The following is a 61,648-nucleotide window of genomic DNA, read 5'->3' on the forward strand; positions in this document are numbered from 1 at the left end:
GGCATTAGGGAACTTCAAAGACTGAAAGAAAGAGCTGAACAAAATATTCGACTGTGCCAAATTTTCACTGTTCTTGATGAAAGAGCAAAAGTGAGGAAAAAAAAGAAAATCTGGCTCCTTGTTTTAATTTTCTGCTAGCCTAGGGCAAGGCTTTTAGAAGGAATAAATTACAAGCAAACAGGGAGAGAGACTGAATGGAGCAACTGCTGAACAAAGGGCATTCTTGGAAGGGTCTGGTTTTACAGAACCTAGAAATTGTCAGCTCAGTTATCAGGAGGTTGTCTCCCTCCTCGCTTGTGAGCCGGTTGCTTTTGGGCAGCGCCGCCGCTCCCCATGAACTCCTGCCTCGAATGCTGTCACTGCACGGCCACGGGGAGCGCTTGGAAAGCGTCCTCTGCAGGCATGTTTTGTAGGACAGCCAAATGCAGAATGCTTTGAAAATTTGGCAGCAGATGCCAAAGCGACATAAATGATTGCAACCTTTAAAGTTGTTTTCCAGGACAAGCCATTTGGGCTGGACTTGGAAATTATGTAGAATATACATGATGTTATTCGAAAGGAAAAAGCATGCAAGCTCTGAAAACTAGGGTGATTTATTCCTGTTGTTTTGGGTATCATGTACTACATAAGGATCTAAAAAAAAGCCATGCACAGAACTATCAAATTTTTTTCTTCCTCAGATGCTATGTGGGAGTAAAGGCTGTGACTTAACAAAAGTCAGTCAGAAAATAGGGGAGAAATATAAGAAACTAAGCCACATTGCTTGTGGCACTTTTATGAAATGATACTTCATCTGTTTAAGATCTTTTCCATCCTCAATCCCTTCCAAACTGCCCTGTAGGCTCCACCCCAGGGGAAAGTTTGGCTGGCACAGTCTTGCTGGTGGGAGCTGTGAGGCTTTATCTGTCTTCTCCACTAGAAAGTATCTCTGTTGTAGGTGCAATTTATGGTGCTCAGCTCTGGGTTCCCCTTGCTCCATCTCGGAGAAAGCTGCTGGAGAGTCTATCTACATGGCCAAGGAGGGATCTTTATGCAAGCAAATGGTGATAGGACATGGGAAAATGGTTTTAAACGGAAAAAGAGTAGATTAGATATAAGGAGGAAATTCTTCCCTGTGAGGGTGGTGAGGCACTGGCACAGGTTGCCCAGAGAAGCTGTGGCTGCCCCATCCCTGGAAGTGCTCAAGGCCAGGTTGGACAGGGCTTGGAGCAGCCTAGGCTAGCGGAAGGTGTCCCTGCCCATGGCAGGGGGATGGAATGAGATGAGCTTTAAGGTCCCTCCCAACCCAAATGGTTCTATGATTCTGAGATTTGAGCTACATATTATTGTCTCTGCTTTTACTGCTTTCTTTTACTTCCTTCTCCATCTCCTAAAATATTACCTTTTAAGTAATATTAATCCACTCTTACTCACACATTTCTTCATTTAATTTATATAGGTGCTCGTTGTGGATGCACACAACGAGTTAATGGTTTGCAGAAATTGTTCTGTAGATGGACACATAGTTGTGAATTAGATGCAAGACCTCAAGGCACATTCACCAAATACAATTGTTGCTGAAAATAATTACATATGCCTGAGTTTGGGCCAGGCTGCCTAAAGATTCTCCACACTGTAATGAGCAGTTGCTGACTCAGCCTATGGTCTAGGTCTGAATATGGAGGGTTTTCTAATTTTTGCTTTTTTTTTTTTTGTACTGATCATGTAGCATAGGAAAACCAAAAGAAAAAATAGGGCAGCTGAAGTGGATGAGCTGAGTGGGAGAAAAACCTGGTACTTACTGCTTAGCTCATTTCCCACTCCATTTTCTGCAGTAGCCCAAATACCAGGCTGTATTTGTTTGCCGCTGCCTGCTGAAGTCTTCGACCTCAGCCTGCCCTTCTCTCCCTCAGTGCTGACAGTAAGTGAAGAAATGCAAAATTCATTCATCTGCCTGAGAAGCCTTTGAAGTCCACCACTAAAAGCTCTATTGTTTTATTAGCTGTTAATGCGGCACGGGGGAATTCGGCTGTGCATAGCAGAGCCGGGGTGCAGGGCGGGGGGGGGCCCTTCCTGGTAATTTGTCACTCTTTAGAAGTATGACACGCTCTGCTCTGCAAACACGCTGGCAAGTCGGAGCGCTGAGGGCTGAGGCTGGAGCTGCTCAGTGCAGGGAGCTCCCACTGCCTTTGGCAGGAGTCCTGGGGCTGGAGCGGCTGAGGGATCAGGACAGGCTGAGGTCACACACCTTGGAACCCTCTGCTGGATATTATGCAGGTCAAGGTCAATGATAAATTTAAAGATCATGCACCCAACCCTGCTGGTTACAGATGGATACCTACTGCCCAGAGCCTGCTTGTCAGAGTGGGCAAACTGGGGGCTTAGAAGGGTGGCAACAGGAGATGGCTGTGGTTGCTGGGATCAGAGGTATGTTGCCTCTTCCCTTCATTAATATGGCTTGGTGATGAATGCTTGAACTCTGCGATTCTAAATGCTTTCCCTGCCCTTTCTCAGATACAAGCACGTGGAGCTGCAAGGCGGTGCCTGCCTAATGGAAGCTCTTCCAGCACCAGTGGTGCTCAGGGTTGGCATCATGGGCCAGAGAAACTGGCTGGTGGCTTTTAGGGGTGATCCAGTGTCTGCACATCAACATGGCTTCTTAACTAAATGCAAACCCATGCTGGGAATGCTGCTCAACTGCAAGATCAGGCTTGTCTTTCTCCACGTATGCCCTGCACAGGCAAACAGTCAGTGATGCACAGATCATTGATAAAACACGCATTTCATCCTCTTTTGGCTTTATGTCACCTCTTCCAAGAAGGAAGGAGCTGAAGGAAGTTTCTGGTGTGTAATTGACTGGACACACACACACAGTGCAACCACAAGCTGGCTCCTGTGCAGGGTCTGAACACTGGGCACAATGCACTTACATGTGACGGAAATGAAACGGTGCAGCCTCGGGCTGTTTATTGCTTAGCCTGTTGGCAGGTACAAAGGGGCTCAGCAGAAGCCATCCATCACTGGAACGGCTGCTGCCCGCAGCACAATGCAGCTCATGGCAGGAGCTGTGTCCTGTAAACACAAACAGGAAGGCCAGCACAGCCTCCCAGCCCCTCTGCCCACAGGCAGCTGCTGTATTTGCTTTGCTCTGCTCTGGTTGCTTCTCACTAACTCAGCTGATCAGTCTATCACCACAGCCTTTCTTTTCGTCCTTCTTCCCAGAGCCTTCTGCAGCTCTAAAACTAAGTCAACAGAAATGCAAAACTTCTGCCTTATTTCCTCAGTCTGATGAGTCTTGAGGACTTTGCCAGAAGGTTGGGGGTTTGCACAACTGCTTAACTGCACTGCAAAGTGAGCTTATGTGCTGAAACACTCCTGAATAGGATGTTGTCTGGTGATGTAAAACTGCTGCTGATTGTTCTTGGGCAAAATGAGTCTCCCAGCATTTTCCCATGGCAGAAAGGTAAAGGGTCACAAGGAGCTTGTCTGCTAACACCCATAATACAGGAGTGTGCAATTGATTTGATCTGCTTTGCCCTCACCTCTGGGCTGGGACAGAGGCAGGCAGGGTGGCACTGGAGCACAGGGGACAAGAGCACTGAGATCAGTGTTCCTCTTTGGCAGGGCAATTAAAATTCAGTGCCTTATAAAAGCACTAAGCAGTGGCAGAAAATAGCTCCCACTTTAAGGTCGTGATTCAGCAAATCACCTGCAAGACTTAAGCTTGTGTTCTGCACAAAACATATCCCTTGGGTCTGAAACGTGTATTGATGCTGAAGCCTTTTTAATGTTTATGGTTTCTGATCACAGTTTTGCTGAAGGATAACCTTACAAGGCAGTTGTTACACACCTAAACTCAATACACAGTGCACATTATACTGCTTTTAAGTAGTTTAAAAACCAGTGGCCTCTTCAGGCTCTCTCCTAACATTGCTCGTGGGTTTGACATATTCTTATCAACTTCTTATCCTTTGCAACTGCTTTGGTCCAATGTCAATATTTGTAAACAGCAAAAAATATTATAATAATTAAATAATAATAATAAAACTGTTTATGATGATGTTCAAAAGCATTCATCTTTTGTTCAAATGGTGGCCCTAATTAATCAACACAATATGTGTGTAATTGGATTACTACCCTTTGCATGTGGTCACAGCTACTGCAGATGCAGGCAGGGGAAGCACCTCTGGGACACACTGCTTGACACCAGGAGAGAAGTGTCCCCCTTCTACTAATCAAATTCACTGCGTTCCCAAATCCCCATTCTTGGCTCGATGGCTAGACAGGAATTAGGTTAGGAATTAGCATGCTCACATATTCCCCAGCTGCTTCATTATAAAACCTTTAGGATGACACTTTCCCCTCTGAAGCAAAAAGCATCAGTCAGCCTTGGAAAGATGTCATTCCAGGACAAATCCCTGCAGGCGCTGTGTCACTCCTTTTGGTGGCTGTGCTGGGTTTCAGGGATTTTATCACCGCACACATGGGTGCTCTGTTTCCCACTCAGTGTGGGATTTGCTATTCCCAATTTGGCCACTGCAGACCCTTCAAGCCCTGAACTGGAGCATCTTTGCAGCAGTGCAATAGATTGATTCCTTACTACTTGCTTTCCAGAAGTTTGAGAGAGATTTGAACTCCATCCCAAATTTTTCTTTTATAATGCTTGAAAAATGCATTTAAAGGAGGCATATACTCAAAATGCTGCTCTATTAAATGTCTCTTTCATCACATTTCCATTAACCTTAGAATGCTTTTAAGCACTTTTTCTTCTGTGGGAACGAAACTGGGGAATATATCCAGCTACTCAGAAATTTTTTGTTTCAACTCATGGGAATTGGTCAAACTCAAGATATCAAACAGAAACCAAACCTGACTGGCCTTTTGTCTTCCAAAAACCCCCTCTGCATTCAGAACCCTATTTCCTAATATAAAGTTGGGGTTTTCTGAAGGTCACCAGCACTTCCAGTGCCAGTGTGGTGCACAGTCTCACTGCTGCATTGGAAAGGCAGGTTCGTGCTTACCACGTTGCTTCAAAACATGACATAAGAGACATTTTTGGAAAGCAGTTTGGTACTTTGTGCATCTGACTTCCAGTGGAAAACCAATGTCATGTGCCAGGTGATTTGCGCTTCCAGAGCTGGGTGTAAATGCCACTGTGGGGTCCTGTCTTTCTTTTGGAAAACAACCAGTGTGTGTGCTGAGGTTTTCTGTTACTTTTTTTCTCTGTTTTTAATCATATAGCTACTGTGTAGGGTAACTGGAGGTGAGGCAAAGGGGAAGGCTGGATGTTCCCTGGTGTAGCTCAACCTGTAACAGCATGAGAAGGGTCCCTGTGTGGCATCTCCACAGACTTTGGTGTTCTCCTGCATGTTAAAGCAGAGAATGAAGATTGGAAATGGTTCGAGCTTCCCTAATTTCTTTCAGAGAATCTGCAGTAAATGGAAGCATAATGTTCAAGTGGCCTGTGGTTGTAGTGGATGTAAGAGGCAGATTTTAAGGGGTGGTAAACGCATGCTGCCTAAGGCAGGTGTTTACATGGATTTCTGAGTCAGTTTTAGAAGAAATGAAGGTGAGGAGCGAGGGAGTTCACATTTTGGAACTGCTGGCATCCAGCTGATCTACCTGACACAGGATTCATCCTCCCTCTGTTGTCACTTAGGAGACAGCAGCTCCTTCCACGGGAGCTTTGCTGAGAGCTGGATCACCTCATGGGGGACTGGCAGCCGTGAGGAACCTGTGACACATCCCATGGAGTTGCTGGGGGTTTACACCCACGAAATTCTTCTCTGTTTCAGTGGAAAGTTTGACGAGTTCAAGCCAAGAAAAGACATTTCCATCCTTAAGCTGTGAAGCTTTTGCAGTTGCAGCCAGCCATATTTCCAGATGGCTGAAATTCCAGAGAAATGATGATGGATTTGACGCATCTCAAATGATGACAGCGGAGGTGCTGACTCCCCCTTTAATTCCTTCCCTTAACAGACAGGGTCTCTGAACCTGGCCCACTTCACCGACATGTGAAGTGCTTGTTTGTCTCTTGTTGCATGTCTGGTTGGCTTTGCCTTTCTCCCCTAACTCGTAACTCCCAGCTCCTTTCCTGCGGGAAAGATTAGGAAGGATAGGAAGTCGTCTGTGCAAAAATCCTCCCTAGCCAAAATAAATACAGGTCACAAGATTAGGCTTCATCAGAACTTTAAGCCTGGCCCAAGCTAAACAAATGAGCTGTCATGCCTTGGTAAAAGCTCCAGTATGACTGAACTGGCATGACTGCAAAAACGGTAAAGCAGTTAATAGGTTTTGCAATATGGAAGCTTAAAGTTTTGTTTTTAATACTGCATTCCTGACAGTCAAGACTTGCACTGAACTTCAAATGTCATTAATTTTGTGTGTTGGCCTCTCTCGCTACTATGCAAACCCCCTTCCCAAAGCACAGCACCAGCAGCAAAACAGCACCATGGTGCTGGTCCTCCCCAGAGAGCCCTTACAGTGCAGAGGAACCACAGGGGAGGGTAAGAAACACCCTATTGCAGCTTGGCAGCTCTTGTCTGTCAACATTCTGAGACTGATTCTTTGAATGAATCACATATCTGTTTTGAAAAAACCTCTAGCTGTTCGAATATCTAACTTTTTGATGTCCAAACACCTACAAAAAAAGTACAAACAGAGCCATGGTGATGGACACCAGGCACAGTCCACAGGCATTAGGAAGTTGTTAATGAAAAATATTAATCGAACAAGTAAGTGGGTGCAATCTCCCCAGTTTCCCTATAAAGAGGGTAATTTGCACTAAGAGAGGACTGTGAATGTTTTCTCTTGCACTGAGCAGAGTCCACAGACATGGGACTCAGGTGTTGTCCTCTGGCTCTGGCCCTGTTATGCATCTCTGGAGATGTTAATCTTCCTGAGCACTTTTTTTCCCACACCAGCACAGTGGGGATGGCAGTGACAGGACAGCCACTGTGCTGGGAGAACTGTTGATTCTGCAAACCACAGAGACAGCAACAATCTGATATCTTCAATAATTACTGGTCATAAACATTATGAAGAAAAAAACCCAAACCAAACCAACAAGCATTAAAAGTCTTTATGGAACAAAAGCCAGGCTTTTAATAATGTTTTAATGTACTTGACAAAGCTTTAGTTCAGAGCAAAGGCCGGCCTCTTGTAAGTGTGCAAAGGTTGAGACAATTGAAAAACCAAAATACTTCTCCCGGTAGAGACCTTGCAGCTTATCAGGTAACTGCAGACTGCATTTTGACCATTTTTAACTGGGCATTAAAATCTTTTTGACACTTGCTTTATTCTCCTACAATAGACTCTAACAGCCCCTCTGAGGCCTTCTACAGCCCAATGTGTAAAATGTAATGGGGATTGGTTTAAAGAGTGGAATTTGACCTGAGAGAGATGTGAGTATTCAGGGACTACTTAGTCCTCAGTAGCACTTGGGGGCTCTTTAGTTTGTGGGGCACTTTATTACTCGTTAGTGCTCAGGGACGCTGTGCTGCACTCGTTAGCGTTCTGTCTGGTGGCTTTCTCTGTTTGAGCATTGCTGTGTTGTTGCAGGATATATAGACCCTTCCTCCTCCTCTTCCTCCTCCTCTTCCTCCTCCTGTTCGTGGAAGGAGCAGCCAGGCTTGAGGCTGCTCAGGGATATCAGGGGGTCCCTGAGGGTGTCTGTCAGCAGAAAAGGACTGGAGAGTCCTGTTGACCACAGTCATGACACCCGTGGATGCAGTGGAGTGTCTGCTGTTCACACAATTGTAAATGTATAGACAAGAGACCAAACCATAATCACAGGGAAGCTGTTTGTGCTGTTGGGGCTCTGCCTAATTCCAGTTCAAAGCTGCTTATCAATGCATTCAAGAGAGGTACTTGTTTCAGCCTACTCCTTCTGCTTCTCCTCATCTTGTTGGGAAAACCAGGAGCAAAAACCAAGTTGGCTGCCCAAGCCAAGCCCCTCTACTCCCTGCTCTGGCTGCATCCCTGAGCCCTACAGCAGCCACTGTTGAAAGCAGAGGGGATGCCATGATGCTGTCAGACTATTATTTCTGTTTCTGCAGAAAAAGCTTGAGTGAAAGTGCCAAAACTCTTGCCCTGCCTTGAGCAGCCACTCTCTTGCTTTCCAGTATTGGCCAGCTGTGGAGATGTGGTTGTTCCTCCTGCATGGTCATGGCTGTTCTCCCAGACAGGGCTGCATGGTAGAGGGAATGAGGTGGGCTCAGAGATAGTAACTGTCTTTCTCACTTTTACTTTTCCCCTTAGCTTAAATTATTCCCAGACATGTGAACTTAGCAAACAAGGATCAAGTTTTCTCCACCAGGCAAGGTTTACTCCAGGCTTGGAATAGTGCCTGGGCTTCCCAGTGGTCAGGAAAAAGCTTGCAGGGAGCAGATGAGTGATTCCTTTTGTATTTTCCATCCATCAGGAAAAGCTGCATCTGAAAAAATAGCTGAACTGGAAAGTAAAACTAGACAAGTCTGAACAAATATGGAAACCATCCCTGGCCTGGTATTGGAAAAGTCTCAAATGCTGGAAAGGAGAGAAGCAGAGAAAGGGAATGGATAAGTTTTGGCCCCTGTTAGGAATATGGAAGGAATTATTTCATTCTTTTCCCCCATCTATTTGTTCTCTATATGGCACTTTGTGTGGTTAACCCTCTGTCTTTGTCATAAATATATGTGGCAGAGAGAAGTTTTTTCAGAGGTCCCAACCAAACCATCTGTTTTGCATCTGTGGTTTTGCATATGTAAATATTATTATTAATAGTAGCAAAAGCCATGGTAATGGCAGCAGGAATAGAAACACTATTAATAGTTGTAGTACTGACATTTTTATTTGTGTTGCTGCAGGAGGTCACATCGTGCACCAGCACTCAGCTGTGAGTTTGAGTGAGAACAAAAGGATGGTTGTTACCCCCAAGAGCTGCCAGTAAGCATGGGCACTGTCACAGCATTGGTGCCAGGATTGTCATGGTGAGACTGTGGCACCTGAACACAATAATTTGCCCAGACGCTTGCAGAGGACCTTTAGAAGGAGAAATGACCCTTTGCAGTTCCCATCATTGAGGCAAGAAGAAAATGATTACCAGTGGTCAGTGGCTGAAAAGTACCTGGAGACAACTGGAAAAACTCCCTGATGTAGGTAACAATGTAATTCCTGCTTATGCAGAAACTGGATTTGACCTGGTAGGTCCAAGGGAAGGGTGGTGGTCTCTGTGTTGCTCAGTGCTGAGGTCCAAGCCTAGCCCAAGGTATCTTGTCTCCGTACAGACAACAGGCTCTTCTGGGTGGGTGATCTGTCAGAGCAAATCATTCTGCAAACCATCAGCACCCAGGTGGTCGAGGGCAACCTTCTTTCTGTCCCTGCTTTGCTCCTACAATTAAAAGTGACAGCAACTCTCTTTCCCTCTGCTTATTGAATTATTAGACCTCAGGGCTGGGGGAGCTGGGGTCAGAGGTATGAGAAGTAGGAAGAAGGCCAGATAGAGGAGGAGGAGGAGGAACAAAGGATACCAAACATGGGGAGCTTGGAGGAGCCCATGCTGGAAGCAGCACTTTGGAGAGCAGAGATGCAGTGAAAGGAGGAAGCACCCATCACGTTTTAGGCTTGGGTCTGATCAACACAGTGCCTGGAGACACACACACAAGCTAAGAAAACACAGCTCAACACACCCATCTCCTTCCAAGTTCTCCCTGGGTTGAGCTGGTATCTTTGTTCATATGGGGAATGTTTTTTGTTCAACTCTGGTTGTTTTGCTGAATCTGTAGTGCATTAAACAGCCCATCTTCTGGTTTGTATTTTTTCCAGTTATCGTATTTCATGTATTCTGGTTCCTTTCATCTAGCTCTGTATCCCCTTGAGCAGAGACTAAGCAGGCTCCAGTCCTTGAGCTTGCTGCCTTCACATGTACAAGAGGGATATGGATTTGCATCCCACATTTCTCTGCTGAGTTGTGGGAATATTTGCAGCAGGGACTGACACCTTCTTCTCTTTTCAGTCTATCACCTAGATCATGTTACCACAGCTGGACATCGAAGGCTCAAGGATGGTACATGCTGCCACTCAAGCTTTACATCACCTGGGTATGAGCTGGTTCCTGAAGTCAGTTTGGACCAGCAATAACAAGCCAAGGTTTGTACTTATTTTCACATCATTCAGATTTTGATTATGGCACACTACAGCAGCCCATGTAAGAGGGGGGGGATGTATGTAGGTGCTTTTTTAAAGTCTGCCCTGACAGCCACATCCCCTGGGACACCAGGCTTTGCAGTGTCCTTGTGTCCAGCCTGAATCCTCCTGAAGACTCTCCTCTTCCGTTTTTCAAGAGATGCTCTGATATTTTTTCCTGCCCACTTTGAAGAGCAAGTGGTGTCTGTGGGTGGGCTGGGCCTGGTGGGGCTCTCCCAAGCAGCAGTGATTATCCAGCAGCAACTCAGGGAGGAGGGAGGTAGGGAAGCCACTGCCTAATCCGTCCCTGGGCTGGATGTGTGCCTCGATCATTTCAGCAGGGCCCGGTGTGTCCGGACGATGCGCACGCTCGGAGCACAACCCGCCTCCTCGGAAAGCTCATGGCACAGGCATCTGTCACCGAAACCTGTCTGCATGAAAGGCTGTCTGCACAACTGGGGGAAAAAGAAAGGCATGACAGCACAATTAGTGAGAGCAAATGAAAGGCTGTTTGAAGAGGAGGAGGGAGGAAAGGGGAGAGCTGTATAAATCCCTGGTGGGGTTTTGGGCTTGACATCAAAACCCCTTAACAGTGTATTACTTCAGCCCCCAATGTGGACAGATGTTGAGCTGTGGCTCAAAGGAAGTCAGAAATCTTTCCTTAGAAAAAAAATTGGCTAGGAAACTAAAGAAAATATTGTGAAAGAAAAGGAAATAAAGGTCCACTAAAGAAGATTTATCACTGCCTCAAGCATTTCTGTTATCCTCTGGTCTTATGAGGTCTCAGCCTCAGGGGAGGGCAAAAGAGAAACAGCCTGTTGCTATGTTAATGGGTCACAAATTTGGAGTGGGGACACATTTGTCCAGTGAGATGATGATGATGATGATGATGATGAAGGGAGCACTCCCAATCACATCCATCTCAGCTGCCCTTTTTGCCCACACCCTTCCCTTTGCCAGGGTTTTATGGAGACTTTTGGCAGTGGGAAAAAGTTTTACTTCCTAAAAGAGCTCAGCATCATTCACAATGTGGAGATTTTGCTGTGCGTTCCCTTGCCAACACCACAGCTAAAGGTGATGAACAAAACCAGATCCAGCAGAGATTCTTGGGCAACCCAGTTGCTGAATCTCACTCCTCCTCAAAAACTGTTAAACCCTGCACTTTGCTACCTACAAGACAGGACTATCTTTAAAGATATTCCAATCAATAAAAGAACCATTGCTTCAATCCCATGGCAATGTAAATGTTTTTAAAAAAATTTTGCCAAAATCTTTTCAAACACATCCATCTGTTCTGTCTGTTGAGTTCTCCTTATCCATGTGAACACTTGATATATTCCCTGAGTCCCAGCACGCTGGCAAGGTAAGCTTTCTCTTTTCAGCATCCATGTCTGCTGGCTCTTTCCCAGCTTTCTCTCTGCCCATGTGGTTGCTGCTGGTGCAGACCCCATCACACAGCAGGGACAGAGGTGACACTCACTCCTGCAGCTCCCAGCGTCCCCTTCCAGAGCTTGATTTGTATGTGGGAGCTATGCTAACAACCTGACAGTCTTCTGGTACAGTAGTCATTTGTAAATTCACACTGATCCAGCTCCTCTAACTCCTCTAACTTGCTGGGTGTGAGGTTCTTCCAAATACCTGCAGCAGTGAAGATCAACACAGTCATGCCCAAGCTGCCTCGTCATGCCTTATCCTTCTTGGCACTCTGTTGCACCTTTGCATTGAGCAATGGCTCCCTAGCCAGTTTCTTTCTTCTGATATATTTAAAGAAACTATTTTAAAAGCATTTGTAAGATCTTTGCAGTATCTTCACACTCTTTTTTTACTCTCTTTTCTGTCTACAATTTACTTGCTATGGTTTATGGGGTTTCCCTTTCTCCTCTTGTGGGAAAACTTTTCACTTTTAAACACTGACCTTCTCCCTGTGATGCCTCCTTAACCTTAGCAGTGAGTCAGACAGGGTGTTTCTTAGGACCTCTTAGTTCTTTTTGAGTTGTGGCACATGTTTTACTTGGGCTTTAATGGAGCATTTTTAATCACTGCCAGACTGCTTGCAGGCTCCTTGCTTTCTGCCTGTTCCTTTTTGGTTTGTTGTTATTGACTAATCACCTTATTTTTTCATAGTTCCCTTTCTTGAAACTGTAGAGCCCCAGGCTGGATTTATTTGGTGTGCTCTCTCCCACTACAGCATTAAAGGTTGTTTTGTGGTCACTAGCAGAGAACAGCTCTCCCACAAACACCTTGTGAAGCAGGTCCTGTGCGCCACTCCCCACCAAACCCAGAGCAGCAGCCCTTCTCATGCTTCCAGCACTCCTTGGTCCAGGAGACCCTTTATTGTATTCAAAACCAGTTTTTATTCCTTCCTGATGGATCACTGAGCTGACTAACTTCTCTAATCTCATTTTATATTTGTTATTCATTACCTTTATCCTGATTAGGGCTCAGTAACACAGCCCTGGCTCTACACCTTTTTTTTTTTTAAATTGGAATCTGTGATTTCCCAACTCGAGAAATCCGTACTGGTACTGGGGTTTAGTCAGGGTGATGGGAAAGCCTGGCATTATCTTATTTTTTAAGCTTCTGGTATAGGCACAGAAGCACATTTAGGTTTTGCACTTGCTTGGCTGCTTAATTATGTTCCTGTGAGTCTGCTGGTACTACACATGGCCAAATTCACCTTATTTACTGCAGCTGCATCATTTGATTTCTCTGCTGCTCTCTCCATGAATATTGGCCACATACTCTCACAAGGGGGCAAGTCGGAATTACAACACCCACTGAATTTCCTTCAGCTTTTCATTTGAACACTCCTTCATGGCTTTTCCTCATTTCAGTGCCACCAGCCCAGCTCTGCTGTTTTGGAGGTGCCAGGCCCCTTCCAAGGAACAGATGGGAAGGTGGGACCGCTCTGCAGCCCCCTGAGGCTCTCCCACTCCCCCTCTCCTGTAAGCACACGCCCAAACCTGGTGCGTTGTGTGACAAGCGGGGCAGCCCCTTGCAGATTCCTTCTCCTCGGAGGCTGAAGCTGCTGGGTTTGTGAAGTTGCATCATGTTTCTTTGTTGAAAGTGGGACAGTCCTCTATCCCGGGCTCATTGATCCCTCTTACCACGAGCTGACTCACACTTTTCTGTACAGTCAACCCCAATGGCCGGCACTGTCACTGGCCCTGTTTGCTGATCCCAGACCTCTCCTGTGTCCTCCCAGCATAACCAGCCCCGTTCGCTGCCCCAGCAGCCAGTCTCTGACTCGGGGCCGCTCCACCCCTCCTGAAACCCCAGAGTCCCCATCCTCTCTCCTTCCCCTTGTCCCTCTCACAGCTCCAGCCGCCTGCCCCGCAGGGGTACTGCGGATTCTCATTCCCATATCCCTTTTTTCCGGCTCCCTCAAGCCCGGAGGCGCGGTGCGGTGGGGAGTGGGTCCGAAGGGTGCGGGGGGCCCGAGGGGTGCGGTGGGCTCAGATTTTGAGCATTGGGGCGGGGGTCTGTCCGCAGGTCCAGGGACAGGCAGTGCCGCGGTGCCCACTGGCGGCAGGTCCGGCGCGCTGCAGCCCCGAGCCCGGCTGGAGTTTCCAAGAACTGGAAAAATAACACAGCTTGCTCACAAGTGAACTTCACCGACGCAAAAGCATTGCCACCAAAAGTTGATCTTTAATCCCTGCGTACAAAACCATTAACCTCTTAAATGACAGGAGATACAAATGAATGAAAAACTAAAGATGTCAAAGGAAGGATGTGCTCCCTGTCTGGGAATGACAATTCTCCAAGGACCCAAAGAACAGCTATCCACACGTTCCCAGCTCTAAGGCACTGCAGGAAGAACTGTCCCTGAGCAGAGGTAACCAGTTAAAGGCCATGGAAAAGAACGGTATTGACAGCTCAGCCTGCTCCTCTCCTGGTGCAGCTCCTCACACATGATGCTGCAGACATGCTGGTGGCTTCATCTGTTGTTGGTGTGCTCCACTCTCTGGTACTGTGCGTGTGTGCAGCTTGCTCCTCTTCCACGTCTCTGCTTCAACACATTTGCTTCCCAAACCCTGCAGGGAAATAGTGAAGTTCACCTGCAGCAGGTGCTGTGTCCAGGGAGCCAGGCTCACAGCAGTTACCCCTCCTGCCCCCCTGAGGGGTGTGTGTTCCCTCCCCTTGGCATCAGCTGTGCAGCTGCATAACTTCATCTTGCTTAAGTGATGCCTGCCCTGCCACCTCCATTACAACCAGGATGGCACAAACACCTCTTACCTTCCCTCACTCATCACAGGCATTGTGTGAAAATTACGAGGTGAGAGCCCATGGCCTGTATTATAGCAGATGTCTCTGCCCCAGAGGAGATGGATCAGCCCAAGATTATTCTAAAGTGAAATTACAAGACTATTATCTCCTCCTGTCTCCTCATAGTCCTGACCTGCCTGTCCCATGCTGTGGTCCTGCTCTCTTCTCCTCCACCATGAGCCCTGTTTTTTAGCCCATTTCCTCTCAAGTGTCACCAGCAGCACAGCCTTAAGGTTCAGGGCAGTGACCTCCTGATGAACAGACTGCAGCTCTCACATCTTGTCCCCACAGCCCTGCCACAAACTCGAGATTTTCTGTTTTCTTAGTAGCACTGACCAGCCTTTGCAGCAGCCCTGAGCTGTCCAGTGCCACAGACTTGAGAAGCCACCAATGAGAAGCTCCCAAAGCCAGCACTTAACACTGGACAAGAGCACACGTACCGTTTCCTAGAGAAGTGCTGGTCTATCTCCTCTAGGGACTGTCCTTTTGTTTCCGGAACAAAAAGATAAATGAATGCAACAGCCACCACTCCCACCAGTCCGTAGACAAGAAACATCCAAGAGAATCCTATGGCATCTGCAGAGATACAAGTGCATGAAGGTAGGAGGTAGGCCATATCGTGGGATAAAAAGGGAGCTGGTTTGTTTACTGTGAGGTGGTCTCTGGTGCCTGATGGGCATTTTATTTTGTAAAGCCTTCAGTAGGTCTGGGAAACTACTTATCTGTTCAACTGGCAATCAGCAAAGGAAGAGGCTGGTTCGTGCCAAGCTTTGCCAGTACCGAAGGGAAGGAGAAGGCAGTCAAGCTCCAGGGCCAGCAGTGCCCACCGAGTGCCTCAATCAAGGGCTTTGCTAGAAAGAAATGTAAAGCTGCCAGCATGGAAGCTGCAAACTCCATGGTTTCCTGAAACTGTGGTGCTCTAGTGCAGCCCAGTGGGCAGTGGATGACTTTTATCAACAGCTCTGAGGGGCTGAGCAGTGCTGCTGGTGCCTGCTTTCCTGCTCTCAGAGGCAGCAGGGCCACACCTACTCCAGCCTCAAGTTCCCAGGCTTCAAAATGCCACTTAATCTCCAAATGTGTCGTAGTGGCCACCTTCCCTAACCAGCTGTGGGAGGGGTAGGGAGGGGGCGTGTCTACTTACCAATAAGGTCCAAGAAGGAGAGACTGATCAGTAAATTAGCAGCCCAGTTAAAGCTGTTACAGAAGGCAAAGGCTCTTCCTCTTATCCCAGCAGGGTAAATCTCACTGAGAACCAGCCAGGTCACTGCACAGATTAGAGAGATCAGAAAGACAGTGTGGGAGCTATGCAATTTGTTTGGGAAATGGGCAAGGGAGATAGCAGCAGGGGGTTTAAACTCTGGCTTCACCCAGCACCCATTGCTGGTAGTGTAAAACATTCATCGACCTGGGAGACAGGCCACACCCTTCAAACCTCCCGTGTTCATCATTCCAAGCGGAATGAAACAGCAATGAACAGGAGCAAAAAGAAGAAAGCAGTTTGTCATTCCATTCACAGGAAACAGAAAAATATCTTAGACCTGTTGTAATGACATGCTGTTTGAAATGAGAAAGCGGTGGAATTAGGGAGACAACATTACATTTGGGCTGAAATCAGAGTTCAAGGAATATATGTCTTCCAGACCCCCCTCCTATCCTGTTATTTAGCTTGAAATAATTTGCAGAGTCGCTGTCAAACCCATGAGACTTGCTCACTTATATATTTCTCTTGAGTTAAGATGCTGTTTCCTCCCATCAAAGCATTTAAATGCCAGAAAACAGTAGAGCTCACACGGATGCAAGAACTAATCTTTAATCTCATCTAATGAAAAATAATGATTTCAGGAAAAAAAACCAACCAAACAAAACCAAACTGATATTGTGAAACTTCCAAAGAGGTTCCATTTTCAGTTCTGCACTGACTTTCATTATCACACAGCAGAAGCCCCTCTGTCCTCAGCCCTGTATTTTCCTCCTCACCAGGGTGTCAGGAAGGTTATGTAGTGCCTGTGGGATGCTCTGATTTTCCAATGAGCTTCAGAGAAAAAAAAACATTGCAAAGGTAGTGATAGCATGGAAGAGAAAGTTATTTGAGCGCTGTAGCTGACAGAGCTGCAGTGCTAGAAAATGGTTCAATGGATAGATGGGGACATATTTCCAGTTCCCAGACACCGAGCTGCGTGGTACAGCAGATACATAAGGAATGTTTCAAGCAGACAGCTTGCAGGTCAAGCCCGAGTTTTATTCTCCGGGTTAGTGCAAGGATATATAAACACGACACTTACTTGGCCCAAATCCAATTGAGAAGGCGCTCACAAAAGCCATCATGCTCAGCAGTGTAATCCAGTTTAAGACTGTATGCTCTGCCCAGGGAGCACCAGCAAGAGGAGGGCCTGCCCCTTTTTCAGACTGACCTACCAAGTCCCTTTTCTGCATGAGGGAAGAATTGGAAACCTCTTTGCTTTGAGTACTGGCAAAAACTTTTGTAAGGCTCCTTGTGGCAGCAAAACCAAGGGCTGTCTGACTTCTGACAGTACCTGATGCTGGTGGGATGGGTGACACAGCAGACTGGGGGAACACAGGTGTCAGGGAGTGCTGGGCGAGGCTGAGGGATGCATTGGGGTCTGTGGGTGCTTTGCAGTCCCTGGCCATGGCCAGTGGAGCCATGCGGCTGGTGATGCCGATGGTGGTGACAGAGATGGCCATCACCACACAGCCAGCCATGAGCAGCACTCTCCTGCCAGCCTTGTCTGCCAAGGCCATCGCAACCAGTGTGGCCACCACTTTTATTGCTCCCAGCCCAACTGAGGCCAAGATTGCTGAGGAGTTGCTCTGGAATCCCACTGAGTGGAAGATTTTGGAGGCATAGCCCAGCACATTGGGCTGCCCAGTGAACTGCTGGAAGAGCACCAGTCCCAGGCCCACCAGAGTCCGCCTTCTCATGTTGTCTCTGGTCCTGAAAAGGTCAAGGAATGAGTAATGCTTCTCCTGACAGGGCTCTCGCTTTGCTGCCACTCTGTCCTCAGTGTCCTGCAACGGAATGAGGCCCTTCTGGCAGTCTGAGTCCCACGAGCTTAATTTAAGAGGGTTCACTGGGAGAAAGAGGATGCTGAGAAACTGCATGACTGTTGGTGCAATGGCCAGTCCAAACATGTATCTCCATCCCTCATCCACGTCTGCAAAGACGTAATTTAGTGCATAGGACAGGAGGATGCCTATGGTGATACCCACTTCATAGAGAGACACCAGCAGCCCTCGCCGATGAGCAGCCACCATTTCTGACACGTAGATGCAGCAGGCCATGGATGAGACAGAGATGGCAAAGCCCACAGTCATGCGCCCAATGACCAGCACAATGAATGACCTCGTCAGTGTGAGGATAAGGCTGCCAACGAACAGCACCACACTGCTGAGCAGGATTGCTCTCCTCCGGCCATGGCGGTCAATGAGGATCCCCCCCGCCAGAGAGGCCAGGAGTGCTCCAATAAGGACTGCGCTCACGAGAACTTCTTGCTTGAAGCAGCTGAGGTGAAAGTCTGTCTGCAACTGCAGCAATGCACCAGAGATTATCCCCAGCTCATATCCAAATATCAGCCCACCCAGGAGAGACACCGTTGCAGACAAGAGGAGGACCAGCAGTGCACGACCTGGAACACAAGCAAGCAATGCTAGGTTCAGTTTTCTGATGCTAGCAGGGGAGCTATCAGCATGCACAGGCTGGAAAAAGCTCTCCCAGGACACCCACAGGTTTCCATTTACAAAGCCATGATGCGGAATTTCCCTATAGGTCACCAGGTCACATGTAGAGAGACACTTGCAGACAGTCACACAACTCAGCAGGCTTGCACAGGGTTCCGCTAACTGCAGGGGTGCTCATTTGGGGAGCAGAACTGTGAAATCATGACTTCATTAACAAAGTTAGGACTTGTTTTTAAGTGGAGGGCAGCGATTTGTAGTGCCTGTAGCTGTACAGGATGAAGCCTCTGTGATGTCCCTTGCTTCAAATTACAAAACCTGTTCTGGGCAGGAAATGCAGCTTCTGCTTTCAGGTTCTGAATTGTTCTGCATTATCATTTTCATGTTTCACCACCAGCTCTCCCTCCACTCTACATTCTCACTTCCTACCTTGGCATTAAAAGCCCTGCTCACAAAAGTTTATTTCTCCCAGTTAATCTTGCACTCTTGCCATGACTTTGTGGGGTGGCCCTGATTTCTTCATCTCTCCTTCTACAGCCCACAGCATCCAGGATCCCTGAGATATGCACAGCCTCCTCAGGTTAGTCCAGGACCACAGGATAAACTGCATCATGAGCTTGTAAAGCTCACTGTTGCCAGCCCCAGACCTTGCCCATCCCATAGCAATCAACATGCGCTTGCTAAAAATTAAATAAATTAGTAACAGCAGCAAAAGCAACCTAAATCAAAACCAATCCTGCCAAACAACCCTATAAAACTAAGCTGCTGGCTGCACATACTTTTCAATGTGGAGAGGGGAAGAAAGGATGACAATGTGAGAACCATAAGCCATGTTATGGCAGCAGGAATTGCACTGATGCAAGAGTCAGCACTGATGTGGGGACCTCTGGGAACAGCAGTGACAGTGACCTCCCCTCCAGTTACAATTTTAAAGCACGGGTAAAGTGTATAAGCTTTGATGTTTATGCTGGTTTCCAGCATGTAATATTATCTGTACTCTTTTGTTTAATTAGAAATGTTCACAGTTTCTGTAGACTGCATGTGGAAAAAATGTGGACACAACCACCAAACCATGGAAACTTTTCTCACCCTGCCTAAGGGCTTTTTTCCTCTCACAAGCTGTGTTTGATAGGAAGTGTCTGTCTGGCTTTTAATTACAGCTGGCAATAAAGATTTCTCAGGGATAGCTGCACATAAATACAAATATTGTATTTATTCAGTAACCCTCTGTGCTTCATTTGTGTTCTTTACACCATCCCAGCTAACCCGTCCCTCTCACCATGCTTTGTGAGACCATCAGTGCTGCTTTTAGCACTCTTTGTACATGTTATACAGATAATTAGAGAAAATATCTGCTGAGAACAAAAGACATAAGTGGCCATACCATTAGTTTCAAGCCACAAATTCTATTAGGCACAGACAGTCTCACTATAAATACCAGAGATGGTTTCATCAGGTTTTGTTGCATTTCTTGTTAACTTAATGAGCAGGATGCTTTATGAACTTTGACTGAATTCCAGTTTATATGTAGTCTATTCTGATGTAGCTGGGAAGTTTGAAGACTCTTCAAATATCCACCTGGGGACAGAAAGTTTGCTGGGTCTCCCAAGGAGCTGTGGCAGGCGAATCCCTGCCTATGGCAAACTGGTCATTGGGCCATGCTCTAGGACGGGGCAGTGACCGCCAGGCTGGGACTGGGCTGACTTCGGACTCTGCTCACACCAACGCCAAGGCCAACGAGAGCTGGACCGCTGCCTCCTGCAAATCCTACTCCACAGCAAATCCAGCTCCCTCCACCCTCCCTGTGCCCCGCGCTCCCTCTCCCCGGCGCGCTCCTGGGATGGCCCCCGGAGAGAGCCGCAGGAAATTCCTTGGCTCAAGTTCGCTGCATGTGCTGCCGGGAGCGCTAAAAAAACCCCAAAACAACAAACCCGCAACAGAAAGAAAGGAAGGGGCGGGGGATGCAGCCCCAGCCTTTAGGAAAAGTTGAAAACTTTTCTCTTTTCTTTTTTTTTTTGGAAACTTTTTTCCCGGGGCAGCGCGCGCCCGCCCCAGCCCGGCGGGCCCCGTCCCAAGAGGGGCTCTGGCAGCAAAAGGTGATGCCCCCCCTCCGCCGCCGCGCCCCCCGCCCGGCCCCGGCCGCACTCACCCATGGCCCGGCGGGGCTGAGCCCCCCGCGCTCCGCGGCACCGGGAGCGGGACCGGCGTGGAGCGGGGCGGGGCGGGGCGGAGCGGGGTCCGGCGGCCGGAGCGGGGCCGCGCCACGTAGCTCCCGCCCTGCCCCCGGCCGGGCAGCCTGGGGCTTGTAGTCGCCCTGCCCGGGGGTCCCGGTCGGGGCGAGCTGCACCGCCCCGGGAGCGATGGCGAGGGCCGGGCAGCGGGAGCCTGGTCCCCGGGGATGGGTGAGCCGATGGGTGAGCCCGGTGGGAACCGGGGTTGGGCGTGTGACCGCGCCGGGCGGCGGCGGGGTGTCCGGGGACGCTTCACGGGGCTCCGTGGCTACTTGCTCCAGAAACGGGGATGTGGGAGGGTATGGCTTTCGTGGCTGGAATGACAACTCTGTCCTCATTCTGTCTAACTGGAGGCAAGAGCAGGAATCTCCTCACTGGCTGCTGACCTGCTGTTCTGCAGAGCTTCACCCCTTTAGACGAGAAAGCCTCTAGTAAGCCCAAAAAGAGATTGACAGTTTATTAATGATTTTAGGTAGCTCGGCTGGAAAGACAAAGACGTCTGCTAGGAAAGGGGCGACCATTTGAAAGCTGAAAACAAGATGAGCAGTAGGGGAGGTTTAGGTTGGATATGAGGAAAAGGTTTTCCACCTAGAGTGGCTGAGCACTAGAACAGGCTCCTCAGGGAAATAGTCACAGTATCAAGCCTGACAGAGTTCAAGAAGCATTTGGACATTGCTCTCAGGCATATCGTGGGATTTTTGGGGTGTCCTCTGCAGAGCCAGGAGTTAGATTCTACGATCCTGATGGGTCCCTTCCATCTCAGCGTATTCTACAATTCTGATTCTATGACTGAGTTTGCACTCTTAACTTCTACTGCTGTGGCACAGAAAGAATCCGTTTCTCAAATTTACCTCCTTCCACCTGCACAGTGCTCCATCAGACAAAGCATTTCAGCATTCAACTTACGTTGCAATTAACATTCTTTTTCTGCTGAGTGGAACAGGAACCTTTCTGCTGTTGTGCATAGAAGACACTGGGATTCGCACTTGGATGCAAGATTTTTTTTCTGAGTCTGAGGCTAATTTCATGTATCCCAACATCCAGTTTGTTAAGCAAGGGTTTTATAAAACATGATAAGCCTTAAAGATCTTTCTAAACTGTTTGACACAATATACAAGCATTCTCCCTTGGTGCTCTTTGTGCAAACAGCAGCTGCTGAGCGGGTCGTGCTGTGCCAAAGTTCATGAGATGTTAAGAAGTTGCTGTGACCCAGTTGACAAGGGGACCAGCAAGGGAAGATGTGGTGGGAAGGCATGTACAGTCTCCTCAGAGCCACCCAGCAGGGACTGCCACTGAAAGGTGAATGCAAATGTCCATAAATGTGCACTGTGAGCTAGCATGTGACTGCAGCTAATGTTTCATGTAATACTTTTCTAAATTTTAATATTTAATCTGCCAAAACCACACAAACTCCAGACCTGAGTTAAGAGGGAAAACTCTGTGGAGTCTGTGCTGGTTAAGTACACAGTTGAACTGCCACAGTACCCAGTTGAACTGAAGAAGGTCTGCATCAGTGACCATCGTGCATGTGGTGCAGGCACACTCCTCTGACACAGGAAAAAAAACAACAGGTAGAGTGAAGAATAAAGAGCACATGAACACGTTTGGGTTTTTTAAAGAGCCTTTTCAGTCATCCCACATCTTGACTTAATAGGGCATTTAAGAGAAATATTTAAATAATTACTCTTCTAAGTATGGGGATACATTTCATGTCTCTGCTCTGGTACCAGCGCTTTCTTTTTGTTCCAATTCATAGTTTTGAGATGGGTCATACTGGATCATGTGTATCCTTTCAGCTTTAGTCTCTTGGATATCTGGCTGCAATATGGGCAGCAGTTGATCAAAGGTTTTGGGTTTGTTTCTTCTTAAAGTTATAGTGAATATGAATAGTGTTTCAAATCATCTACATTGTTTATAGATTAAAAAAAATGCTTCCCATTCATGTGCTCTAATTTCAATGGAAATAAAGTATGTAAAAATACCTTTTCTAAAATCTTGTATCTCATACAGACTGACAGCTGCACAGGGATCATACACTTGGGGAAGAATGGCTTCACACACTAGTCAACAGAAAACAGTGGTGTTCATGGGAAAAGCTTTTCAATAGGATTTGCAATTCATATTAAAGCAGTTGAAATAGCTCCAAAATCATGACCAGTTCTCATGACACACAAAAGGAGAAATTACTCCAATTTTCTCTCTGCTCCAAGACCCACATAAGGCTGGTTCATGGTGGGCAGCTCTGTGTCTGGGCTAATGTTCCACATTTTGGGAACACAGGGGGTAATGATATTGCCCCTGATCTCTGTCCCCCAGAGCTACTTCCCAGAGCTCAAGCCTAGGCATTTTGGGTGAGCTATGCTATGAATTGGACTCTTCTGTGGTTCCCCACTATGCAGAGAGCGAGAGGGGACCCAGAGTTCCCACCAGGCACTGGGCAAACCTACCCTTGGTTACGTGATCTGTAATTTGCCTGAACAATTCCTCCCTTCTGAAATTAATTCAATGTGAGAAGGAAGAAATTATGTTTTTCTCCATGGTCACTGAGCTTTCTTTTACCTGCCACCAAACAATTTTCTGAAGGCTTCCTGGTCTCTGACAGGGCAAGAATTATTATTAGCTCAGCTAACAAGGAGGTGAGATCCTGGGGAGCACAAGCAGAGCTTTATGGTGTGTTTACAAAAGGTGGCCAAAAAGATGACATCAGTATGCAAAGAAATGCAGCTGCCACATCAACACTGTGCATGGCTGGGGGTTAGAGTCTTCTGGGAAAAAAGGGGGAAACCTACTGTGATGTACAGCAGGGATAATTTGAGGGAAAAGAATCTTGCTTTGTGGTTCTCAAAATACACCTTTCTTATCATAACATTTGTAGTTAATTGGTTTTCTGGGCTTGCTGAAGTCAGTATCTTTGTCCGTAAGCTACACATGAGAAGGTGCGAAGTGGTGGATCCACTGATGCTTCACGTGCGCCGCATGTTTCTATCCTTGCTTCCTCCTGCAATGCCTTCCTCCTCCTCCTCCTCTCCAGACCGTTTGTCTTGGCAGTGTCGTTTCTCCATCTGATCCTTATCTTTCTCTTGGCTGCTGGACTTGCAGGGCATGAGGGCGCGTTCCTGCTTGGCAGCCAAACAGCACAACTCCAGGGCTGAGCCACAGGAATGCTCTTCCTGGAGAGCTCATCGTTTGGAACGGCAGTCTCTGTTTCTAACACAACCTGGCTGTGATTACTGGAAACGTTACCCTCTACCTCTGGGCCGGAGAAGCCAGAAGAGACTTTAAAATCACAAGTTAAAATACAAATACAAGAGGAGAAAGAAGTCCATCCTGGAAAAAGGAAGACACAGTGTTTAGCAATGCTCATCACATACTCGTGCATGTATTCTCTAGTTAGGGCTGACCTTTAGGAAGGGGCCCAGGGGATCAAACTGACCAAGCTCAATTCTGTTATTGATGAAAATGATGATCCCTAATCAGGTGGCAGTGTCACAGCTGGCTGGGATGGAGCCAGCTCACCAGGCACCTGCATTTATTGCGTGTTCATTTACATCCCAGAGAGCTTTCTCCTCCTGATGCCAAGCTGCATGCATGTTCTTTTATGATATCCTAACCCTCAAGGGTTCCCTGGCAATGCCGGTCAATACTGGTGGTCCCCCCATGGTTCCTGCTCATTTTAGGGATGCCTCCAGTGTGGCACCCTGCAGCAAGCCAGGGTGCTGCCCTGCATAGCTGCATCCCTCTGGTCCCTACAGTGGTTGCTAAAGCCCATAGCATCCTCTTCGTGTGGGAATCATCTAAGACCCATATTTCTGAGCTGTGATAGGAATCAGAGCTGTGAATTCACACACAGGAGGGTTTATCCCTGTGCACACACTTTGCAGGTTGAGGATGGAACCTCAGAGCCAACAAGCATCTTAGATGGGCATGAGGAGCTACCTGAGCCTGATGTAGCCCAAATTCAGCCCTTTTCCCGTCTGAGCTCTGAGGATGTCAACCTCCATCCTTAAATAAGTTGGGAGGTGATGGGAGAGCTGCTTGCAGGGCTGTAGCCTGCTCGATGCTGAGGGTTCCACATGACCTCAGGGAGGAAGGAGCCCATGGGACCTGCCTTGGTTTCCATTAGCTTGGTTTGCTGTGCTGCAATTTTTAACTTAATTACATTGTTTGCAAAAGGAGAGTTTGTAAATGCTTGTCACCAGGAGAACAAAGTTACATAATTAAACTATTTATCAGAGGCTGTGGCTTCAGTGCAGTTCTCTGGGGTGATTCAGCTTCCAATAAAAATATTGGATGATACCATAAATATTGTGAATGGCTCTAGATGGTTTCCAAGGGCTATGTCAACTACTTTTTGCATTCAAAGAGAAAAGAATAAGGGAAATCACAGGGAAGATAAAATTTAAATAAATAAAATAAAGGGGAAAATAAAGCAAATATATTTTCTTTCATATTTTGAAAGCTCTGGAGGATGTTTTTGGCCAGAATGAGAGAAGACTGTCATTTTTACCAGAGTAATGAACTGAGGGTATCTGTGTGCACTTGCTCATAGGTTATATATGTGTGTCTGTGGGGGCCTCCATGTATGGATGCTTAGATAAAATCTGCCCACAACTTGGGGAAAACCTTTTTCATTATTTGAGTGTCTGTGGCTTTTTCAAATTCCAGACACAGAACCCAGGAATGCACCTCCTTCCCTGGCCAAGCTGTCAGTCTCCTGCCACAGCCAGAGCAGCTGAAGGAGGATGCCAGGGGTGGTAGATTTGTGGGATTGGATTATCTGTATCATTGAAAACTTGGAAACGTTGTTTAAAAATTGTTATTGAAGCAAGATAAATATTTGCCAGGCATAATCCCACCGTGCAATGACAAGTAAGCTGTATGGTATGTGTTAATAAAATATAAATACTCTGAAAAGGAAACAAATGTTGTGGATGTGAAAACAAGGGCGAAATGGACTCGTGACACCTCCAAAAGCAACAATTGAAAACATATTTACATGGACTGGGCTGAATTCTTTTATCTCTTCTGAGGAACATAAATTGCAGCATGTGCAGATCATCCAGTAGAGCAGTGGGTGTTCAGGTTGCCATAAAACCCCAAATACAGCTCCTAATGAGGCTGCAAACTAATGAGCTTTGTCGATATTTTAGTAAGATGGTGATGTGAGGTTTGGCTGCTCAGGGAAATGGGAAGCACTTGACACCACATAAGCAGCCTGTGACAGACCTTGCAGAAACTTTGGTCCTGCCAAGCATGTGGACACAAGGTCACACCATGTCATGCTGCAGGCTGGCAATCCCCTGCAACCTGTAGGCAAATTCCTTCTCTTCCCCAGCTACAAACTGGGCAGCTGAAGTGGACCTGCACAGGCTCCAGCAAACGCTTTTGGCACATGAAGGGGCAAGAGTCAGTGGTGGAGCATTCTGGTGGTGATATCCCAGTGGTGGAGCATCCCATTATTGTCCTGGGAGGGTGGTGTCCCAGGGGTGATGCCCTGGCAGGGTGATTCAAAATGGTGCTGGAAACAGCTCAGTGGGAGGGCCACGAGATCCCACTTTCCACTTTGGAAAGATGCACATCCAACATCTGCCTCACAAGCCCAGGTGCAGCTGCTGATCTCGGTCTTGCACGGCAGAAACACAGGACGCACAGTCTGGGGAAGGCTCAGGAGCCAGTCCTAATATCCTGCAGCCACTCAGCATCCCCCATCACGGCAGAGGCGGGCAGAGGGCAACAAGATTTATGGGGAGGAAGCACGCGGAGGGCTTTTGGAAGAGGCAGCGCCGAGATCCACATGAACAAAGCTGCGCAGGGCGCGTTATAGCGAGGGCAGCGCAGGCGGTACAGGCGGGGCGGGGGCGGAGCTTCGGGACTTCGTCAGTTTTCGTCACGGGCCGCCGAGCGCTGCCGGAGATTACCGAGCATTGCCGAGCACTGACGAGAATAGCCGGAGATTACCGAGCGTTGCCGAAGCGGCGCCCCGCGCAGGCGCTCTGCGGCGGCGCGTCCCCGTGATGGCGGCGGCCCAGGGGGAGGCGGGCGGAGCGCTCTTGGTCCAGGCCGGGCCCGCGGACCCCGCGATGGGCGATGTGGGGGCCGCGGGCCCCGCTGTGAACCACCCCGGCGCCGCGGCGGGCCCCACGGAGGCGGAGGAGCTGCCGCTGCCGCCGCTGCCGGGACTGCAGCTGGTGCAACAGGGCGCCGAGGCGCACGTGTACCGCGGGCTGTTCCTGGGCCGCGCCGCCGTGGCGAAGATTCGCGTCCCGAAGCGGTATCGGCACCCGGCGCTGGAGGAGATGCTGAGCCGGCGGCGAACGGCGCAGGAGGCGCGGTCGCTGCTGCGGTGCCGGCGGGCAGGTGGGCGCGGGGTGGGAGGCAGGGACGGGGGGCCGGGGCTGCCCTGCAGGGCGGACAGACGGACACCTGTGTGGTTTGAGTGGGGCTGCCCCGGCAGGATAGACAGACAGACAGACAGACACCCCGGGGCGGTGTGAGCGGGGCTGCCCCGGCAGGACGGACAGACGGACACCCCGGGGCGGTGTATCGGAGCAGGTCACACCCCCCGGTGTTCGCCGGCAGCTCCTCGGCCCTGCACGGCGCTCAGAGCAGTTCGCAGACACTTGGCGCCTTCCAGCGCCATCCAGAAGGATGCAGGGAGTTCTTCTCATCCCAGGACGAGCCGTTCTGCTGGTTCAGGGTGTCCCCTAAAGCGCAGCTTGTCCTCGGTGTGTCCCATAACGGGTTTTACCGGGAAGTCTCACCCAGGAGGGGCCGATCCTGTTACCAGGCTGGAGCTGCCAACCTCTTACCAGGCTGCAGGCCAGTGCAGATGGGGTGGAAATAGGTGTTGGTAAGGCCATTCTGAGATGTGGATTATCAGTGGCTGTGGGTGATCTCAACTGGAATGTCTACTTAGGACTTTTATTGATTGTGTTTTGTTGTTACAATAAATTTGGCAATTATGTAAAATTAACTGCTAGCATTTGCTCTTTTAAATAGGAATTCCAGCTCCAGCAGTCTACTTTGTGGATTATGTCACCAACTCCATATATCTTGAAGATATTGTTGACTCAATTACTGTTCAGGATCATATTTATTCTGTACAACAGAGTGGAACTGATACCAGTAGCCTCCATAACTTAGGAGAGAAGATGGGTGAGCTGTTAGCAAGAATGCACGATGAGGATATTATCCATGGGGACCTTACAACTGCCAATCTCCTTCTGCGGCCACCCGTGGAGAAGCTGGACTTGGTGTTGATAGACTTTGGACTCAGTTTTATTTCAGGTCTTCCAGAGGATAAAGGAGTTGATCTGTATGTTCTGGAAAAAGCCTTCATTAGCACTCATCCAGATACTGAAATGATGTTTAAAGCTCTACTAAACAGCTATGCAGCCACATCTAAAAAATCTGGTCCTGTGATCAAAAAGTTGGATGAGGTACGACTAAGGGGAAGGAAGAGATCCATGGTTGGGTAGAAGAGAACAGGCTTAGGGATGGAGAAATACGAGGTTTTGCAAATATGGTTATTTATATTTCTAGTTGGTTTTATTTTACATATCACTATTTTGATAACTGTGTCTTCAAATAAATAAATTTGAACGAGTTTAAGTGTCATAAAACAACGAAAGTAATTGTGAGATGGGAGCACAGCCAAGAGAGAAACAACTAAAGGTCACTTCTTTCCTAAATGTTAAGTGTTTCTTCTACAAAGTAGTTTACAGTGTCATTCCACTGGTGCTCTTTGTGTGGTTAGAATCGTTAAGACCCATCGTGCTTACCCTGCAGACCATGAATTTGTGGGAGGTTCTTGCCTGAGATACAGGAGCATCTATAAAAGGTAACAGAAAAACAAATGTCTGATTTTAATTAAAAAATATATTACTTTTCTCAGAAGACTTTACAACAAGGCATTTAAATCCGTTATAAATGACTACACAAATTGTAAAATTTCAGAAGAACTGAATTCCAGGACATGGGCAATGGGAAATACAGCACTAAACATAAACTAAGTTTATTTTCTTCGCGTAGGAATTTGGGCTTTTTTCACTTTCAGTCCATAGTGCTTCCTTAAGGAAATATAAAACTTGTTAATGAAGAACAGTTTTCTGCTAAGAAACTTCTGCTTTAGGAGAAAGTCTGCTGTCAATTTCCATTTTCGATGCTTTTTAAGATGGACTGCCCAGGTAGGCGTTGGCAAAGGTGTGGGGTAATGTTTTGTCTACATCAGTTCCTTTTCTGGGTTGCTGTATCTAATGTGAGTGTCAGGTGGCCCGGAGGAAACCCCTACACAGGCTGGGTGGGTTAGAAGGTGATTGGCCCTCTGTGCTTTGAGCAGATTAGTACATGAGTTGTGCACTCATCAGTGCATGAGCTTTATCATTTACTACAAGTAATGATAGAAGAGAAACAGTGAAGTCCTCCCTGACTCATTTGTTGTGCTGAGCAGCCTTTAAACGTTGGGAACATCCTCTGTTCTATTGAGCTGTCACTGGTGCTCTGTCTGGAAATGCTTGTGGATAACAGGAATTGAACTATTCCTCGCCTTCCACAGCCATGATATGTCCCGTACGGATCCGTAGGGTAGAAGGCAGCAGTGAGAAGCTGCTCTGCCAGGTAGGGGAGGGGGATGAAGGCTTCTACCTCCCCGCTTAGAGCAGCCCGAACAAAGGGGTCAGGGCCCTCGCTGATTGTGGTATGTACAACGGGGCGGGCGAGATCGGGAACCACAATGTGCCTCCGCGATTTAGTGTTGACTCCCCGCGGTGGCGCAGGCGCAACGTTGCCGCTCAGGCTTCCCAAATCCGCCGGTTCGCGTCCCGCAAGTGTCCTAGCGCGGCGGGCTGCCCGTGCCCGGCGCGCATTCACCTCTTGCCAGAGGAGCCGCCTGGGCGAGTGCCCGACCCCGGCGTGGGGCCACGGGTTCCACCGCTCAGCCACAGCTTTGGCTGCCGCACCGGGCGCCCTCGTCTCTGCATCAGCGATATGCGTGCTGTGGTTTATTTTTGTTGCCGCGGTGCCCCGGGCCGTGCCCGCCCCACGCGGCACGTGGGCGAGACGAGCTGTATGTCGGTGCAGGGAGCAGTGGGGGCTGCAGGAGATGCTGCGGATGCTGCTGAGTGCTCTCCTGCCTTCCTTGAGAGCGACTGCCCTGCCCGAGCAGCACACGGGCACTTGAATCGGTTCTCCCCAGGTGTCCCGTGGGGCTGCTGGAGCGGGGCCTCATGGCGTGGTGGGAGCAGGTGGATGAGTTAACGAGTCTCCCAGCGAGCCTGATCCGAGCCCCCAGTGCCAGAGGAGGCTGCACGCCTGAGCTCCCTGCCCGCCCACCCCCATCTGTACAAACACCACTCTCTCTGTCTCCTGGTGATGCCAGGATTGAGTTCTGTTTGCAAAGCCCTTTGAAGGAGCCTGTTTCTAACTATCATCGTGTTTATTAAAATGCAGCTCTCCCTGCGGGACAGCGGAGGAGAAACAAAGCTGACCCACGGGAAGCTTTCAGGGCCGCACGGTGCTCCAAGCCGGGGTCGGCAGCCTGTGGTGAGGCCAGTCCTCTCGGGGAGCTGGTGCGTGGGACTGGCCCTCTAGCACGGACTGCTGAATTAACCTCTGCTGAAATCAGCTCTGTGATGGAGCTTCAAAGCAAAGCAGAACTTTACTGGTCATGAAAAGCAAAATGTTTTGCTTTCTCACTGCATGATAAACTCCTTCTCGTAATGTGTTACTTTCTGCACATCTGTGTTACGGCTTGTTGATAATTCCCCCTGATCAGCCTCGTGTCATATGGTTTGTTGTAGTGAATGCTGAGCTATTGCTGTTTGAGGATGGAAAAATCTCAGCAGGTGCTTGTCCAGCAAAGAGGACACTCTAGATCTGCAAAGTGTGCATCCCACATCTTGCAGCCTCAGCTGTATCACCCTTCCAGTCCATCAGGAGCTGAACACAATGACCCTTGTGAGTCCCTTCCAAATCATCTGATTCTATGCAGCAGCAGCTCCTTGGGTGAAAACCACTGGTTCCCTGGCTGGTTCACAGTGCAGGTGGAGTTTCCAGTCTTTGTTTGACTGGGAATAGCTTGACATGCTGCTGTGTTAGCTTTCCATGCATGTGCATGCTCATAAGCAACACTGTATTATTATTTATTATTATTTTCCATTGCATTATTAATACTCAGCCTTTATGTCCCATGCATGTGCATTCTCATAAGGAAAATAGGACTCCTATGTTCTTCTTTTTTTTTTTACATGAGTAGTTTGTCTGCTGCAAATACAATTTCAAATTACCCATATTCTTTCAAAGTTTGTCTGGCTTTGTAAAATGTCGCTGCAACCCAGTCTAGCTCATTTAAGTTTAACTGGCTAACCAATAAAATAAAAGGTACTATTTTAACTGGAATTAAAACAATAATATTTGAAAAGAGGTAAATGAATGGTCACTCCCACCCTTTTCAGAGTATGGGTATGGACTCTGAAGATGGTCACAACTCCATTTGACACTGGCAGAGGGGCTGTTGTCACCAGCCCCAAAGCCTGTGTTGGCCTTCAGCCCATCCAAAACCTTCCTGCTTGCCTTTGGGGGGACCCTGAGATCATGGGCTGTGAAGGGTGATGGCTCATGGTGCACCCAACCACTGGGGGTCTCTCTGTCACCATCACTAGCACTGGGAAAATCTGTATGTTTAGGGAAAATCTTTGAACAGAATACATTTCCAGCTGTGTGCTGGATGGGCAGTTGGTCACTGGGTCCTTCTGCTGCTTGAATCTTTCTGCTTTTAAGAATGAATTGTTGTCTCAGGGAACTCCAGGCCTGCCAGGAACAGCTTCATTTCCAGGGGCTTCCTAGCCCCTGCCTGATCTTGCTCCATACCTGGATATCACCCAAAGTGTCATAAACAACAAGGAGGTGCAGATAAGCTATGGAAAAAGGTGTTAAAGAGAGAAGACAAATGAAATGGAAATAGAAGTGTTTTATTGGCAGAATGTGCAGCATGAGAATTTCAGAGGGTTATTGATAGAATTTCCTTTTCTGTTTATTTTGATATCTGACCATCATCAGTGATTTCTGTGGTGGGACTGGGAATGACCTTGCAAGCTCATGGATACCAGCCTGACTTTAATTAGGGGTAACAATGCTAAATTCTGTTTTGCCTACTGATGTCATGAGAGCAGAAGTGAACTAAGGGGATTTTTCAAGATACATGTGAATTTTAGACCTATAGGAGCACTAACAGGAAAAAGAGACATGGAAAAAAAACCCTATATACAAGCAAGGAACAGGTATGAAGATATTGTTGTATTATCTGGGATTGCTGCTGCCATGACTTTTGGACAGTTGCTGTTCTGGACTGTTACTCTGTGTATATGTAAAACCTGTGCATACAAGGTATAACTGTAGCTTTTTCCTATGAACTTTTTTTTCCTCTAGGCCTTGATGTTGGCAGGAAATTGAATCTCCAGTTTTGCAAGGTACAAAACACTGATAACCTTTTGCAACCCTCATCTCCCATCAGTGCTGATAGGAAGCCAAGCTTGTGCAATAAAAGCATAAAAGCTCATTTGTAACCCAGTGTTCACTCCATGAGGGTCACTACAGATAAATAAAGCCTCCTCCTGGCCCAAGCACAAGCAGTGTCCTACAGTGGTCCTTTTGAGCACTACGCAGCACCTCTTTCTTTTGCCAATAAACTAAACTTTAAGTAGCAGGGAGAAGTGGCCCAGGAGTGTAGTGAGGTCTGATCGCAGTGATGGCCATGGAGCACAGGGTGGAAACAGCCAGGGCAGCTGCAGCCTCTGCTGGCACTGGAAATGAGGGTGATAGAGAAGATGAAGCTTACAGGAAAACAAATTAATTAAACATTTTTTTCCCAGCTGAAGTCCAGGAAGGCCAAGTGAACCAGCATGTAGCCCCTGCACAATGTGCTCGGCTGCGAAGCACTGAAGGCTGAGCCAGCATCTACCCTGCTGAGCCGAGAGGGGCCGAGTGGGATCAGAGGAGGGACTGTCCGGGCAGGAACGTGACTTGTGTCTTGGAGGGGACTGTGCTGCCGGTCCCCTCGCCCTCTGCACTGCTAGAAGTCTGTATCATCATAAGAGAAAGAACAGACTGTGACATTGGTGGCTTATTATTCTTTTGAAGCTTTTTTTAACTTACAGGGTTGATTTTGAAGGAATTTTTGTAGAACTCCTTTGCTCCGACATGTGGCACACAGTCATACTCGGGCTCCCAGTCTCTGGCTGATGGATATTTTGGGGAAGCTGAACCTGTTTCAAGCAGTTGCATTGTTTTAATGGCCTGAATTCTGCTTTCAGATCGTCAGCCATCTGCCTGCTCATCCACTCCATCACACACTGCTACTCGAGTGATGAAGCAGCTTGTGCTCTCACAGCCCACTGCAGTGGCGTTGAGGCAGCACAGCAATCTCCTACTCTTTTTTTTTTTTTTTGTAGTCACGATAATTTTTACTCCTGTTGTCGAGCAGTTAAAGAAAGGCAAGATAAAAATCCCCATAGCTTTCCCTCTGTCAGCTCTGTGCCTTCTTTAGGGCCCCGAGAGAAGTGATTTGCCAGCGGGGCTGGGCGGCCGCGGGGCCGGGCGCCAGGCGGATGCCGGATCCTCGCACTGCCAACGGCCCCCGGCAGTGCCCGGCAAAAGCCTTTGTGTCCGTTCTGCTGTTTGAAAGGGGACGCAGTGCTGATGCCGTCACCCTTTAGCCCCTGCCCGGGATGGCTGTGGGGATTAACTGATTTGTTACTATCTGTGCAAAATTATACGTGTGCCATTAAGGAGAGGGAGGGAAGTGTAGGAGGTGGATGCAGACACGGAGCAGAGTCCATTCAGACACAGACACAGTCCTGTATTTAATGCTGGTTGTATCACCACACTCTTTCTAATTTCTTCTTCCCTCTGTGCCAGTGACTCATGGTTTGTATGAAGTGAACAGAGTTTTATGGGATCTGCTTTTTTATCCAATGCACTGGACTCCAACTTGCTTGATACTCTAGGAAGTAGTACCAAGGAGGACTAACTCTTCAGAGAGCTGATTAATTGTGGAAGGTAAGGGTTTCCTGCTGGGCATGAGATTTATACGTCTTTCCTATATACAGGGCCAATTCACCCATATTTTCAATATGTTTGAAAGCACTTAAAGGATGTTGGTGAGTTAGTAAGGATGTTATTTTGCTTTCTCATTTTTTCTTCTCACCACCTAGCTTCAATTAGCCTCCAATTGTGAGAGTTCAGGTGATGCAAAAAGCAGAGAGAAAACCCAGCTCCCTTGGCTTTGATCTCTTGCTCATCTTAACAGTGCAGCAGCTCAATCTCCTGGGGTGTTTTTCTCTCCCTGCAGTCAGATGGAGACCAGCAACCCAGGCAGTGCTAACTGAGGTTCACCATGATCCAGAAGGGGGGGATCCTGTCCTGGCCAATGTGCTGCATCATTTTCCTTCTGACGGCCCCGATATAGGGCAGAGCTTGCAGGAAAAGCCGCCCTCAGAGTTCAAATTGGTGCTGTGTAGCTTTCGTGTTTTCTTTTTGACTCATGGTTGAAGCATCCTTAAGGTCCACCCTGATAGGATGCGCAGGGGATAATCATATGCTCCTCACTTGCTTGGTGGGGCTCACACTCATGTGAGCCAAGACTTTGCCTCCTGCTTTTCCGCAATTTTCCATGGCTCTGTCCCGCTCTGCACCAGTGGCCTTTTGTTTGGTTGTGTTCTCTTTCTTTGAATGAAAAAAAAAGGGGGGATGAGAAAATGTTGGGATGGGGGAGAGAGAGAGAGATAATAAGGACCGTATAAAGGGGGGATGTCGGGTTGCGGGCCGGTATAGTGAGGTGAACTGCAATGGAGCAGTGCGGGACCCCTCCCGGTGGGCGAGGCGGTGCGGGGAAGGGCTTGGGGGCTCCCTCCCACCGGGAGGGGGCCCCGCCCCGGCCGTTCCCGGGGGATAAAGCGGGTGCTTGGCGGCGGGCGCTGTGATGGGCTCGGGATGGCGGCGCTGGGAGCGCTGGTGAAGAAGGCGTGGAGCGTGCGGCGGTTCGTGGTGCTGCTCTGCGCGCCGCTGGCTCTGGTGCCCATCCTGCTCAGCCTGCCCGCCAAGGTACGCGCGGGACACCTGCGGGGAGGGAGGGCACGGAGCGGCGGCGAGGATGGAGCGCAGCGGCCGCGGGGCGTGGGTGGGCACTGCGGGCTGGGGACACCTGCTGCGAGGCGAGCAGGGGGCACCGAGTGGGATGCACTGACCAGGGACACTGAGGGGCACCGAACGGGTCCACAGACCAGGAGCACAAACTGGGGACACAGACTCGGGACGCGGACCAAGTGTATGAAGCAGCGTTATACCCTGTGGAACTCAGCCCTGGGGATACGGACCGACGACACAGTCTGGGTGTTCTGTGCCACCTCCTGCCTCAGCTGCAGCAGTATTTGGCTTTCGGAAGGGTCACCCTCCTGCCGGCCGGGGTTTGACCGTGGAGAGGGGATCACAAAGCATGAGCTTTGCCACAGCTCCTCACCCTTCCGCACCACCTTAGAGCGCGAATGCGGGGCGAGGGGCATCCTGGGGTTTCTTCAGTTTTTTAGGGGAAAGAAGGGATAGAGAGTGTGAACTGTTTGTTACTTATAAAGACATTGGGAGGTGGAAAGAACTTAAGGTTCAGCATCAGCTCAAGCTAAGTGGCACTAATTAGTATTGCTTGCTGGTACCAAGGTGCCTTCTTGTAGTTTTTATTGGTAGTGCCCAAATGGCATCTGGGGAAACTGAGGCAAGGCAGGTCCATGGCCAGCATCACCCAGCGAGGATTTGCAGAGTTGGGGTAGAAGGTAAGTGCCCAGTGCTCTGAGACTGCCTGGCATTGCTGTCCCATCCCCTTAGCGATGGGAACGGCAGCAGGTAGTGGTGTGGGCAGGGGGAGAGGGACCTGCAGAGCTGGATTGTCTGTTCGTGCTGCAGGGCTGGGGAATGCCAGGGAACCACAAGTGCCATCTACACTCCTGTGGGTGACTCTTGGGGGATATCTTTGGTACCATATCTGAAAAGTCTTTGTAAGATACTTGTGGTATTTTGTAGACACCAAAAAACTGTTCTTCTCTTAATGGTTGTACTTTAGTATGTGTGCTAGGCTGCACATTAAGCAATCTGTTGCAAAACTTTGGAAGCTGGAGGATTTTTGCAGCTGTCCCACATACACAGCTCTTGTGCACCAGGAGCCTCTGAGCCTTGTGTGGAAGTCCACGGGACAGTGAAGTCACTGAGGAGTTTTGTGCCATTGACTTCAGCGTGGGCAGGATTTCACTCTTACATTCTGACTCAGATCCATTTGAGAATGACTTTGTTTACATCAGAACATAAGTACTGATCAGTATTTAGTGATTATAGAATAGTTCAGGTGCTGTAAGGACACAAAGCTGGCACTGAGTTGTTAAAGTGCTTGTCAGCTGAAACCTTTTCATTGGATATACGAAATAAACCTCCAAAATGAAAAAAATAATATAGAATGACCATTGCTTTATTTAATGACACCATATATTAAAAGAGAAATTTCTTTGGATTTAATCTCCCTTTTTATTTCTATTTTACATTATTGGCCGAGTTCTGAATAGGACTATATTAAATGTCTGCCTCAAAAAGCAGAAAGTACATTGCACAACAGGTACTTAATCACTTTGCAGATTTGTAAGTGGATAATTACATTTCTAAGTTCATTACAGTAACAGAATAAAGGACTTCAAGTTTATTCAGTAGTATTTTGCTTGACTTTGGCACTTGTAAAATTGTAAGATATGCTTAGAGGGTGAGAAGCACTGTACATTCAGTGCAAGCTCATGTCTGGACCGTACAGCGGTTCATTGTGAGAATAAACCACAGATGAACCTGGCACTGTGGGAAGGCCCTCAGTCAAATGCTCTGTGTACTGGTAGAAGTATACAATGCCACACAGGCTGTTTAAAGATTTGGGTGTTCATGAAAGGGGTTTCTCCACATGTACAGAAGAAAATGCCCCTGCTGGTGTAATGGTGCTGTTCCCACCTGCTGCACTCGTGCAGTGAGCTGGTAATACACTGGAGTGGGATCCAGGGAGAACCTCATGCACTGTCCAGTCAGATCAATGCTGTTTTATTAAAGAAAAAATGGTATTGGAGAACTGGAAATGTTTGCAGTTGAGGGGGTGGTGAAGCAGTGGGGCAGCTGCCGTGAGGAAGGAGACCCTGGCAGATCTGGCTGCTCTGCCACTCACCTTGGCAGTCTATACTTTATTTTCCATGGGCACTAAAAGCATTACAGGTGGTAGCAGTGAAGCTGTCTGGTACCTATGCTGGTTCCCATCAAAACTCCAATGCTCCCATGGATGGCAAACCAGTGCAACATTTCAAGCAAACCCAAATGCAACTTCCACAACCTCTCCTGGAGTTTGGAGTAGGGGTGAACCTGTAACTGTGAGCTCCTGTACACAATTGTATCTGTTCATATTCAGGGGTCAATGATTCATCCACAGTTTCAACACTAAACTCTCTCACTTGCTCAGCAAGAAAGGAAACTTGCTGTTGCATCAACAGGGGATTAAGTTCTGACGTCTGGAGCTTGCTTGACCCTCCCTCCACAGCCTGAGCTGAGAGGGGCTGAGGAAGAGGAAAGAGCAGGTTATGCTTCTAACCACAGTGTGAAAATACCAAGGGGAAGGCAGAGGCGATGGGTCAGCAGGCAGGGGATCAGGGCTGGTAGAGTGTGGACGTTACCCTGGTGCGTGATGGGAGTCGCATGCCCTCAGCTGCACCGCGCCAGTCAGGCGCTTGTCCTAACGCAGGACTCAAGTCCAGCCTTGTGCTCCCTTGGGCAGCCAGGTCACAGGGGCTGCTGCAGGTGTTCAGCATGAATTCAACTGACTGGGCTGCTGCTGCTGGTGTTACGAGGAGTCTGTTCCAGGCAGGACATCCAGGGAAAGCAGGCTGGGGCAGGAGGAGCTCCTGGGTGAAGTGCAGTCACTGTAACAACCATGATGCTGCTAAGTGCTTGCTCATCTGAAACATGGGAGAGTTGGATGGGGGAGAACTCTGTATTCCTGCTGGGATGGTCAGTGTGCTGCCTTGCAGAGTTTAACAAACTGATAGGAGATGAGAAGCAGTGAGGCTCAGCCCTTGCTGGTGTCAGGATGAGATTTCCCTTGTGAGAAAGTGTCTAACAGGCACCTCTGCAGTACTTTCCTGCTCTGGGGTTGCTAAAATATGTTCCCACATCATGTCACCATTTACCTTTTTCCCACTGGGATGCTCAGCAATTTTAATCTCCCAAGGTATTGCCACCATAAAAAGCCACCTGAGCTTTGCCTTCAAGAGCAGTGTTTTGCTTGGATCTGGAGACTGATAAATCTTGACTTTAAGCTGATATAACAGAGAACCACAAATAGCATGTGGCTTCTTGCATTGGTATGTCCTTGCTGTGTTGTGGGTGTAGTGGGTCTTCTAGTGAAACCTGCACCACCTGGGTGACCTCCTTGTAGAAAAATCCTTTTGAGGAAGATGATACATCAAGTCTGGCCATGCTTAATACTGATGGACTCCAGCATTCACATCTGCAAGCTGTGATTAAAGCTCTTGCCAGCTGTCACCCTGGAGTGGTTGTTCTCCAAATCTCTGTGTGAGTCCCTTTGCAGAGGGACAGCGACTGGTCTGGCACTGGTGCTGATGTGATGTTAATTGCCCTTGTTTTTATTTGATGCCCTTTGTAGGTTGCAGTTGTGGACAGGGAGACATGCATAAATGCTTTTGTCTGCAACCTCCTTTCTCTTATGTAGAGAAATTAAAATCCTGCTTTGTGGGTTTGCCAAGACCTGAGGGGGTGCTCCGCAAACCATGGCTGGAGCAGTGGCTTATGTGCATCACAAGAAGCAGAAGGAAATGCTCTGTGTGGAGCCGTAGGAACCAGTTCTCTGCACAAGGGTCTATGTGTCATCTCCTGCTCTGGTTGCTGCTGAAATGGTTGAATATTTGTCCCGTGAGTGGCTGTGAATGATTGCAAAGAGCTGGAGCAGGGCAGGAGGGGCTGGAGGAACTGTTCTGCTGGAAGGGGCATGGGGGGCACTTTTAATGAGCTGTGCAAAGAGCTTGTTCCAACAGCTTCTAATGAACTGAATGTCTACAGCCTCTTGGCTTGGTAACAGCTGAGGCAGCCAAATCTGCTAAAAGGAGCTCTGAGCAGGCAAATAGGGCCCAGTGCCTTCAGAGAACAGACTTGACTTCCTTGGTGGCCGTAGAGCAATTTAAAATTAACTTGAATGTGATGAGTCCTCCTGGTTCGAACAAGGAGACTTTAAGATCTTCCCAGAAGAAAAATTACATTACTTGCACTGGAAAGCAAAGACTCTGAAGGGCAGCTTTGTGGAGAGAGGGGTGATGGAGATGGAGGCAAGTGGGGTTATGGTCTGGGAGAGGGGTGTCCTGTGGGGTAGAGTGGAACTGGATCCTGGACTGGAGAGCACAGCAGGGGCACAGACAGGCAGGGAGCAGTCTAGAGAGCAGCCTGGCAGGAGAAATAAGTGATTGTAGCCCAATTATGCTTTTCATAGGCAAAGTCTATCTCAACTATGTATGTGCTTTGTGATTTAGAAAGGCCAGTTTCAGAAAACTGTAAGCAATGGTCTCAACAAAAATCTGAGAGGGAAAACTTCAGTGGGGAAAGAGGGGTGATAGCTGAAAGTAGGGTGACTATGCTTTACCACATGCACTGTGAGCTTCAATTTGGAGAGAGGGCAAGCCTGGAGAAGAGCAAGCCAGCTCAGGGAGGATGTGAAAACAGCAATAATTGGGTGGGGGAAAGGGAAGTAGACTAGAATCAGTATTAATTGGATGCTAAGGACCACAGAAAACATGCCTGACTCCTGCATGCATCTGCAGTGGTTGTACTCAATGATCACAGCTACAGGGCTGGCTACCCACAGCCAAGAGGGTTAATGTGATATTTGTCTGTGTGGGACATGTGAAAGTTGAGCAAGAGTAGTGACAGTCTACCAGGCTGCTATTTGCTGAGGCAGGGGCTTTTTGCCACACACTCATTTTGCCCATTTTATCTGACCTTCATCTGTCTCATTTTAAAATAGAGAAAATTCCTTTTTTTTTCTTAATGCCAGCTATGAAATACTTCAAGAAATTTAAATAAAAGTGTTTATTAAACTTTATGTCATTTTAGCAGAGCAAAATATATTCCTGGAAGCTCTTGTCGCTTGTGCCCTTAAGTTACTGGCCCCTTTCTAGCCACTCTGGAAATAGCCAGTGGGAGCAAAATGACTCCACTGGCAGGAAGGCTGGTAAACAGGGCTTGGGCTAGGTCCAGATTACATAATGCTTACAGGAGCTAGGCTAGCAGAAATCAGATTCACATATCCATCTCTCTGGAGAACAGGCAGTGTGAGTGAAGGGGCCACTAGCACAGTCACAGCTGTGACATGAGAACATTCAGCACTTTTTGCACCAAGAAGTTCTGTACATTGCAGGTAGAATGTTCCTCTATGATAGAAGTGGGAGGGAAGAGCTTGAAAAGCTCAAATTCAGCCAAGATATCTCTTAGTATTGGGATCAAGGAGGAGTGTTTTCTTTGCCACTTTTTTGTCTGGTCATAGGGTGGTGGGGCAGCCTGTGTGGGTGTGTTGAGGCTGCAATGACCATGTAGCATTCAGAGGTTGATGGAGAAAAAACGAAGCTTGGTAGTGCCAAGGCAGGGCTGCTTTGAGGGCTGAGTCTGCCTGGTGGGGAAGCTGTGGGCACTGGGTCTGATAGAGAACAAGGTCCAGCTCAAGATCCTGATGGCTGGTAATGATGACTGGTGGTTCATGCATGTCTTGGTGCTACGCCTGGGTAAGCCAGCTTGCCTTATCTGACCTACATTCCCTGCCAGAACCTGCTTTTCCTGGGCACCTCATCTGCCCTCCCCAAAACCTCCAGCTCTCCTGCCCACAGTAGACTACCTCGTGGCTTGGCTTCCTCTGCCATAGCTCAGCAGGTCCCCCAGTGTGGAAAATCCCCAGTGCTTTCAGTGTAGCAAAGACTGGATCTGTGTCTGGAGGGGCATAGGTCAGTTCCAAGGCTCTTGAGCAACAGGAAGAAGAGCTGCTGCAGTCCAGAGCCATCAGCACTTCCCTGGAAATCATTAAATGGTTATAAAATTAACCCAATCACAAGACCTATTTTAAAGTTCATATATGTCACCATTCCCCCCCCTAAACTTTGATAAACTAACTATTGAAAAAAATAAATACAAAGCTGCAGGGAGGTGAGAGAAGTAGAAGGAATCTGACAAGGATGCAGCTGAGGGATTGAAGGATAAATATTGTGTGGTAGTTATGGTGCCACACACAGCAGCGGATGCAACTCAGCTCATCTGGGGGCAGCCATGGCCAAATTCCTAAGGGACCATTCTCCTCACATTTGTTAGTATTTATTTTCTGTGTACTAAACAAACATACTGGGAACTGGGGGCATTAATTAACATTTGCAAAATATCTTGAAACCAAAAAACTTTCAATTTCATATAGAGTTTGATTCAATTTTATTAATGGCTTTACTTTTTTGTTGTTGTTGCTGTTTTGTTTTGGTTTTTGTTTTTGGGAGTGCTTGGTCCAAATCAAAGTTATTCTGAAGTGGCCTTCTTCCTTTTTTGTTCAGTGATGGTCCTATTTTAAATTTAAAAAGTGTTTATTATAGATGCAATTTGTCCTTTTTGGGGGTAGAATAAATTTGATAAACAACACTGCAGCTTTCTTCATGTAGTTTGCTGATGATCTATACAGGTTTCAGAAATTCAGGGAAATCCTCCTCATAGCAGTTCTTTCTGCCCTGTTTTGGTTTTATCCCTTGGCTTTTGATCTTGCAGTGAAGATGAGTTATTAGATTCATGCTGTTTCATTGCAGTGTTTTCCAGAACATTTTCCATACACTGGAGAATAAATATCCATTACTTATAATTAGTTTTCTAAATTGTACTTCATCTATTTCATATTGTCAATTAAAGCCTTCACTAATAGGCTCTTGTATCAAGGCATTGTTAAATATTTTCAGTTGCTCTACTCCTGTAAGGATTAAAGTGTCTTTATTTTAAAATTTACTTTCTTACAACTTTCCTTGAAGTCAACTGAAGAATATTTTGCCAGTGGGAGAAAAAAAGTTATACATACCTTAGAGATCAAATGGAAAATGGCTTTATGAGAGCAAAGCTTTTTCTTTGGTATATAAAAAGAACCAGAGTAAAGAGAAATTATCAGCTGCCACAGGACTGAATCACTAATCCAGCATGCAAACACTTTAAAACATGATTCTTTATTTTTGCAAAGTTTAACACTGCCAGGTTTGCTACTCTGGTCCTGCTGCTTTAAGGGAAGTGAAGCTGCCAGGGCTGAGCTGGGAGCCTGAGGATTTTACTTCACACTATCTCATATGTCATTTTACTGGGGTCTAAAATTAGATCTGAAAGTGGTCTTTAAATCCAGATCTTGGGAACTTCATATGAAGCATTGGCACCACTATAATTAATGTATGGAGAAAAAAATTGTTGCACTCATTTCTGCAGTGTTCATGCACTGAAGTGCTGGAGCAGTACTAGCAGAACCACTTATAGATGCAAAGCCCAAGTGCTAAAAGCAAATCAGAAATTCTGTCATTTTGGCCACTTTTCAAAGCCTCACTGCAGATACATTGAAGGATAAATCCATATTGGTTTTGACCCCATTCAGCCCAGGCCGGCAGTGAATTGTTCACAGGTGGTCAGGCTGTGCTGCACCCTCAGACACAGCAGCTGAGACCACGTTATCCCCAAAACTCATCTCCCCACAGTCCCAGCCCATGCTGTTCCCAGCCATGGCAGGGAGCAGAGCCATCATCTCCCTCACAGAAGCCCATCAAATCCAGACCTGGTTCAGGGGAGGAAGGTCCCAGCAGAGGGACAGAGGTGCCTTTGAGTAGCAATTCAACCTCCTCAACAAGCTGAAAATGTGATAAAACAAATAGTTCTGTGGCTTCCAAATGATTCTTGGCTGTTATTGATAGTGCTGAGGGCACTGTGCCACATGGTCACTGACAATATCCCTGTTCAGCCCTGCAGTGACCGAGCCCAGCTCTGTGCTGGGCTCCCCCCGGGGCTCTCTCCTCCTGGGCTTGGGGCTGCTCTCCTGACTTCCTTCCATCGCTCATTATGTTGGCCATGACTGTCGTGACAAACGGCTTTGGTCTAGTTTGTGCCTCCTGGGAGGATGGATGGGTTCATGCTGAGGCCTGGGGGCACTGGTTTTCTGCCAGCCTTGGCCAGGGCTGGGGCAGTGCTGGGCAAGGGTGAGCTCCCTGCCCGCAGGAAGCGGAGTGACACCAGGGCACTTGATTTACTGATTTCCGTAGGGCCTGGGATGGGTTGCCATGGAATGTTTTCTCACAGATCTCTTGGGAGGCTCTGATCCATGAAAAGAAACCTTTCTGTGTGCTTCCTATTGCAAGTGTGGGGAACATACATCTCCCACGGCTGTTTTTCCATAGCCTCGCAGAGCACCGTCTGTGGAAGGTGGAGAGAAAGCACAAACATTAAATGGGTCAGACACTTGGACACCCTAGGGATGTTACCAGCAGTGCCTGCTGAGGATTAACACCCTAATTCAGCATGGCTCCCCAGAGGTTCCTTGCCCCTGTGCACTGCCACCCTGCTGCATGGGGGAAGCTCAGGCAATCAAGGAGGATTTGGGTTTTCTTGTGGTCTCAGGGAATCAGTGCAAGTCTTGAACCCCTACACAACGTAGTGGGGAAGATGTATTTGATGGAAATTATTTGGGAGAAATGCTGTATTCTTGAGGGAGTAACTGGTGCATTTTGCTTGTCAAAGTGTCTCCAAGTGACTCTAATGCCATATCTCACTTTTCCTCTCCTCCTTTTGCAGGAAGGAAGATGTCTCTATGTGATCCTGCTGATGGCCCTGTACTGGTGCACAGAGGCACTGCCCTTGGCTGTGACAGCTCTCCTGCCCATCGTCCTCTTTCCCTTCCTGGGGATCCTCCCATCTAACAAAGTTTGCCCACAGTACTTTTTAGACACCAATTTCCTCTTCCTCAGTGGCTTAATCATGGCCTCAGCCATTGAGGAATGGAATTTACACCGCAGGATTGCGCTCCGGGTGCTCATGTTGGTGGGAGTCCAGCCAGCCAGGTGACTATAGGAGTGGGGGATCTCCATGGGGGACATGAGCTGCAGATGCTGGGGAAGCTAGTGGTCCTTGCTGCAAGTGTCTCCCTCACTGGGGGTGTCCATACCCACTTTTCTCCAGCTTGTTGAGTTTGTTCAGCTGTTTGCTTTGCTCAGGAGCACAGAGAGAATCAGTCGGTTCAGCTCCATGTTTGTGCTCTGTCCAGTTACAGAATAGTCACAGAAGTTCTTTTTGCTATTGGTTTTGTTATCCCTGCACGTGAACTTTTCCTCCTGTACTGTAATATGTCGGAGAACTTGCCAAACTGAAGATATTCAGCTTTTTGTTTTTTCTCTCTTCCAGACTTATTTTAGGGATGATGTTGACAACGTCTTTCCTGTCCATGTGGTTAAGTAATACTGCCTCCACTGCTATGATGCTTCCAATTGCAAATGCAATTTTAAAAAGCCTCTTTGGGGAGAAAGACACTTCTAAGGATATGAACAGGGGAAATGAAGAAAACCAAGGTAATTGAGACAGGGCAATAGTATAAAGCCAGCTGAGGTCTGCCCTGCTGCCATCAAATATGCCCCATTTTGTCGACTTCGCTGGCACAAGAACCATGTTCCTTAGCTTGCAGTGCTCAATCTCAGTGCTGGTCCCACTTTAATGCATTGGCATAAAAGTCACTTTTATCCTGCCCTGTCCTTATGTTGTGCAGAGGCAATTCTTATGAGTTGCCTGGAAAACCAAGAAGTGATGCCCAGTCAGCGTGCTCCATAAATCTGCCCCGGCACAGGTTAAAGTCCAGCTCTGTGGCACAGTGGTGGTGGGATTTGTAGGGATGCACCAATGTCAGGATAGCTGGAGCCAAGGGGGGCTGTAGATAGGGCAGATGATGAGTGCTGTAGGATGGTGCAGGGACAGGCTGAGTTCCTCCCTGTGGCACACAGGTCTGTGATATCCTTGGGACAAGTGCATTCTTCTCTTGTTTTCCTGTTTGTTCCCCCATGACACTGGAGCCTTAGCTGGAGAAGAAAGCAAGGACCCAAGAAAAGGTTGGCAGGTTAAATAACTGTTAGCTACTGTTTGGTGTTGTCCCTGAGCAGGTCATGGACAGGCTGGGTCAAGGGTATGTGGTCAGGTAAGGGCTTCCCCCAGCCCTCTCATTTACCAGAAGTTTGGGCTTCTGGAAAGCAATGATGAGAAACAGCAAACCAGAAATGAAGTCCTCAAGTCCCCTTGGCAGCTGTTGCTGATAGCTGGAGCAGTAGTCACAGCTTCTCCTTCTGGCACTAATTAGTAATTCACCTGCCTCTGTGATTTAAAAAGCAGTGGCTCTTTGGTTCCCACTGAGTCCTAAGGCAGATAAATGAGTCCCCAGAAGAAGACTAAACAGTGCACACTCTAATAAAGTTATAATTATTCATTCATCATTAACATCTAGCAATCATGGGATATTTGCACTCCAGGTTGCTGTCACATTTACTTTATGAATTTTGGTCTGTTTCACATCTATTATAATCAACTCCACTTACTTTCTTGCTATAATTTCCTATTCTGTACAAGCATTGTGTTTTGTCAGTCTGCTTTTAACCTTCTTGACCCCAACTTCTGAAATTATTTAGCTGTGCAGTTTGACTGTAAATACAGTAGAGTTTGGGAACACATGAAAGGAAGATCCCCCCCTTGTCCTAGACACTGTCAAGCACAGAATCAACATTCTTGACTCACAACACTTGCAGTGGTGAGAGAAGCCAGAAAAGACAAAGGGATAGTCACACAGGTAGAAGAATAAATAAAGTGATGCTTTACAAATTTCATGTGATGGCGTGATGATTTTTTTTTAAGGTAGAGACTTTCAAAAGTCATAAATACCAGTGAAGGAGGAGTTACCTGTGAAATGTACAACATGAAAATGCAACTTTAGTCCCCTAAGGTAGACTCATCCTTTCCTGTAGTCTTTCTGAATGGATGAGCAAAGCTGAGTTCCTTGAAGAAAACCCTAATCCTGAAATCTGTCAAAAGGGACAAATCTAAGGAGGGGAGGGATGCAGGTGAGTTGTATGCTGGGGGTTCCTGTCAGGGCTGTTGAAGTTAGTTTTTTTTCACAGACCTGATGAAACCTTGCTGAATGCAAGGAACAAGCATTTGAGAAAAGGTATACTTGTTTCATAGTTATACTAAGTTTTGATAATCTAAGCGAATCTACATTCCAAAAAAGACATTTATTTGTGAAGGGGGCTGTATGTCAAAGAAAACTTGTACAATGGCATATGATAAGGTCAGTTTTCAAACTGACTTGGTTTCATAACACTGTAGTAGAGTCCACGAGACTCAAAAGTACTTGGGTGGCTAAAAGTAATAGTTAAAAATGTAATAAAGAACATACATCATGCAAAAGCATTTGATTTTCTAAAGAAATTTCAACAAGGGTATGAAACCAGCTTTGTGTAGGGCTTTGCTTACAGACACAGTGCAAGAATTAGAGTGATCTCTGATCATGTGATCCCATTTTTTTCCTGATGAGAGAATCTCAAGCTTTCAATCACCTATCAAGGTGCATGTTACCAATCAGAACATGCTTGCTTGCCATGTACAGCTAAAATTGAGTGTAACATTTTGTTCATTTGACACTAGTGGCTACTGATGCCAGAGACCAGTTAGTGGGCTTGGGTGACTGAAGTCACAGCTGGTTCTCTTTGATTGAAGCAGAGTAATAAATTGAACACAAATAGGCTTTTTTCAACTTCTGTAATTTTCCCTTTTGAGGTGGGTTTTAGATTCCCTGCAATTCTCTCTGACTTCTTCAGTGATAGTGTTTGACAAGATGGAAACTGCTGTGCTAGTGAGCCTGACCTCTCTCCTGCTTCTGCCCACTAACTCATCACTGGCAATATTTCATTTCTCTGAGCACCTTAAATATCTGCAGGTAAAAATCACAAGAAAATATTTCCAACTTTTTTTTTCTCCTTCCTAGAGAATATCTTCTGCAAATTCAACATAAACTGCAGTCTGTGCTTCAGATGTAACTTTCACAGATCTGGAAATAATGTCTTTATAGGGGCAGGTGGGAAATGTACATTTTTTGACAGTGCTGCCTGACCCCAGCCTGTGCTGGCAGGGTACAGCCACAGCACTGCTGCCTGCACCCCTTAGTGGGTGGAAATATTCCTTCTCAGGCCTTTTCAACTTTTTAGAAACAATAAATATGTCATTAAACCTAAATTATCAGGAAGACTATTTCTGCCACTAAGGTATATGAGATAGTTTGGTGAAATTGCCACAGAATCCCCATTCTGCTCTGTGAGAGGTGTATACAGCCAGGTCCAACCTCAGTTATCTTTGGCCTCTTCTGACTTACAGACTTGTATTAATTTTCAATTAGTTTTTACAAGTTTCCTAGGAAAAGCTTTGCAGTATGCTTGGCTTTTCTTTGCATGGTTACCTTTGCAAGCCTTCCTTGAGAAATAACTCACACATGGTCCTGGCCAAATGGGATGGGAATTTGGACTTAGCAAGGGGAAAAAAAACAAACTGAAAAATGTTGAAGTAGAATGAAATATGCCTTTTCAGAGCCAGGACTAGGCTTGTGGGGAGAGCAGTGTAAGAGGCCTTGGGCTAAATGCACTGGGGGATCATCAGTCAACCACGGGTTAATGTTCATCCTTCTCACTACATCCCTCCACTGTGGCAAGGTTGGGGTGAAAGCTCAGCAGTTGTGTACCCGAGCCAATTAACTCCAATTCAGTAAATTAACAATGTGTAAAACATGACACTGCAAAAATCCTTGGTTCACTGAGCTGGAAGGAGCTCGGTGTCTTCAGCTCACACACGAGTGAGTCCAGAGACTTTGACCACTGGCTGCTCTCCATTGCCCTGCTTTAGGTCTCTAGGGCATATGGAGTAGAAGAGGATGATGTTTCAGGCTGAGAAGGGGTGCAAGGAAATTTGGGGACTTCTGGGGTGGCAGTATGAGAAATTTGGCTCTGCGGGTAGTGGTCTGCAGAGCCCAGGGACGTGCAGGGGCACAGACCTCTGGACCCAAAACACACAGAGTGTGCAAGGAAAGGCAGCAGAGCCAGCAGTGATGGGGAAGGGCCACTTGGGCTGAAGATGGATAAAACTCAGAAGTGCTCTAGTCCTGAGAGGAACACAGAAAATGGCATTTGATAGCACACCTCCCAAATTCAGGTGGTCAAGCCATGACTACCAATGCCATGAGCCTTAATGTAAGGTTTGGTAACAAAGAATAATTGTATTGCATTTCCAGCTTTTGATTTCTGAGTTCTCCAATGTGTATTTGTGGTTGAGTGGTGTGCAACTCCTAGTTTATTGCCAGAGAGCATTGGTCATACTGGCCAAAATATCCCTTTCCTCAAGGGCTGCTGAGTCCTGCTTGTGTTCCCAGGGTTTGGTGATGAGGAAAGCAGTGAGGCAGAGCCCATGTGAAGTATGCAGGAGGGTCCCTGGAAACTGGGTACGCAACAGAGTCCCCCCAGGATGGCCCTAAACTTGTGTCAGGGACAGGTTGCTCAGCCTCCATGGTCTGTCATTCATGGAGGGGACGATGGGCTTGGAATGGTCCTTGCTGCCAGGGCAGCTTTTGGAGGACCTGGTACAAAACCTAATCCCCAAATGTGTCTCATTTTTGTCTTGCTTGTCACAGCTTTATGGTGACTGCACTGGATGTCTGCAGGGGGTAATTCTCATCCTATGGGAATGAAGCTCAGTGACAGGAAGTGCTCCTGTTGTACCCTGGGGAACCTGCCTTACAGACACATCAGGCCCAATAGTGCTTCTTCCTAAGAATGATTTATGGTTAATCCTCCCCTCAAAAAGAACACCTCAAACCCATGACTTGATAAGGGGTGTCCTGGAACTCCTGACTGCGATAGAAGATCCTAAAGCCTGACGAGTGACCAAAGTAGTAAAGGGACCAAGTGCCTGTGGGTGTTGAAGGGGAAGCTGGTGCTGTGGTGGGGCCAGAGTGGTGACAGGAGGAGAAAGGCTCATTCATCCCTGCCAGGTGCTTCTGACCCAATTGCCTTGGTGTGAGCTCATCCTTCATTTGCACAGCCCATCCTCTAAAATGGTAGTTGTTTCCTCTGTCCCTCTGTTGGTTCAAGGAGAATTTTCTAGATGCTTTGAACTGTTTTAAAGTCCTCATCTTTCTTTTTCAGCATCTTTACAGCAGAATAAACTTTACACTGTACCAACTGAGATGCAGTTTCTGGCAAGTACTGAGGAGTAAGTTAATTATAAAGTTTGTATTAGAGAGTTGAGAGAGAATTATCCCCTGAGCTAGACCAAGTTTTAGGAATTTGAAATTCAATCATTGCAATGTTTTGATTATACTGAACATCCCACTCACGAGCAGCCTGATGATAGAAACCCTTCTCTGTGTGTCCAGCATCCCTCTGCATGTCCAAATTATAGCACAGATTTTTTTCAGCTACTCTGAAATCATAGCCAGAGGTGTCTCTTGCTGGGGATTTGTGCCTTGGTTTTCTCAGGAACATCAAATGTGTGAAGTTGATGATGTAAACCTCCCCCAGAATTTACACACTGGTGATGGTCCTGCTTTGGTAACAAGGATGAGAAGAAAGCCTCTTTTCAAGAACATGGGGACAGATGTTTCTTTCTTCTTAGTGCTATCAAATTTTAGGTGTTTTTCCTTTTAGCAGTCCTGTGGACTTCATGTTCAGGGTTAGAAGCTGCTGAGGGGCTGGGCAAAGCTCATGCACCCTCAGCTCCTATGGATGGGTGCTGAGGGTGCTCTGTCCTCTGCAAGGCTGCCGGTCCCACGTGGTGGTTCACTGAGCAGACCCCTCTGCAGCACTGAGCTGCTAAGGTGTCCTTGAGGACAGTGTAGCTTGGATTTCTGAAAACTGGGAATTTTCCTTCTGTCAAGGCTCTGAAGTGGTTGCACTGTATTTAAACCAGGGCTTTCACCGGATTCTCTTTTGGACTATTTTAAAGCAAAGATCTGTCGGAGGAGAAGGAGATTTCCAGCGATGCTCTCTCAGACTTAAAGAAAGAGGAGGAATACAAAACAAATATATGGAAAGGTTTCCTCATCTCAATCCCCTATGCAGCCAGCATTGGAGGTACAGCAACGCTTACAGGAACTGCACCAAACCTCATCCTTCTGGGACAGCTGAAGAGGTATGTGAGGCTGTCCTGGGGAGCTCTGTACATGCTGGAAGACAGAGACATGTTCTTCATCCCTGTAGGAAATTCTTTTCTATGCTGAGAGATGGTTCAGAAAATTCCTGCTGTTCCAGAACATTTTGGGAAATGAAGGCAGAGAGTGGTTGCAGCAGCCTTAGCTGTAATAAGCAGATTTCCAGTGCAGCCAGGCAGGCTGTCAGCCAAACTGGAGCATATGTGCCTCACCTCACTGATGCTCTTAATCCTATTGAACTTAATGGGACTTGACTCTATGCTTACAATTAACCTGGTAACTGTTCTGATGAAGCAGGCTGTGTACCGTTTTGTGAGCAATTATAGCTACTGCTGTATGGTAGAAAGAAAAATAATGAACCTGATAGTTCTGGCTTGTTTCCTTAGTCGTAAGAGATTCCTCCTATGTGCATAGGAGCAGAGATTTGTGCCAGCCTAAGTGCCTACAGATAGTTCTTAACTTTGCTGGCCTCTGTAAGTAGTGCTTACAGCCTCTCCTGGGCACATGAAGCATCCCTGTGAGAACTATGTTCAGAATCTCCAGCAGTCATTGTAGCAGGGTTTAAACCTGGGTCTTCAGGAGTATGAAAGCATTGGCCATCTAGAGAGATTTCCAGATCTTCCCTTGCAGGCTTGCACAGCTGGGCTGAGTGAGATGGGGGTGGCAGGGTATCCTGAGGGGTTGTCCAACACAATGCTCCCAAATCTCCTATCGCCCACATAAATGCACAGTGGCAGGTTTGTGGGATATTTCGCTGATGATTTCAGATGTTTGCTTACCCGTGAATGGAAAGGTTGCTTTCCCTTCTTGCATTAACTTGATTTTTCCCATTTGCTTAGTTATTTTCCAGAATGTGATGTGGTGAACTTTGGTTCTTGGTTTATGTTTGCATTTCCTTTAATGCTGATTTTTCTTCTCATGGGATGGCTATGGATCTCCATCCTGTATGGAGGAATTAACCTGAGGTATGTTGATATTCACTGTACATATATGTAGTGTAGTTATATTGGCATTGTAAAATACATGTTCATCATGATTCTCATCCTAAATATACTAACATCATCCAGGATTGTCTCCTGGAAGGTGGGGGGTGTTCATAACTAACTCCAGCATGCTCATCCTATAAGTCATCTATTTTTAAAAAGTTGATATACAATTGGAAGGTTTTCAAGATATCTCATAGTTACATATACTTTATCCAACTGAAATACATATATGTACAGAGTATGTATTATATTCATTGAGTTAAACACATACAATTTTTAAAGGTTGTTTTACTGCCTGACCTGGGCTTGTGGAGGTCAGTGGCACACTTTCATTGACAGAAGGAAAAGCAGGATCTAGCTTTGAAGGCCAGGATGAAATCTTGGTTCCCCTGGAATAAGAAGCAAAAATCTCTTAGAAAATACAAGAGCCAGAATTTGTTCCTGGGGCAGAAACTTGGGTTTGGAACAGATTACTTCACAACAGGGCTTAATTTTACAACAATGTGTTAATCTGTAACTGAGAATAACATGTTATTCTGGTAAATCTTTGCTGGATATGTGCAACCCCTAGTGTACACGACTTAAAGCAATTGCAGCATTGCCATGCTGATCATGTAGAGCCCTTTTTCCCCCCTCCACACTCCCACGTGTGCCAGTAACAAAGTCAGAGTCTTGCTTCCTCTGGAGACCATACAAAATTTGTAATATTTAGAAGTCTTTAATTCTTATTTTGAGTTCAAGATGCAAATGGGTGGGAGTGGGGAAAGGAGAAGAGAACAGGTGTCCAAATATTTACACTGTCTCAGACGTAGGAAAGAAATCAGTGGGAAAGTTTTAATCCAGAAGACGCCAAAGGCCACTCCTTAACTTGCTGGTGGGGCTTTTCAGGAGGCTCTGCGTGCTGCCATGGGATGCTTGGCTGGCTTGCACTGCTGAGACCTGCTGTGCTCTGCATCACATGCCCAGGGCTTGTGGAGTGTGGAGCCTGAATTCCCATGTCCTACGGTGAGGGTTGGGGCATTGTCCCAGCATCCAACTGGCACAGCCCCAGACCCTCAGGTGAGGGAAGAGGCCAAAGCCCCTGGTGAAATGCCAAGTTGTTCTTGTGCTTGGAGAACGTGATGCTTCGTGTTTTGCTTGGCTCGTCCCTGTCAGCACAAAGCCCGGCTGTATTGGGATAGCTGGGCCAGCGCAGATACCAGTATTCCCCAGTGGCCAGGCACGTGGAAGAGACACTGCAAAGCTCCACAAGTACAGCCAAGGCTCCACAGGAGCCTGTTGGGATGCTTTGGCTGTAACAACTCGGGGATAGTGGCGGGTCTTTCTCTGTGGGCAAGTCCCTGGTGCCTTGTCTCTGTCACAGTCTGGGCGAGTGGAGCAGCAGCTCAGCTTTGCTTGAATCCAAAAGGCATTAAAAGGCTGAGATATGGGCTGGCTGAGCTGAGGCTGCTGTTAATAACACCCCCCAAAAAAACAAGACACTGAAGCAGCAGGTATAGCTGCTTGAGGTGCAGGAGCTTCTGAATGATCAACCATTCATCCAAATAGAAGATCCAGCCACGATATCCCTTTGAAGCAGTAAATGAATTAAGGAAGGGCAGGCACCATGGGGATGGGCAGATGCATCTGATGCAGAAAATTGGGTTTGTAGGTTTAATCAAGGTCACAGGTAGAGTTAGAAATCAGGTTCAGTGTCATGGGATCTGGTGGGAGACACAGTACTAGACTATATGAATATATAATTCATATGCACATGCTACAAAGGAGCAAACAGAGTGTGCAGTCAGTGCAGTCAAGCTAAGAGGCTTAGCCAGGAGCACATTAACATTCCTGGCCACTTAGAAATTCCTCACATTTTTATTGATCCTCAGCAGCATTCTGGGATCACCCAGGAAATGACAAGTGACTTGAGAAATGAAGGGACATATTAATTTTCTGTGTCAACCTATTCCTAGTAGTTCTGCCCATGTAGATAACTGCTAGAGACAAAGAATATTGGGACTTTCATTTGGCAATCACAGCCCATGCTGGAGGAAACAGTTCAGAATATAAATGAGAGTAAACGTCCTCACCTCTGCAGGGTTTCCTTTGTATGGATGCATAGACAAAATATATACAAAATAGGACCTGATTGCCTTTATCTCACCAGAGCCCTTCATTGTTAGTCTTTATAATCTGAAGATAACACAAACTGAGCTGCCAGAGATGTGCAACTCTTTGAACCTTGCAGAGCAGGCACTGGAGAAGCACATCGAGTCATGAATGTGCTGCAGTAGCAAATGCAGCATTTACTGTGTGCCACATATGTCAGAGGCATGTAAACATGTAACCGTGTTTCTTGGCAGGGGCTGGAAAACAAAAAAGTCAAATATAAGAGTGGATGCAGAAGCCCGAGCCAAGGAAGTGATAAAGGAGGACTATCAGAAACTGGGTCCAACAAAGTGAGTTGTAAAGTTGGGATGGAAATGAGAAAGAAATCATAAGAGTTTGGAAATATCCTGTCTTAAGAGTGGATGACTGGGGAGAATGTTTTTTTAGAAGAAAATTATACCTGTATTTCCACTCAGCTTGTTTGTATCATGCTGCAGTTTGCTTTTTGCATGTTCCAGCCTCTCCACCTTCGCTAACACAAATAATTGCAAATAGCAGCTTGCACTCAAATCTTCTCAGGAACAACATTCTTATTATAGAGGGAATTCATGCTGGGTTGTTTAATTACTGCTTGTGATTTTTCTACTCCAGGAATAAACCCAGTTCTGTGCTTTAGGTACTAACCAACACAGTCTGAATTTCAAAGGTTTATGCATACCTGTCCTATAAAGCCAGAGGCATTTGCTGAAAAGACAATCATAAGATGGATATAAATCATATGGATTGTGGATATATTTTCAGAAATCTTAAAGCTCAAAGAAAATATATGGAAAGAAGTCAGATCCATGTCATGGAATACATTATTTTTTCTGAATAATTCCTTCAGCTGTTAGTCAGGTGAAGAAAGAAAAAGCTGGTGCAAATTGCAATGATGAGGATCATATTTTGGAGAAATGCACCAGCAGAAAGAAGCATGAGTTTTGTACTTACGAGAAACACAAAAACAGAGGGAAAGCAGGAAAAGCTGTGTATCTCTACTAATCAACCCCTGGATATGTCTAACCATCTACTGACATTCTGGGCAGCCAGGGCTAGTGAAACTGTAGGTTTTATCCTTAAATAGTTTGTGTTTCCCCATCTGTAAAACAATATTTTCATACTCAGGGCAACACTGAGAAGATTCAGCGAGGTTTGTGTCGTGCTATCGACATGTAATTATTGCTGTTGTGTGGAACATGAAGTGGTTCTTCAAAGATGATTTTCTGTGCCTGTGCTGTAAATGAAAGAAATTGGTTTATTTGTTCTGTTCAGTACATTATCGAGCAGCCTGCAAAATGTCTCTGAAAGAATCAAAGTCCCACTTTGAGATCTAGGAGTGGGAAAATCCATTAAGCTGAGCTCTACCAATTTGATTAGCAGTCCCATAACTAAAAATCAGCACAGGCTGCCTCTTTCCAATGGCAGATATGCCCCTCCTTGTGCTCAGAGAGGTTTTAAATAGCGTTTTGAGGCATTGTCTTGGTTAAACCTTGACTCCAGTAGATACTTAGTAAATGACACTGCCATTTATCCTGCTGCTTGTCGTGTCTAAGGGATACTGTTTAGATTCTGACCCTAGAGAAGTTTGTTCCTGCTCTCTCACACATGATTTGAACCTCAGTCATCCTTTTGTGTTGCTTGGGCTGCTGCGACACCATCCCTGACTGACACCCTGGAGGGTAAGAGCAATGACCATGAGAAGCTACTTGGTCCTTCCTCTCAGCCACACCCACAGGGTCAAACTTGCATCCAACTGTTGTGACATCTGGGTATTCCTGATCTCCATCTTGCCTCTCCTTAATGTCTTCCAGTAAGACATAAATGCTGGCAAACATCAGTATTTGCAAATAGATTTACAATCTATTCCAGTGTTTCACTGTGGTGGATTTTAGAAAACCAGCCTCCCTTCTCCCCCAACCTGCTTCAGTGGGAGCTGGATACTTGTCCTAGCTTGGATCCACCCCTTTGGCACATCAGCATTTTAACCTCATTTCTTTTCATTTCAGGTTTGCAGAACAGGCCATTTTCTTCTTCTTCTGCATGTTTGCAATCATGCTGTTCTCCAGGGATCCCAAATTCATTCCAGGTTGGGCAAGCTTGTTTGCACCAGGGTAAGACTTTATTTTCATTCCACTGTTCCACTTTTCAAAAGCATTTCCAAGTTGAGATTCCTGGGTTTGTGATTGTACTGCTTAACAATATTACTCAGGTTTCCTGGAATAAATTAAACTGAGCATCAAGTAGCAGAGCTAACTTTATTTTTTCTGTCTCCCAGAGGAGGTACAGGAAGTCAGTGAAAAGTTGGGATGTGTCTACCTGAGGCCATCCCTAGGGTTTAATGTTGAGAACACTGTTTGTAGATGCATTTACAGTGAAATACTAAATTCTTTATGCAATCCAGTGATTTCACTGTAGGTCTAGAGACTGAAGATATGGCAAGAGCTGACCCTGAGTGCTATCCTGTCTGTTTGGCAAGTCTGTGTCCCGTGGGATATCCATACTTTGGGAAGATGAAGCGATACAGCACCTGGGGAATGCTAAAGCTCAGAGAAGGTGTTGCTGTTTCTTAACAGAAGAGACCTTCATAGTTTTGGGGTTTTTTTCAAATAAATCCCTAGTTTAATAAATGATTCCTTAATATAACAAAGTAGTTATGGACTTTTTCCTTATCATTTAACAGCTCCTTAAAATCAAACACGTGCTTAAGCTCTCTACTAGACAGAGCCTGAGAGTTTGAGCATTTTGCACAGAGTTCATATAAATAAGATGGTTGGGGCTCTGCCTCTCTTCCTCCCTGCAGTGAACTGAAGAAACTTGTCCTCACAACTCTGCAATCAGAACAGCCAGAGCATCAGTGTGGTGGCAATTAGATCTTGTTTTTTACTTTCACAGGGCAGCTTTTTGGGGGTTTCACAGACTATTGTAGAAATATAGCTCAACATGGACTTAAAAAAGGAAAGAACTGTGAACAACAAGCATTGTTCAAACCTGATGGAAACATGTAATCTTCTTTGCTAAATCCCTGTTCTCATAAACTTTGTAATTCTACAGGCTTGTGCTTCTTACATGTGTTTCTGCTGCTTTTGGACAGGTTTATCTCTGATGCGGTTACAGGAATCACCATTGTGATTATACTGTTCTTCTTCCCTTCACAAAAACCTTCCCTCAGGTGGTGGTTTGACTTGAAAGGTGAGTAGGAGACCCCTCTGGGGAGAGACTCTGTGCTTGTCTGTGTGCTGGCAGGGCAGGCATGGAGCAAGAGCCAAGATTATCCCCCCTTGGACCTGCACCAGTCTGCAGCAGCTGCACCGGCTGTCTGGAGCAGTGTGGCTTGAAGGTGCCATTTGATCCTACAGAGGCTTTTTTTCTGAAGTACCAGGAAAGGTTTAGCAGTCACTGCCCTGCTGCTGATGGCAGGAATGACTCAGTTGCTCATGTAGCTGTCAGGGATGATGCCATGGCAGAGTGAAGCAATCTGAAATCAGTGTTGATTGACTGTAGCAGAGCTGATTGTGGAACAGAGGTTTGGTGGCTGACTCCTCAAAAGCTCCTGTTCTTTGAGAGGAGCCTGAACCTCTGAGAGGGCAGAGCTGAGCTCACTGTACTCAGAAATAAGTGTCCTTCCTCAGTTCCTAGAATGATTTAGAATTTAAACTCCTAATGCCCAAACTCTCCAGCAGGTTTTGGTACTAGGAGCCTTTTGAGGTCTTTGGTCTGTCCTCTTGAGTAGCAGTAAGATAAAAATTTTAATTCATAAGCCTCTTCATAAGCCGTTGATAAAAGCCCTTTGCGGATGATGGAGCATTGCCTGGGGTCTGTGGGAACAAACTACCGGCTGCTCTGAGTCATGCACATTTGTTGTGTTGTCCATACACAGCAAGATGTTTAATCAGGCCTCCTGTGGATAAAATATGTGCCCTTGCTCAAGAGAAAATTACAGTCCCATTAGTGCATCCTTCCATATGACAGAGCTCAGTTCATCATGTATTAAGAGATGGCCTTTAGGGGAGATGAGCTTTGCTATAAAACTCACTGGCTGTTGAACAACAAGTGGAAAATTAATAACATCTTTGTAATACAAATGGCAGAAAATGTCCTCCTTCCATCTGTTGAAGACAATGTTTGTGTTATAGAGAGAAAATTAACCTGATATTTAGTGTTCCCTCGAGAAAGCCTCAAAGTAAACTTTAATGCTAGAATTTGTCTTCCTTTCATTTTAAGATCTGATGCTATTCTAAATGATCTTTTAATTGTCTAACTTAAGAGACTCCATATGTATATTTTAGCAGCAACTCATGGTTAGTGAACCCCAGCACTGCTGTCAGGTTCATGGTGTTATTCTGTCAGGTGATGACTGATGCTCCTCTTTGTGTGGGTGTGACATGGGGCTTTTCTCTTTGTCTAGCACCAAACACAGAGACACAGCCCTTGCTGACTTGGAGAAAGGCCCAAGAGACTGTGCCCTGGAACATCATCCTGCTTCTTGGAGGAGGCTTTGCCATGGCCAAGGGCTGTGAGGTGAGGCCCACCATAGATAAATGTGGCAGTCATCCTGCCCAACAGGGTTGGATTTTATCAAGGTGTCACTTGGGCTTCTCATTTGGCTCTGGGAAATTTGTATCAGTGGAGTCCCTACACTCAAAGGACGTTTCTCAACTCCAAGTGACAACAATATGCAGCAGATAAATAAGGAGGTTACAACTCCTTGCAAACTACTTGCTGTTAGACACCCCAAGGACACTGCACAGAGGTGGTTGTGAGAGTTGTGTGTGTAACTTGCAGTTCTAGGAGAAGATCAGTTCCCCTGCAGGGATGCAGGAGGACCCCTCTCATTTTTGCTGTCCCCTTCTTCAGGAGTCTGGTTTGTCTGTGTGGATAGGAGGCCGTTTGCATCCCCTGGAGGGGGTACCACCACCTGTGGCTGTCATCCTCATCACGGTTGTCATCGCCTTGTTCACGGAGTTTGCCAGCAACACTGCCACTATCATCATCTTTCTGCCTGTCTTGGCAGAGCTGGTAAGGTCCTCCCATGGCAAGACCAGCTGCTCCTCTGCCCCCTGCCTTGCCCTGCCCCTTGGGTGGGCAGATTTGTGTTGGGTCTGTGCTGAACCAGACACTGCGTAGTTCTGCTCCTGGGTTTCAAGGAATTCAAAATCCTTGGGAGTAACAAAGCAAGTGCCTGTAGCATATTGTGGACACTGAAGGATAAAAATCCTTCAGACTTTGTTGGCAAGATACGTGATTATTTATCTCAGAGTGTGGGACAGGGCTCCCTGTGATGCACGGGCTTCTTGCATTCTCTGATTCATCTGTTTGTGACTCTGAACCCCCAAAGTGCAATTTCTGTTTCTTTCTGGTTTTCCAGGCCATTCGTCTGAAAGTAAATCCCCTCTATTTAATGATACCAGGAACTATAGGATGCTCCTATGCATTCATGCTGCCAGTCTCAACACCTCCCAACTCAATTGCATTTTCTTCTGGACATTTGATGGTCAAGGATATGGTAAGTTCTTTTACATACAGGAAATGCTGAAAACAGTCAGCGTGAGTGTTTAAAAAAGGGATTTTCTGGATTGTTAATAGGTCAGTATGTAGTAAAGTGAGAAGATATAGTAGTCAGGCAGAAGAGAGTGTTCTCAGTGTTTGAAAGCAGAGGAATATGGAAGATGCTTGTATGAAGTTTGGCCCTGTGAAATTTAGAGCCGCCATGGCTCCAAATGGTGACAAAAGTGGTCTTGAATGTGCTCAGCATCTCCCAGACCCTGCTCCTGTTCCTGTAGTCTCAGCAGCTCAACTTCCATAGGCTTCTGGACATAAGAAAAGTTGCCCAGCACAGGGAAATAAAGCTTATGAGTAAAATTAGGCTTAGTCCCAGTTCCTGCTCACATTCCTGAGGCTAAACAGATGTTAGTGTTTTTGATGGATCAAAGCTTGGTAAGCATCTGCAGAATGGCCTTTGTGGCTTAAAGCCTGCTTAAGATGTTGCTAATATTAACAGCAATTAAACCTTCCATTTTTATTATGTTTACATTCAAATAGCTTCATGCTTCCCATGCTGTAGATGTCCAGTCTAAACTCAACAGTTGTCTTTGTATTTCTTTTGTAGGCAAGAACTGGGTTGCTCATGAATCTTATGGGAGTTCTGCTTCTTAGCTTGGCTATGAACACATGGGCCAAGAGCATCTTCCAGCTGGGGACCTTCCCTGCTTGGGCCAACATCCATGCAGAAAATGCCACCTCACTTGTGACAGCTGTAGAAAATGTCACTTTAAGTGCACTAAATAAAATATGAACAAAGCCACCCCCGGGGAAGGACTCACTCACTTAGGACTGGGGCACTGGAATCGTCAGAGTATGCACAGGAGGAAAAGCCATGTGGCTGCTCACACTGTGTGGGACCTTCTGGTTTAATTTTATTTTTAGAAATATTGGTCAGTGTCACAACATCCATTCATTATTTCCTTTGAAGAGCTTTCCCCACCTTCTGCAGGTACAAATCCAACTCTCCCAAAGTCCTTCTGTCATAGGTGGTTGTTAACTGGACAACCTGTAAGCATCGAGCATCTTTGGGACATGCCTGTCCCCCCATGAGAGCTGGAGAGCTTTGCTGCTCTGGCTTCTGATACCCTACCTCGTTTTGGAGAGCAGCCCTGGGAACAGGGTGGAGGCAACTGGATTATTTATGTGCAGCCCAATGTGAGTGAGTGTATCAGAATCTGGTTGAGGGAAAGGCGGCATGGCCGGGTGCTTCTGGCAGGGTGTAAAGGATGGGGCCTCACTGCCATCTCATGAATAATTCTCTCATGGAGGATGAAGATTATTTCTTCAGGTTTATGTGTGAAGGGATGATTCAGGAGATGTGTTGGTAGGACTCAGTGCATTGCTCCATGTTTTGGAAATAGGAAGGCAACAGTTTGTTTCCAAATGTCTCCAATGTTTTGAAAACCCGGGACAGCAATTGCTGCCTGGTTATTTGCACTGAGTACACAGCTGGGGGTCTGGGACCAAATTAATTTCTGACCTAACTTTGGACATTGGTGGTGTTTCACCATTAGTAACTGTGGCCAGTCTTAGGTTTGTGAGATTGACTCACTCACAAATGACCCGCTGAGTCACAGGTCAGTGGACAAGTTGCATTGAAATATTATTGACATTTCTGAAAAATAGGCTTTGATTCTTAACGTCTTTTTAAATCAGATTACTTCGGTACTTTCAATGAAAGCATTGCAAATTGACTGTGATTTTAATCACCATTTTATCTGATCTTTTTATTTTATTTTCTGTAAGAATCTAAAATATTAAATTTAAACAATCAGTCATTGAAATAGATGATTGAACGATAAATGATCTGATTCTTCGTTTAGAGTAGGTGAGTGACTGGATCCCTGTGCTGGGACTGGTTTCTCTGATGATGTAAAACTGGTGGAGCTCACAAATTGAACTGGCCCAAGGTAGGGATCCAGTGCATCCCCCCCTGCTCCTATGCTGCTGATAACCCCCAGGGCCAGGTGGGAGAGCTGGCAGGGTGATGCTTACCAGTCACAGCTGCTGCTGCTGCAGAGGGTTACCTTGGGGTCATGTGGCAGGTGAGGACTTGAGGGGGTTGAACTGAAATGGCCAAAATCAATTCAATATAGAATTTTGATCAATCAAATTAAAAAAAAATTCTTAATGTTCAACAAAATCTTTAATGATTGTGAAAAATTTAAAATAAAGCACATTTCTTAGCACGTCACATCGTCCTGTTTGCTCTGTAGACTGAGGAGAGAAGAGCAAAGCCTGAGTCTCCTCCTGCCTTAGCTTCACCCCTGGCTTGCCCAGGAGGGAGGAGCAGGAGGGGAGTGAGCTCTCCCTCCTTGTCTGACCAAGACAGAGCCCTGTTAAGCAGTGGAGCAACGGGAAATCCCCTTGCCCAGCATCTCAGGGCTGCTCTGCTAAAGGGCCTTTGCTGGGCATACCCGAATCATTGTCCTGCCTGGCTGTGCTGGATTTGGGCACTGTTCTGCATGGATGCTCCTCATCATGCCTTAGTGAAGATGGGCTGAATGGGGAAGGGAAAATTGCTCCCTGCAGTTTGCTTTCTCAGCCAGCTGTCTGTGAACAACACAGGGTCGTTGTCCCAGGCCAGGGAACAGGCTGTGCTCTGTGGCCAGCACTGCAGGAAGGAGCCCCACTGTCCTGCTGCCCTGGAGCTGCTGCTGCTGCAAGGGATTCACATCAGTCAGCAAGGGCCTTGGGATCATCTAATTCCAAGGCTCAAAGGGTTACATCCAGTCCAGCTCCACTGCAGATATTGGGGTCACAGGTTTACTTACGGTATCAGCTCTGACTTGGTGCATCCTCATTGAATCCAGGAGGATAGTTTTACTTGGGCTTGAAAGCACAGCTGAGATCACAGAGTAGAAGTCTCCAAAAATTGCTCCCAGTGTCCTGGCATGTCTGTGGCACTGCCTGTGCAGAGACCAGAAGGTATTTCACAAATGCAACCATGGAAGGTTTATGATCTTTATGCCAACATGAGAAACTAAGGCAGAGACGGGACACGTGACTTACCCAAGGTCCACAATGGGGCCTTGGCAGACCTCGGAAAGGTGTGAGAAGCACCTGGATCATACACCTCTTTAGTCAAAGACCTGTCTGCCAGCTCTATTAGCAGTCTCTGTGTTTCCCAGGGCGGCTCCCCAGAGAATCTGGTTTAATCTGTGTGTGAACAACAGCATTACCTAATTCTGCTCCTTCATATCCAGACATTTGTGAGAGCAGGACTACTCTGACATACTTGAGTTTGAATTTAATTTTTTTTAAACAGAGATTTTAAGATTTAGTGTTTCTGGCGTTCAAAGGTGAACAGGCCTGCATGAATAATT

General features: G+C 46.9%; 3 protein-coding genes across 3 annotated transcripts; 2 read left to right on the forward strand and 1 right to left on the reverse strand.

The window, feature by feature from the left end:
• Positions 1-13,777: 13,777 nt before the first annotated feature.
• Positions 13,778-20,320, reverse strand: SLC2A10 (solute carrier family 2 member 10). Its single transcript, XM_071572746.1, has 5 exons — positions 20,252-20,320; positions 16,692-18,053; positions 15,551-15,673; positions 14,850-14,985; positions 13,778-14,177 (listed from the first exon to the last, which is right to left on the reverse strand). The coding sequence occupies exons 1-5, from the start codon at positions 20,253-20,255 to the stop codon at positions 14,081-14,083; spliced, it is 1,722 nt and encodes a 573-aa protein (XP_071428847.1). The 5' UTR covers positions 20,256-20,320; the 3' UTR covers positions 13,778-14,080.
• Positions 20,321-26,340: 6,020 nt separating this feature from the next.
• On the forward strand, positions 26,341-27,938 carry TP53RK (TP53 regulating kinase). Its single transcript, XM_071572855.1, has 2 exons — positions 26,341-26,690; positions 27,333-27,938. The coding sequence occupies exons 1-2, from the start codon at positions 26,348-26,350 to the stop codon at positions 27,809-27,811; spliced, it is 822 nt and encodes a 273-aa protein (XP_071428956.1). The 5' UTR covers positions 26,341-26,347; the 3' UTR covers positions 27,812-27,938.
• Positions 27,939-34,288: 6,350 nt separating this feature from the next.
• Positions 34,289-60,511, forward strand: SLC13A3 (solute carrier family 13 member 3). Its single transcript, XM_071572532.1, has 13 exons — positions 34,289-34,430; positions 43,236-43,501; positions 43,842-44,005; positions 48,662-48,728; positions 49,461-49,646; positions 50,505-50,630; positions 52,997-53,092; positions 54,788-54,892; positions 55,873-55,970; positions 57,187-57,299; positions 57,636-57,797; positions 58,147-58,284; positions 58,888-60,511. The coding sequence occupies exons 1-13, from the start codon at positions 34,320-34,322 to the stop codon at positions 59,071-59,073; spliced, it is 1,818 nt and encodes a 605-aa protein (XP_071428633.1). The 5' UTR covers positions 34,289-34,319; the 3' UTR covers positions 59,074-60,511.
• The last annotated feature ends 1,137 nt before the right edge of the window (positions 60,512-61,648 follow it).

This window comes from Pithys albifrons, chromosome 18 (genome assembly GCF_047495875.1).
Source record: "Pithys albifrons albifrons isolate INPA30051 chromosome 18, PitAlb_v1, whole genome shotgun sequence".
NCBI classification, from domain to species: domain Eukaryota; kingdom Metazoa; phylum Chordata; class Aves; order Passeriformes; family Thamnophilidae; genus Pithys; species Pithys albifrons.

Coding starts and splice junctions, on each gene's coding strand:
- SLC2A10 (XM_071572746.1), bottom strand. Junction 15,674..16,691: donor CTCAATTGGATTTGGGCCAA/GTAAGTGTCGTG, acceptor TAATCTGTGCAG/TGACCTGGCTGGTTCTCAGT. Junction 14,178..14,849: donor CAGCACTTCTCTAGGAAACG/GTACGTGTGCTC, acceptor ATTTCCCTGCAG/GGTTTGGGAAGCAAATGTGT.
- TP53RK (XM_071572855.1), top strand. CDS start 26,348: ATGGCGGCGGCCCAGGGGGAGGCGGGCGGAGCGCTCTTGGTCCAGGCC. Junction 26,691..27,332: donor GCTGCGGTGCCGGCGGGCAG/GTGGGCGCGGGG, acceptor TCTTTTAAATAG/GAATTCCAGCTCCAGCAGTC.
- SLC13A3 (XM_071572532.1), top strand. CDS start 34,320: ATGGCGGCGCTGGGAGCGCTGGTGAAGAAGGCGTGGAGCGTGCGGCGG. Junction 43,502..43,841: donor GTGGGAGTCCAGCCAGCCAG/GTGACTATAGGA, acceptor TCTCTCTTCCAG/ACTTATTTTAGGGATGATGT. Junction 53,093..54,787: donor CAGAAACTGGGTCCAACAAA/GTGAGTTGTAAA, acceptor TTTTCATTTCAG/GTTTGCAGAACAGGCCATTT.